The sequence below is a fragment of the Raphanus sativus genome, chromosome 4 (genome assembly GCF_000801105.2).
Source record: "Raphanus sativus cultivar WK10039 chromosome 4, ASM80110v3, whole genome shotgun sequence".
NCBI classification, from domain to species: domain Eukaryota; kingdom Viridiplantae; phylum Streptophyta; class Magnoliopsida; order Brassicales; family Brassicaceae; genus Raphanus; species Raphanus sativus.
The window spans coordinates 40,462,591-40,515,863 of record NC_079514.1 but is presented as its reverse complement, the minus strand read 5'-3'; the positions used below and the strand labels follow the sequence as shown (position 1 = coordinate 40,515,863).

At 33.4% G+C, this 53,273-nt stretch overlaps 7 protein-coding genes across 7 annotated transcripts; 4 read left to right on the top strand and 3 right to left on the bottom strand.

The window, feature by feature from the left end:
• The first annotated feature begins 9,097 nt into the window (after positions 1 to 9,097).
• On the top strand, positions 9,098 to 10,230 carry LOC130511881 (CASP-like protein 4B1). Its single transcript, XM_057009689.1, has 3 exons — positions 9,098 to 9,558; positions 9,624 to 9,747; positions 9,852 to 10,230. Exons 1-3 carry the CDS (start codon positions 9,299 to 9,301, stop codon positions 10,041 to 10,043), a joined length of 576 nt encoding a protein of 191 aa, XP_056865669.1. The 5' UTR covers positions 9,098 to 9,298; the 3' UTR covers positions 10,044 to 10,230.
• On the bottom strand, positions 10,178 to 12,329 carry LOC108855747 (probable WRKY transcription factor 33). Its single transcript, XM_018629638.2, has 4 exons — positions 11,996 to 12,329; positions 11,252 to 11,904; positions 11,014 to 11,175; positions 10,178 to 10,811 (listed from the first exon to the last, which is right to left on the bottom strand). Exons 1-4 carry the CDS (start codon positions 12,218 to 12,220, stop codon positions 10,391 to 10,393), a joined length of 1,461 nt encoding a protein of 486 aa, XP_018485140.1. The 5' UTR covers positions 12,221 to 12,329; the 3' UTR covers positions 10,178 to 10,390.
• A 977-nt stretch (positions 12,330 to 13,306) lies between these two features.
• On the top strand, positions 13,307 to 17,570 carry LOC108850993 (uncharacterized). The gene is made up of 3 exons (XM_057008297.1): positions 13,307 to 13,347; positions 13,453 to 13,678; positions 17,331 to 17,570. The coding sequence occupies exons 1-3, from the start codon at positions 13,307 to 13,309 to the stop codon at positions 17,454 to 17,456; spliced, it is 393 nt and encodes a 130-aa protein (XP_056864277.1). The 3' UTR covers positions 17,457 to 17,570.
• A 1,673-nt stretch (positions 17,571 to 19,243) lies between these two features.
• Positions 19,244 to 21,556, top strand: LOC108854337 (uncharacterized). The gene is made up of 7 exons (XM_018627867.2): positions 19,244 to 19,420; positions 19,592 to 19,901; positions 19,970 to 20,123; positions 20,203 to 20,359; positions 20,590 to 20,778; positions 20,859 to 21,128; positions 21,205 to 21,556. Exons 1-7 carry the CDS (start codon positions 19,289 to 19,291, stop codon positions 21,298 to 21,300), a joined length of 1,308 nt encoding a protein of 435 aa, XP_018483369.1. The 5' UTR covers positions 19,244 to 19,288; the 3' UTR covers positions 21,301 to 21,556.
• Positions 21,557 to 21,962: 406 nt separating this feature from the next.
• Positions 21,963 to 23,781, bottom strand: LOC108854338 (peroxidase C3). Its single transcript, XM_018627868.2, has 4 exons — positions 23,487 to 23,781; positions 23,208 to 23,399; positions 22,949 to 23,117; positions 21,963 to 22,614 (listed from the first exon to the last, which is right to left on the bottom strand). Exons 1-4 carry the CDS (start codon positions 23,712 to 23,714, stop codon positions 22,151 to 22,153), a joined length of 1,053 nt encoding a protein of 350 aa, XP_018483370.1. The 5' UTR covers positions 23,715 to 23,781; the 3' UTR covers positions 21,963 to 22,150.
• Positions 23,782 to 27,759: 3,978 nt separating this feature from the next.
• LOC108855023 (peroxidase E5) lies at positions 27,760 to 30,445 on the bottom strand. The gene is made up of 4 exons (XM_018628707.2): positions 30,153 to 30,445; positions 29,800 to 29,991; positions 29,543 to 29,711; positions 27,760 to 28,343 (listed from the first exon to the last, which is right to left on the bottom strand). The coding sequence occupies exons 1-4, from the start codon at positions 30,378 to 30,380 to the stop codon at positions 27,880 to 27,882; spliced, it is 1,053 nt and encodes a 350-aa protein (XP_018484209.1). The 5' UTR covers positions 30,381 to 30,445; the 3' UTR covers positions 27,760 to 27,879.
• A 1,998-nt stretch (positions 30,446 to 32,443) lies between these two features.
• LOC108855022 (WEB family protein At2g38370) lies at positions 32,444 to 34,698 on the top strand. Its single transcript, XM_018628706.2, has 2 exons — positions 32,444 to 32,968; positions 33,200 to 34,698. The coding sequence occupies exons 1-2, from the start codon at positions 32,786 to 32,788 to the stop codon at positions 34,562 to 34,564; spliced, it is 1,548 nt and encodes a 515-aa protein (XP_018484208.2). The 5' UTR covers positions 32,444 to 32,785; the 3' UTR covers positions 34,565 to 34,698.
• Positions 34,699 to 53,273: the final 18,575 nt, after the last annotated feature.

The window sequence follows — 53,273 nt, the reverse complement described above, 5'->3', positions numbered from 1 at the left end:
AGATCAAGTTCCAAGAATTTCATATTAATTATCACCCCCAACACTGTAAAAGTGACTGAAAATTATATAGTCAATCAAAATATTAATTAACAATATGGCTTGTTAAACATCGAATAAAGTATAAATAAAAACGTAGACAACGTCTACATAAAATGTGAATATGATCTTGAATCACGAAAACTAGTTTCACCAGTGAGAAGTATGTATCAAACAGTACGCATTGTCCCAACTAATCGACAATATTTTGTGGAAAAAAACGTAATAACGAAGGAAATAGAAACATACCTCGTTGAAAGGGATGCGACGGGAGACCAGCGGAGAATTTGGCGTTCCCGCTAGTTTCTTCTTTGACGGACGTTGAAACATCGCATTCTCCGTTTACAATCTCTCCAGACCCACTGCTTTTCATGTTGGATCTGCACATGCTCATTTATATAGATGTTTGTATATTATTATATAGTATCACAATTCACTTAACATAAAAAGATATGTTAGTAACAACGAAAACTGGAACGAGTGTGTGTGTGGGAGTGTGAGAGAGAAGGAGAATGCTTCAGTTCCTTCCACTCCTATTTATGTACGCTTCCATTAGTCCACCACAATTATTATCAATAGTATTTAACAATTTTACTCGCCTTTTCCATTTAATATAGGAAATATATGTATGTGTTGAGTCGGACTATTTTTTTCTTCCCGCAAAGCTGTTCCTTCGTTTATATAGATAGACAGCTGAGTGTTTTATCTTCTTAATATATATACTTCCACATACAGTTTTCGTAGACTGAAGTCACTGAGCCAATTAACTAAAGTCTTTCCTTTATACTTTATTTTCCACTTATAGAAAGAGGCTTGACACTAATAGTAAAAAATCAAAAATAATATGACTTCACATTGTGGTTCTTCTTTGGAGCATAAACTATTTGCCAACTCTTGCCTTTGTTTATATTTGACACTTTTAGCTTAATGTTTGAATATTGCTTCCCAAATAGAATTTTTTTGACAAATGTAATTTACTTCCTTCATTTCATTAAAACTTGTAGTTAATATATTTTGTATATATTAAACTTACTTACAAAATATTTTAATTCGTTTATCAGTTATATACAAACAGCTGCTATTTTAACCAAATTTTTTTTTGTGTTGTCTGTGATAATTTCCCTAAAATTTGAAAATAAAAATAATAAGCATCATTCTATGTAATATATAAATTATTAGTTTAAAACGTTAACTGAGGTAAGAAAACAAACCGAGTATTTATGAAAAAAAACTTGGTATAAAACGTCATTATAAATAAAGAGCCATGTCCCATGATTGGGTCATACTCATGAAACGCATCATTTACTTGCAATTTCTTTCACTAGCTTACCCTTACAATATAACGTAACTGCTTTGCTTTTTTTGTGTAGAAGTTTTTGCAAAACTTATTGTCAAATTACAAGATATCCGGAATTCAATGCTAATGTAATGTGTTTAACTTTAATCTGGACATAACAAGTACCGTAAGGATGGAAATACTGTTGTTGAGTATATGTTTTGTATAATTTGGTGAATTATTTGGGAGACGTATGGTAGATATTTAATTCGGACAATGAAGAGAGACAACAAAGAAACTACCCCCTATATTTCTCAAGAAGATGCAATTATATACTCCCTCTGTTTTTAAATAATACATGTTTTGAGATTTTCACACTTTTTAATAAAACATATTAAAATTTACTTATTAGTGCATAGTTTTTTGTTATTTTATATTTCCTATATTTCTAAACCAATAAAATTTCAAGAAATGCAATTAAAGTTTTTGAGATTCACAATTATTCATAATTAGTTGACAAAAATTACATTGAAAATATGAAAAATACATCTTTTTGAAACAAAAAAAATTCCTAAAACATACATCTTTAAAAAACAGAGGGAGTATATACAAAAAGCCCAAGAGCCTATCAGATGAGAATGCCACCATGATGAAAGTGGATAGGTAAAAGCTTTGGGAACTCGCTATGTATATCATCTTTAGATAAACCTTGCTTGGGGTTTAACTATTATTTTTATCTATTGGTACACATATTTTTTAATTACATATAATAAGGAATGGATAAATTCTCCAGTGAAGAACTAGTTACACGAAAATCTAAGCCTAATAATTGCATATTGATACACATGTTTGAAGTTTTTCTTTTATTTTCTCCCAAAATATAGATGGTGAAGAAGATTTGTCCTGATTCGATGCATATGAGAATGAGAAGATGTGACTGATAAACATGATACTCTGATAATACCCGAGCTTGAGGCTTTGATGCAGCTGATATACTTCTTGACGTTTTGGAGTTCCTCAAGACTAAGAGTTAGATTGATTGCACCATGGATGTTTCTTGGTTTCAAAATTCGAAGATCATTTGATGGGTTTATCTCTTGGTAAAACCGTGAAACTGATTCTCAACAGGGTTTTGAACCCTTTCGCCTAATTTTTTCTTTATCTATCCAACAAGACCAACAAGACTTAGAACAATATGATTAAATGTTAGATAGTTTGGCTAGATCACGAGAGTTGGTTGTTAGAATACTAGATGAATAGATTCTCCACTATCTAAAGACAGTTAGGCACACCATCATCATATCTTACTTATCACTAGATAGCTAGTCTTCCATTTTTCCTTTAGATTCAATTGTAGCTCCAATTGTTGTGGTCAATTTGTTTACTTATTTGCTGTCCATATCTATTTTTATGACTTAGACTAGTTTAGATCGACCTCACATTTTCTTAGTGTCAATGTTTAATCAGCACATCTTACGCATAAACCATATATTCCCGTGTTAGATAGCTATGTTTGTGTGCGAATGATGCCTAATTAATTACTAACACTATATCACATTTTTGATCCATCTAAAATGTGATAAATTGTAAAAGTATATAGGACTTCAGATTCGAACATCTTGCTTCAGAAGATTCAATCCAATACACGTACATCTTTTGATGATGTTGCCTGAAAGTTGATCGACGGTCCATTAGAATGAAAAATATTTATCATTAAACATTTTGGGGAATTTTCAAAAATACTATTTTGAAAATAAGTTTTTGTTTCTTCTTCTTGTACTGAATCTACTGATGCATTTTCGGGTTAAAGCTCTTCTTGTACTGACGTTGATGTAATAAGTTTTTTTAAAACAAAAATGTGTCATATTAGCAAACAAACTGAGATGTCTGAACGCTATAAAAATGAAAATAGCCTAGAATAGAATTAGAATCATGTTCTTTAGTAGAAAATATTTGACCTCACGCTGAACTATTTTTCCATGTTTTTTATAGTTATAGGTTTTCTTTTTCCTTCTTTGAGCTTCATTCTTTACGCATGCTTTTTACTTGAATGGTTTATTTTAATAACTTGCTTTCCGAAGTATTCTATGTGACATTTTATGCTTCCAGGGTTTATATAAAAAAGAAAGACAAGGTTTCGTGTAGGTATATGCTAAATGGATTTACGTATATGCTATATGGATTTTAAACAATTCTTTTTTTTAGCCAAAAAAGAGTATTGTTTAAAGTCCATATATTTGAAAAGAACAATTCTCTTTTACATTGCGTATTCATATACCAACACTTTTTTGGTTTCTTCCACAAAAATATTTTCATTATTTATTGAAAATATTTATATAGTCATCCCTTTTTCGAAAACTCATGCATGAATTAGTGATATGCATTTAGAGAAAATTACCAATTTATTAATACGATAATTCAAAGAAAATTTGATCGTCTTACACATTTTCCCCAAGTTACATAAGGATAAACATCATAATTATCATTACATCGTTGAAAGAGATTAAGGGCGTCTAGTTGCAATTTACATTTTAGAAATATAAATTTCTACGATAATGTAAAAGATACAAAATCAATGATGGTGTCATCTTAAAGGCATTTTAGCTGCCATTCTCTAACATAAAGGTAAATTTCTTCGATAAAGTGAACAATTTTGAGATACAAAATCATTAGCGGCGGTGTGGGATTGTCTACTCAGACCCATACATATGAGTTCTGTAAGCTATTTGATACTTTCATTACATCTTCTTTGATAGCGACAGCTTCGATGTCACCAAACTTCCGAAACTTGTTCCATGTTTCCCTATTGCGACACCTACACATAATGATATCGCTTGTAATAAACAACTGTTTCCAATGTATTAGGTTTAATAAAAAAATTATCCTTCCTAGTTCCTATAGATCTGCTTCCTATTCGTGCTGATAGTTAAGCTTGTCATCTTATACATCGCCCAAAATCTCATGGGACAAATAATAAAATCAAATGGGGACCATTAACGAAGCTTATTAACGTACGGAAGATGCTATGACTAACCAATTAGTGTATTATCACATGCATGCCCTTCAACTTCAATAATGCACACTCACCACACTTGTCAACTTTTTTTTTTTGCAAAGTAAAAAATGTGGAATTTACTCTCATTAACTTAGTTGGTCCACTGATCTTAAACTTTAAAAAACTAAACTTGGTTGGTACAGAGTGTTATATTTTAATCACTCCACGAAAACAAGATGAATAAAAAAGTTTTCTTAAAAAAGAAAAAAAAACTAGATGGAACTCAGAGACAGCCAATAGCTATAATGATATTATTTCATAATGATATACCCTTGTAAATACATATCTGTTAGTTATAACGACTCTTCGATTAGCTTGGGGTTGTTATCAACTAGCTTTATACTGTTTGTGTCTGTTAAGTTTGATCATTCATGTCAACGTCGGGCTACATGTTATATTGTTCTTTCCATTTATATGATTCTTTTTGGTTGAAAAATCGTAGTTTATGGGGCTTAATTATCTTTAATACTACTAAAAGTGAAGATATGAAAGTGAATATTAAAATAGTTGATCCAATCACATGTTTTTACATTTTTAGTATTACTTTTTATTATTTTTTCTTTGTTTTTCCTTACCCATACACTCAACAACCTAAATACATTTTAAGAGTTGACAAAAAAATACATTTTAAGAAAATACATTAATAGGAGGTTTTGTTCTTTGAGAGACTAAATCTTATTCAATATTTGAATTCAGTAATGTGAATGTCAAAGATTTTTTCTTTCAAAAACAAGTAATTAATAAAAATGCTATTTTATTAATTAATACTTTTTAATAAAGTACCATGGTCTATGGCATTATGAGTTTTTTTCTCTCTAGAAAAATTACAGTTCGCTTTTGATGCTTCTTTTTTTTGCTGAATATAGCTATTTAAGTATTTATATGGTTTACGTTTTTTTCCTTTAAATATATTCGAAGGTTCTTACACCAGGTTTCACTAAAGCTATAACCCATTTTGATGTAAAAGCTCAGGTTTGTCTCGTCCTTGAAGATCATTGGGCAACTTCGAAACAGCACAAGTAGACCGGGTCAAAATCAAATGCGGCCCACATGTTAGCCCAAGTCCAAGCTGGCGACATCTTCAAATTCTCAAAGCTTTCACATCTGACATTCAAATCTCCACAACGGAAATAAAGTTAGAGAACCATATGATTATATGATCATCATCATTCAATGGCTATTTTGGCAAAAGAATCATTCAATGGCTATGAATCGAACAAGGAGCCAATTCAACGAATCTTAATAGACTGCAACGCCACCACCTCCTCCGTCTACCATCCCTGAATCTGAAGGTGAACCGTGTGGCTCACGTCATTTAATCCCAATTGATATTGATTTGAGGCTATTGCCATCGAGAAAAGAAGGGTCGGTGGTTCTGTTGGTGCAATCAGCAAGGAAGTTCGGGGCGTTTTGTGTGAGCTACCATGGGATATGAGTGAAGAGCTGAGATAGCTTGTGAGGGAATCTGGTCGGGTATTTGAAGTTTTGGAAGGAAGAGACACTGGGTTTCTTTGGAGTGTTTTCAGAAACAGAGACGAGATCCTTTGGGTTCCATCGTGGAAAGATATTGTTGTTTAGGTAGTGGATCGTTATTGGACCTCATTTAAAATAATACTGGAACCGCTTTTGTTATTAATTTAACACTCTTGTTTGATTGTGTTTTGTTTAAACAAGATAGAATTTGGTTAAAGCTAAGCAAATTCACTTAACAAAAATTTAGAAACCAATTCATGAAAGTGACTGAATGATTCATTTGAGAATTGGAGGACAGGTTTCGAGTCGAATCGATCTCTAAAATGACAAGAAATTCTGATTGACCAAGTGATATTTGAGACAAAATTAATATTACACATTCCTTGGCCCATCAAAATTTGGTTGCATTACTCCTACTATCATTCTTTCAGTCATCTTTTGGATCTATTGATCTTATATGGCTTCTTATAATTTTTATATATTACTTTTTGTTGGTGAGTAAATTTAATCTTGAATGATGAACTTACAAGATGTATTTATTTATTAATTAGGTTTAAGCTTCAGTTGTATATACAACACAAGGTGAAGAAAAAAAATGAAACAAATACTCAGTCACCCAACACAATTTCTTAAATGTGAAACAGCGTAAACATAGTTTAGTGTTATGCTAAGAGAAATATCACATCCTAACAAGTTTCACCGATGACATATCAATGAAATAACAAAATAAGTTAGTTAGCTCAAAACAATAGGAAAATGCTTCATAGTTTACCACACATATGACAATGAAAACAAAAAATAATTCAACTCAAAATATATCATCTAAATTGAATTTTCATTGTAGTAAAATAATTTTTTTTAAATCTTGTAATTATGTAATTCAATATGATATTTGATGATGAACATATTCAATATGGTGGTCAATGCCTATTTTTATATGTTTATAACCATGTTGCATACCAATGTTCTCAAATTCGTTGGCTGTAATATTTTAAAAAAATATACATAAATGAAAACGAAAAAATGTGACAGAAACATATATGTTGCGATGATTTTCATCATTTGACCTTGATTGTGTTATGGATGTGTGGTAGACTTAGTCAAGGTCTTGTGTTCAATACCTTAAATCCCTTAAAAATTAAGACGTTGACCTTATCTAATTAAATTATAAGTTGTTCAACTATTGTACATGATAACTCTAACTAATTGTTGTGAGTTTATAATTAACGTAATTCCTCCATAAAATAATTGTTTTCTATTGTATGTCGAGAAATCCATTGATTATTGACCAAAGAAACATGTATTTGGTTCTAACTAGTAAAATTTAAAATGTATTTTTTTTTTGAAATTTTGTTTTGAGAAATTTTGCCAACACCAAATGGTTCTCGAAAATACAAATTGCTATTTGTTTTGATTTTTTCTAGAAATGAGACATATTGAAGAAGAAAAAAAGTAGATGATATATTCTACATATTGTGAAAATGATTAACATTAACAGAAAATAAAAAGTTTAAAAGATATCGAGCAAGCAAATAGATCATTAATTCAGAGTGTCATAGACACTTAGCCAATAAAAAACTAACACATAATATTTGACATAATTTCAACAAGAATAACATGTTAAATGATGGATTTATAGAAGTCGTTGTTTCGTGCTCATCAAACAAACCTCTTCCTAATTATTTAGTAAATTTTATCATGAATTCTTTCATTTTTGTTTTGCTTGTATAAAATAAGAATTAGATTATGTTTTCTAATTCAGCATGTTTTCAATTCATCTCCTGATTTCCCTAACACGGTAATGATCAATCTTCTTCACACAAAAACACATTCTCCAATATTTCTTGAAATTCTCCAATCAAATTTTAATATAAAAAGTTGGATTGAATTGGTTAGATAATTATATTGTGAGAAAGTAAATAATTCCACAAAACAATGGTTGCTGCAAAAATCATTTTTTTGGGTGCTACTTCTTCGTGTAGTTAATTGAGTGTTTTGTCCCCAAAAATCACTATTATTTATATATTTGTCTTATAAACTTTCTAAACTATATTTTTGAACTTTTGGAGCAAAAACTCCTACATTCTAAACATAAATTTTTTGGAACAGTCTTCTCAAATGATAGCTTAGCAAAAATGTAGTATTACATTACATTAGAAATTAATAACATAAGAGCTAACTCGTTTTGCGTCTTCTCCTCTCGCCCCACAGACGAAACCAATCGCCTCGACGAACCCAATCGAGATAATGGCAATCAAGAAAGTTATCGGTGTCCACGATCTTGAAAATGCGTGGATACCTCATGAGCTTCTCCCTGGTCTTATGCCCAACATGGAGACTGGACTGAAGAAGGCTGATTCAGAATATCAGCTAAGCAAGCTCATTTTGGTTGGATCTTAACGTCTGAAGCCTAAAATTCTTCCTCCAAACATGAGTTACGTCATGAAGTACGTTAGTCTTCCAAAGGATAACCTCGTCTGCGAAGCTGAGATACCAGATAAAGCTTTTCTCAAACATGTTGTAACTGATCCTAACAGCAATTGGGAAAGGGTGATGAGGAACACCGACACCGCAGACGTCATGGTTGTAACTGAATTGTTCAAGGGCATTTTTCAAAAAAATGTTAAACATGCTCTGATTATTGCTGGTGACAGTGACTATGGATACCTTTTGACTAAGTGTGCCTTGGATGTTGGTTTGGATTTGATGTTTGCTTACCCCAAGGAAAGGGTGCATCACTCCATCAAGGAGTTAGCTTGTCATGCCAGGCTCTGGACATCTGAGGACCCTAATGATAATGAATTATTGCTGATCAATGGAGGAGCATAAATCTATTAGTTTTGAGTATTTTCTACTCTTGTGTATGTGCTTGAATCTTTTGATGGTTGTGACGATATTATTTTATCTTATGCTTTAAATCGGTGATATTTTAAGACTAAAAAAAAGAAATTAATAACATTTGACAAAAAGAAAAAGAAATCAAAACATAAAACTTTCAGTACAAAAAAAACATTTAAAAATTACCTTTAGAGTACATGATGGTCAAATAAAAAAAACCTCAAATTTTTTTTTTATTAAAAACAATAAATATATGTTAAAAATCCCAAAATAAATAAATAATTTAAGTCCACCAATGACAGCCCCAGGCTTCGCTGTCTATTCCCATCAACAAAATGCAAGCCACGTATAACTTCTAAGCATCGTATTATCACGCGCCGTGCGCCACACATCGCGCGTCTGGTTTAACTTAAACAACTGTCAACCACATTCATTACCATAATCACTCCCGCCATTACACGACCCCAACAACCTTAACTACATGTCCTAAAACCGAATTTATAGTTTACTTTCCTTCCAAGTTTGTTATTCCTTCCCCCGATTCCCCGCATTTAAACGAGGTGAAAACCATAACCGATTCCGATCGAGAAGTTTTTTTTTTCTCTTGAGATCGAATCGGCATGACGAATCCCGACAAACAGAATCCGGTCGAAGCTCCCGACGTCGAGGCAGCGCCGGCGGCGAAGACGGAGACGACGCAGGGATCCGGAACGTCGTCGTTTTCTGCGATTACTCAGAGATGGAAGAGGGAGGATTTGGTAAAGAAAGCGTCTCCGATCGCGAGAGGGTTGTGTCTTCTGTTCTCTCTCCTCGCTTTCATCATCATGGTCTCTAACAAACATGGATACGGTAGAAACTTCGACGACTACGAAGAGTACAAGTGAGATTCTTATTGATTCTAAAATATATGAAACTCTGTTTTTTGAAGTTTATTGTTTTCTTTAGATATGTTTTAGCTATTGCGATCATCTCGACGGTGTACACTGCGTGGCAAACGTTTGTACATCTCTCGAAGAGAGAGTTCTTTGATCGCCGGACTTCCATGTTGGTCGATTTTTCCGGTGATCAGGTAATGTAAAAATATAATTATGATTTTTAATCAAGAGACTAGAATATTCAAATGCTAATAAAAAAGGTTATGATCTTCTGATGCAAAAAATGTTGTGATTGCAGATTGTGGCTTATCTTCTCATATCAGCTGCATCGTCTGCGATACCATTGACCAACAGATTCAGAGAAGGTCAAGATAACATATTCACTGATTCTGCTGCTTCAGCAATCAGCATGACTGTCTTCGCCTTCGTCTCTCTAGCTCTCTCTGGTCTCTTCTCCGGTTACAAACTCTCCACTCATTCTTTTATCTGAATCTGGTTATAAACCTAATTATGTGCTTTTCAATCGTTTATTTTATACCGTGTTGATGTTTGAGAGATCCGTGTAAAATGTCATTCATTCTTTAACTTCCTGTTATGTTGGATCTGTGACTGTTTGATGATACATTGTACGAAGTGAAAACATTGATTGGCTTAATATCATTTTTCTATTTCTATGGTACAAAAAGAACTAAAGATATTTATTACATTATAGGCGTGTAAAAGCTCTAGCATGAGCAATGAAAAAAAAACAAATGAAATAATTTACTCTATGGACTATAGACTATAGTCTTAGAAGTATCAGCAGGAACCACTAGTAAGTAGTTAAACCCTTTGTCTTCAGGGCAAAAACGAATCGAAAAACGAGGAGGAAGACTCCTCGTTTGGTTCTTCTTTTGCTATAGAGAACCCACCACCACCAAAGTTGTTCTGTTGCGTTTGAATGTTGTTGTTATTGTTGTTCATAGCGTAACCAAAAGGCCCAGGATTAGTGTTGTTGTTGTTGTTGTGCATCATCTGAAGTGTATATGGTGCTTGAGAAGTAGTGTAATTAGAGTGAGCAGCAATAGCATTAGGTCTAATTGGTGCTGAAGAAGGATCATGTGCTAGTCTGTTTGTAGTGTAACCACTACCACGAGCTGCAGGCACGTCGTGGTTGTGTTTCCCTTCGTAAGTTGTGATCACCGCTCTCATATCGTGTGATGCTCTCTCAACATGTTTTCTCACTGGACAACCGGTCGTTGTGCACTTGTAGTAGCTTCTGTTAAGTCAAACGAGACATGAAATGTCAGATTCTTAGAGCCATAAACAAAACAAGTTTTAAAAAATAAAAAAGAAAAAGTTTTAAAAAATGATTTTTTAAATCTGTCTAGGCGGCCTCTAGGTTCCGCCTAGACACTAATATCCTATAAAAGCCTAGCGACTACTTGAACATCAGTACATGTTTATGTCTTATTATTTACCTTGGATTTGGGTTCCCCTTGACGACTTTCTGACCATACTTTCTCCATCTGTAACCATCATCAAGAATGTCTATATCACTTGTTGTCTGCACAACAATCCTCGGCTCTCTCACCGTCTTGCTTCCATTACCATTCCCACCGTTTGTCTCGTTCTCTCCTTTCCTGAAACACACACATAAACAAACATGTTAAGACTTTCTTATTCAAGTATGGTCAAAGAGAGTAATGATGATCTTACCATCTCTTTGCTTCAGGTTCACTCCCACAATCTTCTTCATCTCTGCTGACAACCGATAACTCATCGTCTCCAAGAGAACCAGAAGTAGTATTATCTTCTTGCTGGATTGCAAATGAATCAGAAGAACCATGATGATCAAGTCCGGCATTGAACACAGCCGAGTGAAACGTCGAAGAAGAAGAAGAAGATGATCTTCTAGTGGATTGAGGTTTTGGATGGTTATGGCTTCCTTTATACACAATCTCTGTGATCTGACCTTCCAAAGACATCTCCACTTTCTTCTTCGTTGGACAGCTTGGGAAAGTACACTTATAGTAACTCCGAGGGTTCTCACTCCCTTTAACCTGTTTCTGTCCGTACTTTCTCCAGTTGTAACCGTCTTCTCCTTTCCGCTGCTCCCTTCCATTGTAAGGTACAGATTGATGAGTGTTGTTGCTTGGACGAGTATCTGTTTGGCTCCATTGCAAGACGGAACTGTTTGTTGTTGTTTTTGTTGTTGTCGTCGGAGCAGAAAGTCCTGATGATTGTGTCTGAAATGAGAAATCAAAGAGGCTAAGACTGTTGTTGTTGTTGTTAGTCTTCTCTTCCTCGGCTATACTTTTCTTGTTACTTTCGTTTGTGATGAGAGCTCCTGTGGTTGGAGAAGCAAGAACCTACAAAACAGAGTCAAGAATGATTCGAATAGAATCAATAATTGAAATCAAGAACAGAGTATATCGATAGTTTAAAAACAGAGAGGCTTACGTTAGCAGAGGAGGAGACAAAAGCAGGGGAATCGAGGAAAACAGAGGGGCTGAAACAAGTGGAAGGAGAGGTTGAGATTGAAGAAGGAGCAAAAGACCTGAACTTTGGTGGGATCTCAAGATCTTCCAATGTTCTTGGGGTTTGTTGTGACCAATTAACAGAACCATTCATGTTTTGTCTGGTGGTTCTATTATTGTCCATAGTAAGAAGAGAAGAAGCAGCCATACAGAAAATAATGTATGAAAGACCAGTTTCAGATATTTATAGGAAGTAGTTAGTTAGGAAAGCTTGGGAGAAGGGGAGCGAAGACGAAGAAAAAGAAAAAGAGATGTTATGTAGTATTTGTTTGTTTATGTCTGAATATATAAAACATATTGAACAGTCTGATTGGTGAATTTTTCCTATTTATTTTTTTCTGTTATTAGAACAAAATGAAATAAAGTGTAGTTTCTGAGAAGGTGTAAAAAGTTTGACCGTTGAAAAGAGTAGAAGATGGAGATGGTCAGACCTTGTGGCCTTGACTTTGAACAAGGCGGCTTGCTTTCATCATTCTTTAGGATGCCTTTCTCATTGCCTCGTGTGAATTTTTGTTGTTCAGTTATAACTTGGATGAAAATTCGATTTCAAAACATTTAAGAGAATCTTAGTAATTTTTTTGACTGTTTTAGTAGGTAGTGGACAAGGTCCTCTCTTTCTTTTAAGCACATGAGTGTGGATTGGGAGTGAATGATTAGCAAAACCTACGAATTAAATTCGATATTAAATCCATGTGTGGCCACTTGGTTTATAACTAATCTACTTGCTTGTGTCAACAACTCTCAAACGTTATTTCATTGTATTCATTTTTGTTTTGACAAAGTTTAAAACAGTTTGTTGGTTTATGTGTTTATCAATTACTTAAATGATGATTTAAAAATGATGATTTAAACTCTTAGTGTATCTAGTGTGGGACCGAGTAGGATCTTAGGATTGTGACTAATCACTTACTAATTTCTTTCAATAACACTTATGATTAATGTTTATTCATCATTTCTTTTTGTGTTAGTGTGTGATCTGATAACTTGTACGCAACGCTTATGTGAGAGGCAACACCTTTAGGCACATAGTTTAATTCTGTCGGTGAAGTTTTTGTTTGTTTGATGCTCCTCTTCCGCTCCCTTCACGTAAGCTTCCTCTGATGTTTCATTTGCACATCAAAAAGTTAGATACTTAGATGAGATATTGAATGATATACAAATAAAAAAAAACATTAGTGAACTCTACTGATAATTAGTGCTGAGTGGATGGATCAGGTGATCAGTCTCCTGCGATATGATCCGACTCGACCACAATTTGGGCCCAAAAGCCCAAGAGTAAAATAAAAGGCCTCTTGCTTTTAATACACGTCTATAGTCTCTACAGCCAACACGTGCAAAAGACGTGGCTGTGTTTGCTTCCTGGATCATTTATAGTTAAAGAATCTCTAGCACAAAGAAAGCAAGTGAGATATACATCTCGAATAGCCTAACTTTCAAAATCTCACACTCTATAAACGTCAGTGTTAATAAGGTCCCGGCGCAAGAGGCTAAGCCATCGCGACGGTCGTCGGAGTCTCTGATGGATAAGGTGAAAACGAACTGTTTGTCCATGGCAGTCACGTTTCAAGAAGGTCTTAGCTACGTCAAAGCGTTTTTTGTCGGCCAGGTACGTTTTGTTAATGTAGTGAGGGTAGAGAAATAATAGCAGAAAGTAAAACACACAAGTTTATCTTTTCGAATTCACTAGAACAAGAGAGTCTTACACCAATCTTTTCTATTACAAGAATCCTTTAGGATTAGCCTCAATCCTAAGCTAAAACTCACCTTAGAATCTAGACTTCTGTTTATCAGGATCCTCCAAACCCCGAGCTAAACTCTCCCTGAGTCTAGGCTTCAATCTTCCACTTCACGGAAGTACTTCACCAACTACGTCAGCAACTAACGCACAGCAGTGACACCAAAGGCTTGATCACACAAGCACACACCAAACGATCTCTCAACTCTTCTTTCTTTTTAGCAGAGACACATTTCTCTATGGAGGCACGTCCTCCTTGTATAGATAACCAGAACTTGCTCCACAAGTTCTTCCAAAAGTAATTTAAGTAACTTTCCATTTTCTCTTTAGGAAATAACTCTCTTGTCTTTTCCTCTTCAAGTAATATCATTTACCTTTAATGTAAACTTCCCAATAAATATATTACCTCTTCTCCAAGCTTAACAAGCTAACCGACATCACAAAACACGAACTCCAACTCAGCCCATCTTCATGACTCACACATGTACTACCTCCTGTAGTACTTCACGAACTGATACAGAATATACATCTTCAATCTCCCCCTTTTTGACTATGCATGTGAACTCATCACCACTGGACATAAGACCACGTCTTCAATCTCCCCCTATGAGTCACATCATTGTCAAAAACTAATATGAAGATCTATATCCTCCAAAGTAAGGAGGAAATCCCATTTCACCATATCCATACTGATCATATCTCCTAGACCACGTATTCATGAGCCCAAAACCTCCATGATTAGCTCTTTGAACTGGCTTGAAACACTCACGTCGAATATGCCCTTGAACTCCACAAGAATAACATATAGGACCATGACTCCTCATACCATAAACACCATAAGCTTGCACCATCTGATTCTTCTCCCTCAGCAACTTGAAACACCTTGGCCTAATGTGTCCAACAACACCACAGTGATGACAAACAGGCCGCCACTTTCGTTGAACTGCACTCTTCAATCCAGAAACTCTCTCTGGAGCAGTCGCCGTAGCAGTTGCTGTAGCAGTACGCGTAGCAGTCGCGTTCTTCACATCAGTTGCAGTCTTCACTGCAGTCTTTCCATTAGATGTCTTCTCTGCAGATACCTTAACCTCTGGTCTTGTAGTAGACGTAGCTAAAACCTCAGCTTTTCCTGCTGATACAAAAACACCTTCAGCTGTAGAACATTCTCCTTGATATCCAAGGCCACATCGATCACTCTTTCCAATACTAAGCAGATGATCTAGCTGTTTCGTCCCACTATTCAGCATCTTCAAACCCTTCTGAGTTTCTGCAAGTTGAGCACCAGCCAGTCGTGCTTCTTCTTCTTTCTCTGAGGCATACTTGAGTGCTTCAGCAACTTGAGCTTCTAGCTTGACCTTCTCCTTAGCAAACTCTGAATTCGCCTCAACCTGCTTGAGTCAATTCTCATACAGCATCTCATAATTCCTACCAAGATCAAAGTCTCCATCATCGTCATCACCTACAGCATCATCATCACTTCTACATGAACCTCCTGACACAGACGCTGTTGCAGATCCCGTAGCAGATCCCGTTGCAGATTTTGTCTCAGACCTAGAATCCAAAGTTGTGAACGCCACCATGTTCTTCAACTCCTCACCATCATCTGAATCAGTACCAGATTCATACTTGACGTCATCCTTCTTCTTTAGCTTCAGTAAATTCCCACAATCCTTGCGAACATGGCCAAATCCATTACACTCATAGCATTGTACCTTTGATGATGATCTGCCTGAATCACTTCTCCTTGCATTCTTCATCCTCTCTTCTCTTCGCTTCAGATATCCAGCAAAGTGTTTTGACAGCATCACCATAGGATCTTCAGAAGATGAACTCTTCAAAGCAATTCCATGTGGATCTTCTTTGCTTTTCACCTTTCCACCATGTAATCTACTCAGCTCAAAAGCTTGAAGAATCCCAACAAACTCATCAAAAGGCATCTCATCCAGATTGTGAGCTTCTTCTACAGCAGAGATCTTTGACTCAAACTTGGATGGCAACGATCTCTTCAGCTTCTTCACTAGCTTCTTGTCCTTGTACTGCTTTCCAAGTGCAAAACATTCATTGGAAATATCACACAACTTAGCACTAAACTGAGCCACGGTTTCCTCTTCATCCATCCTCAGATTCTCAAAACTTGATGCTAACATATCCAGCTTGGTACGCTTCACACTTGTAGTACCTTCAAACATATTCTCCAAAGTCTTCCATGCCTTCTGAGCTGAAGCACATTGAGAAATCAACTTGAAGTAGCTTGCATCAATAGCATTGTAAATTGCAGTCTTCGCCTTAGAGTTGCAACTTGAAGCCTTCTTCTCTGCAGCAGTCCACATATCTCTTGGCTTAAGAACTTCAACTTTCTCATCATTAAGCATCACTGGAGGACTCCAACCAGCTTCAATAGAACTCCAACAATCCTCATCAAGCCCACTGATAAAAGCTTGTATACGAACCTTCCAATATCCATAATTGGATGAATCAAGACGTGGGGATTTTGTCATAGACGTTCCCTCTTGATATGCCGCCATCACAAACTCTGTTCTTCTTCCTGACGCAGTCTCTGTCACTCACCTTGATCTACTCGAAACTAAGTCGTTAACTCTATCGAGCCCCGCTCTGATACCACTTGTTAATGTAGTGAGGGCAGAGAAATAATAGCAGAAAATAAAATACACAAGTTTATCTTTTCGAATTCACTAGAACAAGAGAGTCTTACATTAATCTTTTCTATTACAAGAATCCTTTAGGATTAGCCTCAATCCTAAGCTAAAACTCACCCTAGAATCTAGACTTCTGTTTATCAGGATCCTCCAAACCCCGAGCTAAACTCCCCCTGAGTCTAGGCTTCAATCTTCCACTTCACGGAAGTACTTCACCAACTACGTCAGCAACTAACGCACATCAGTGACACCAAAGGCTTGATCACACAAGCACACACCAAACGATCTCTCAACTCTTCTTTCTTTTTAGCAGAGACACATTTCTCTATGGAGGCACGTCCTCCTTGTATAGATAACCAGAACTTGCTCCACAAGTTCTTCCAAAAGTAATTTAAGTAACTTTCCATTTTCTCTTTAGGAAATAACTCTCTTGTCTTTTCTTCTTCAAGTAATATCATTTACCTTTAATGTAAACTTCCCAATAAATATATTATCTCTTCTCCAAGCTTAACAAGCTAACCGACATCACAAAACACGAACTCCAACTCAGCCCATCTTCATGACTCACACATGTACTACCTCCTGTAGTACTTCACGAACTGATACAGAATATACATCTTCACGTTTGGTTCAAGCTAGTGAAGCAAGAGGTTCGGAGATTCATTTGTCTTGATTCTTGAATCATTATCATGTGACGTGTTTGGTGGCTCATGTTAGCTTAAGTACTTGGCATTATTCTATTTTTTTTATTAGTTATCAAAATGTTTATGTGTCATATTCTTGTGTTATGGTCAAAATAGGTAGAACCTTCGTAAACATTTTATCTGAGTAAAATATTTTGATTCATGAAATTTTTGGTTTGGAAGGCAAAGAGGTTGACGGCCAAGAACGAGCAAGAAGCTACGGAAGCTCATTTAACAGAGACAAAAATGCAAGTAGAAGCAACTGATGAAGCAGAGAACGCCAAGAAGAGGCTTCATCAGTCTTCTTAATGTTTTTTACTGATGAATCTGTTTTTTCTAATTATAATGTATTCGTAATATTGATTTTATTTGAATTGTTGTTACTTAATTATTTAGCTATCTCTCATCATTGAGTTTACCTTCTACGATCGTAGTTTCCCTTAGGACGCAATTTCAGTATTTAAAAAAAAAAAACTAAACCTGAATGTAGCAAAGAAACAAGAACACATGCAGTAGATGAACATTGAGCAAGAAAGATATGTTATTACACTCGAATAATGCCTTCTCTATGAAAGGGGACTTCTGAAAGCAGTAACTATGATTTGTTAGTGCTGTTGAATTTTCTCACTTTCCTGGTGCACTAATATTTCAAAGTTTTGTCTGGTTGTAAAGTATTGAAGATGTGCTAATGGGTTTCTCTTTTACTTTCCACTGCTTTTTGTTTTTCCACTGCTTTTCCACTGCTTTTTGTTGGTGTGAAATAATGCTTTTTTTTTAATTATAACTAGATTTTGACCCGCGCTTTCAAAGCGCGGGTTTATTTTCTTTTATTTTTTTTTAAAATTGACAAATATTTAGTAAATGTCATATTTTTATATATTTGTTTTTTATAAAAGACTTAAATTTTTATTTTTCTTTATCGTATTTCATTTTAAAAGAGTATATGCCAGAGCACAATATCCGGACTCGAAGAACCAACCTGAAACCGACCCGAAAATCAGGGTCTCGAACCCGATCAGATCCGGAGTAAATATTCGAATGAGTTCTAAATTGCTATATCCGAAGAACCGGTCTCGAATCCGACCCGAACCGAGAACCAAATGAGTACCCGAAGATATCTGAAATATATCTAAAAATATATGTTATAATTATATTTATAATTATTTTAATTTTAAATTAATATTATAAGTTAACTATAGTAGTTATTTTCGGTACTTTTGAGTATTTTTGGATAAAATATGATAGTTTGGATAAAAGTTTACCAAAAAACTGTATAAAATGTATATTTTGGTTTCTTTTGAATAATTTGGATACAAAAATTTGAACCGAATCAGATACTTTGGTTATTTTGAGTACAAATAACCGAACCCGTTAGATACTTTGGTTATTTGGTTATTTTGCAGGTTCTTATGCATGAGAACCGAACCCACCCGGATCCGGAAATATCCGACTCGAACCCGACCCAAAATTTTATAATATCCGAATGAGGTTTAATTTCAAAACCCGAATGGGGTTTAATTTCAAAATCCGAAAAACTCGATATCCGAAAGAACCGATCCGTACCCGAATGGGTATCCGAACGTCTATGTCTAATGCGTATTTATGTTTAGAAAATTAAACTTTATTTTTAATGAATTAAGTTGGTATAACTGTGATATATTAATTTTATTATGTGGTTAATTTTTTAATAAAAAATTATATACTTTTAATAAAGATTTATACTTTTCAATGAAAAAATTCAAATTTTTATGAATGCTTAAATTATATTAAAAAGAAAAAACATAATAATTAAGTTATTAATTTTTGTTCACTACACAAAATATTAAGAATTGTTGAAAATAAATTATATGAATTTGGAGAAAAAAATAAGAATTAGATCTGATTTCTTAATCGGCCCAAATGGCCCAAGAGATCTGATTTCTGAATTTTCTCACTTTCCTGGTGCACTAATATTTCAAAGTTTTGTCTGGTTGTAAAGTATTGAAGATGTGCTAATGGGTTTCTCTTTTACTTTCCACTGCTTTTTGTTTTTCCACTGCTTTTCCACTGCTTTTTGTTGGTGTGAAATAATGCTTTTTTTTTAATTATAATTCCAAACAAGTCAAACATTAAAAAAAAACTGAAAAGAACGATTGATAGACATGATTGACATGTGCTATGGGCATCGAAACCAAACACAATTTACCGATGTGTCCATTGTTAAGGCTAGGAGTCTGTTGGAGTTAGTTTACTTTCTGAAGAAAACATTGGCAAGACATTGTGGTGGAAGAGAGGTAGGATTCTACTTTTCATAGGATTCTACTTTTCATTCCCTTAAGTTCTTCTAGGCTTGTCGCTTCTTTGGATCTATCTTGTGGTCGTCTCTATAATTTTTCAAGATATGATTTCTACTAATTATTTTCTGGCTTGTTCAAACTTGAAACCATTTTTTTGTTGACTTTCAGATTTCAAGTGCAGATATGTCTTATATTCCTCCACATAAGCGACATTCAAAGGATCCAAACAGACCTTCCCCTGTTCCAGATTCTCTCGTTACAAAATTCAAGAACAACCATGACTACAAGAGTACCAATGATAAAATCAACCGTGTTACTTGTTCAGAAAATTTCATTTCCAAATGGCTTCTTGTTGGTTCTAATGGAATCAAGGATGAGCTTCCTGCATCCGTTGATCTTGTACCCTTTTCCTCGGATTCTGCTGAATGCAGAGATGGAGAACGGCCTTTAGTACTGATGAACAACGACTCCCAAAAAGGTTTGTGTTTTTGTTAGTGCTATTGTCATCTAAATGCTGTAACTTACAACACCGTGTGATAACTGAAGTGAGCGAGCAAGAAGAGAGAACACAGTGGCTGTTAATAGCAGAGAAGGTGGAAGAGGATCTTGTGTTGGCATATGAGCGAGCTAAGACTTCGGTAGAAGAGAATCAACATGTATTGAGATTGGTTGCTAGGTTTGGTAAAATTCTCTTCTACAAGTAAGCGATCCAGGGTCTAATCTACATCTTGTTGTGTACAAAACTTCTCTTTTTCTGACATATTACAACATAAAACCAGGAGGAAACCTGGTCCTCTAGCTGAATTCTCACAGAAAAACTTGAAGAAGATGTTCTCTACAGATGTCCCAACTTCTAACTTGCAACACATAATGTCTAATGTGGTACCAAACCATGGATTCTCTATTGATTTGGAAAAGGAAACATACACTGTGAAGGTACTTGTTTTGTTTTCTTAGATGTATCCTTTGAAAGGCATTTGTTAAATTCATGTTTATCAATGGACCCTTTTTTTTGTAACACTATCAGTGGATTTTCTTAAAACCAATTAGTTATAAGTAGATTGATCTTATCCTTGTATATATTAGTTAATTATTTTTCTAATTTCCGATGTGAGATCATTAGTATATGATATACTAATTTGTTGTATATGGCTTTTTTCTCTCAGGTATCGCATAATACTCGCCCCACTGAAACTATCAACTGTAAGTGTACCTTTAAGGAAAATGGAAGGCTAAGTATGTACAAGGCCGAGCTTGACGTTGTAAGGCATTTGGTTGTTGATATGTCATGCATTGATAAGAGTGTCGACATGAGGCTGATGCTAGCTGCCAAAAGGAAAATGACTGCTCTCACCGTGAGTTGAGTTTGATATATACTTTTTCTGGATAGCCTCTCTTGAACTTATGATGTGTGATCTTTCTATGGTTGGTATAGGAGAAAGAGATAAGTGACATTAAAGAGCTACTGGATTCAGCAACTGTTGATCCAAATGTGAAAGGCGGTTTAAGGTGGCCGTTTGGTAAATCTTCATCTGGAGATGGATACAGAATATTTGAAGTTTGTCACGTTAGAGCTACTATCTACAAGAACCAGACTCTCAGGCTTAGGGTTAGAGAGACTGATAGGTTCAATGAAAGGACTGGAACAGGAGCAGTCAAGAGGGAGGTGACTCTAGTACTTAAAGATGTCAACACTAAGTTACAGGTACATTATCATGCTTTTGTATTGCATCTCTTTTGGAAGTGAGGCTTATAGGGATTAGTACATTTGTTGTCTGCAGGAGCAGAACATTGAGAGGGGTTGTGTTTTGGAAATGCTTCGAGTTACTCTTGGAACCTTATGGGACTTCATGCATTGTGATGCATCTCTTACATAATATTAAAGAACCGTGTGGTGTTGCTAATACTATTGGGTTTCTCTTTTACTTTCTCCTGCTTTTAGTACAATAACAATGTTAAGGGGTATTAAGGGTTGAGCTTGCGTGTGAAAGAAGAGATAAAATAAGTAGAAGTTGTGCGTTTGCTGCACCTAATTTCATGTATGCATGACTCAGTTAATCAGTTTCAAACTACAAACAAAGATTGCATTGTATTTGTATTAGACATGAAATATAAGAAAATAAGGTTGTATAATATGTAAACATATGTGATTGAGAAGCAACGAGATATTGGCTCATCAATCAGTTTGGTTTGTTGCAAGCACAACTTATTATAATTCACTTTTGTCTTTAATAGTGTGTTTTCTTCACATCCTGGACATCGAGTAGTCCATAGCTACCACGAGATAATCTGCATCTTCCTCAGAGGTGGTGTGATTCTATAAACGTTTCCAAAGTAGCCTAGCCTCCTTTACCGACCAACACACCTAGTTATGTAAGAACATTCATGGAAGGGCTATAGACTTTGTTCAATAATATAACACATTGGATCAAACTGCTTATATCAATTTTAAATTGTGCGTTTGTGTAGTTTTCCGTTTGGGCTTTTGTTTTCGTTTTCCGTTCCTTTGTTTTAGTTTAAAGTATTACAAGACGAGTCATTGCACTACGGAAAACAACTTTTTTAGTAATCAGAAAATAGAAATCAAACAAGAATTACAAGTGTCAACTTTTTGCCAACTTTCATTATTTTTAATACAAAACTCGATACGACATTTATTAAGTCTAAATACATATATAGTTCCCCACGCATTGTATACTTTCTTACATATCCATAACCTCGACATAATCAAATCGAGCTCACAACTCCATCATCTTCATTCTCCACACCCCTAGTTCTCGAGTTCACAACCCTACAATTCAGTCTTACCTCGCCTTGAGTTCCAGTCAAAGGTTTAAGTTTTCCCATTCGAACCATTGATTTAGAGAATGCCGTAAAGAACTCGAACGTGTTTTTGCTGTATAGTTCCACCAGTCGAATTGTGTCGGCTCCTGGAGTCGAGAAGAGTTCTTGATCGCTCTGGATTACACCTTTCCCTTGACGAAGATTGGTGTAGTAATGACTATCGAAAGTATTTGGAGTCGCTCGGTCAAAGTTGGCTAGAACTGTCGGGTTCCCGTTTTCAGGGCACAGATTACGGAGTTCGGTGAGGAAAGTTGGGTTTATACTTGGGTCAGGTTTATTGGTACCGTTGAAGTTGTAGAGACGAGGTGTGATTACTATACATTGTGCTCTTCCAAATGTGTGAGCGCCTATACAATTTTGACAAAAATGATTAGATAGATTTTCTCTATGAGTCACGTTTTGTCTGTTACCATATGCTAATGGATATAATATATATACTACTTTGGTTAAGGCATCATGTATTTCAAGCAAATGGATTTTCTTTATAGTATTGTGTGTATTGACCAATTCCTATGACTAAAAACACATTTTAATATATATTGCTAAATATCTTGTCATGATTCAAACTTGAAACCTTGCACAAGAAAGTCATCAGAAGTTCAGAACTCAATATACGAATTGTTATTATTAAATTAAATCGTATAAACCAAAAAACTTTTCATCACAAACGTACAAACTTACCAGAAAGAGCAACTAGATCTGAGGTGCGGTTTAGACCAGCGTCACTAAAAACTGTTTTGAGTTCAGCAAGAGTGGCAAATGGAGAAGGAAGAGCTGTATTAGATAGATCAAAGAAAGCCTCGAACCCGTCTTTCCTCCCCAGTGAAACCGGCCACCATGGACCTCCTGACTATATAACACAAAACACTAACGTCAACGTTCATAACATTTTTTGATTAATTCTTCCATATAAATTATGATCATGTAGATATGTACATACCAAAAGCACTGATATTTGGGCAGCGATGGCGAGAACATCTGCACAAGACACTGTTCTTGGACAAGCTCTCTCAATCTCGGCTTTCATTCTATCTACAACATCAAACCCTCTTGCCGAGTTTAAGTTCGGAAGAGCTTCTTTCTCGGTCCTGAATGACGTGGAATTGTCGAGTAGGACCGATGCATCGCAGCCCTACAATATCATATTACATAATAATTCAAAAACGTCATAGACTTCTATTTATATAAAAAAGGTTAAATATTTAGTAAGTCTTTATACGTTAACAAAACAGTCATGGAAATGAAGGCGGAGGAGGCTAGCAGCAATACGAGGATCACTCCCCAATTCTTCGACGATGACTTTCCCAACGATAAGGAAAACACCCGGGCATGTTCGGAAATAGAAATCAGGCCTTAACTGAGCATTGGAGGTTGATGCTTGAAGGAGAAGGCAACCCAATATTAGGGCTCCCATAGCCCTACAAGAAAATGAACGAGAAACCCCCATTTTTTTGTTCCAGGAAGAAAGCAAAAGATGATTTTAGTTGTGAGCGTTGATGAGGATGAATTATCTAAGGCGTAGAAGGAGAATTATATAGAGAAGCCCGAGTGTTTTCTTCTATTATAGTATTAGACTAGTAGGTATATTTTAAGGACAATTTTTAATATTTTATTAGAGTGAAGGGGAAAGTTATAATTTGTTCTTACTATACTAAGACTCAAAACCTTCGGAAATCCTAGGAAGAACTGTGGCGATGTATATCACATGAATATTTGTTTTTGTAATCTTAGTATTTAGTAATATATTATATTTATATTACCGATTTTTAAATAATCATATACTATATATAGAAAATTATAAGCACAAATTAGCAAAAAAATGCATGAAATATCTATTCTATTAAAATAGGATATGTTCAATTGATAAATGTTTGGTCCAATAATGTATTTCATTTATTTAAGGGACTATTATATCAAAACTAAATTAATATTAAAATAAAATTTGATTATATAAAAATCTAAATATAAAAGTTATTTTTTTCAAAAAAAAATTAAACAAAAAATATACCTTTTGAAAGGATGAATCATAATCTAGTACACAGTTAAAAGACATCAATGCTAAAAAGAAGCAATATACAAAAGCAGTTGTTTCTCAGAAATTATAATGAAAGAACACAACTCATCAAATAATAAAATAAGTTAAAAATATAATTATAAAAGATGATTTATTATGATACAAGTAAAGATAAAATATAAAACGAATATTTATGACCTGCTTTTATAATAAATTATAATAGATCAGTTATAAATTCACCGTTTATTATATATATATATATAATACGTTATAAGTAAATAAAGTAATCAACTCAAAATACAATTATACTCCAAGCACTTGTATTGTAGCTATGGACTTTTTACTCCCTACAAATCCAATTAAATATTTTTAATCGAGAAACTAATTTTATAGGTCATGATTATCTATATTATCAATTTTGATGGCCATATTCGTTTCGTGATCTGGACGCGGCATCCAGACGCAGACGCGGACCGATGTTCGTTTAATGCTAAATAGAGGTTAAGTTGGACGCAACATTCAGATATATTTTCATAACTCATCCAGATATTTCTTGATTTCTGGATGAGATTTTTAAACGTTTCCAGAAACACTAAATTCATCCAAAAGTGTAAAAAGTCGGTAATACCCTTAATTTATCATAAAAATTAAAAAAAAAATTATCTAATTTCTAAAGCTAATTTTTTTGCCGCCAAAGCAAATCTCTCTCTCTCTCTCTCTCTCTCTCTCTCTCTCTCTCTCTCTCTCTCTCTCTCTCTCTCTCTCTCTCTCTCTCTCTCTCTCTCTCTCTCTCTCTCTCTCTCTCTCTCTCTCTCTCTCTCTCTCTCTCTCTCTCTCTCTCTCTCTCTCTCTCTCTCTCTCTCTCTCTCTCTCTCACATTTTAGAGAACATATCAAAATGCTCTACTGTTATATGATTTTCTACATGATAGAGCATTTTGATATGTTCTCTCTAAAACCGGAAAACCGAATTTCTCCTTCTAAAACCGGAAAACCGAGTTTTCCCACCAAAACCGAAAAACTGAATTTTTCGCCAAAATCCAAAAACTGAGTTTTCCGGCCAAAACCGAAAATCAAGTTTTCTCGCCAAAATCGAAAAACCTAATTTTTCGGCCAAAACCAGAAAATTGAATTTCTCGACCAAAACCCGAAAACCGAGTTTTCCCGCCAAAACTAAAAAGTCAAGTTTTTCCGTCAAAACCGGAAAACCGAGCTTTTCGGCCAAAACCAGAAAACCGAGTTTATCTATATTATCAATTTTGAACTCAACTTTTTGTAAAAATATTATTCTAGATATGTGTATCTATATGTTACATGAATATACTAATCGAAAGCTTAAAATTCAATTAAACAAAACTTTAAAAGAAAACCTAAACTCGTAAGCCATGAAACAAAACGTATACTAAAACTCAAACCACCAAGGCATCAAAACTCTAAACTAAGAATCTAAACCACCAACGACTTTTATCATCACCGTTATCGTTGTCTCCACTATCTTTGTCTAATATTTCTTATAGGACCACATCCCTAACTTGACCAGTATTTGCCATAAAACCAAACACTTGCGATTGATCAAGACAAATAATAAAAGTAAGATTTAAAAAAAATTGCAACTACAAATTTAAAATATCAAAAACAAAAGTTAATTACTTAGTTTTGTTTGACCCGTTACTTATTTTCTAAGCAACTAACTAATTAAATTTATTAAAATTTATAATAGTTTAATGTTATCGGACATTGAAAATTACTTATTAGAAAGTATTAATCGACATCACCGTATACCCAGAAGAAATCAAATATCCTAATATCATAGTTTCAATCTAATCCAAATCTTGTTCATCTCTTGAATCAGATTCAGAAGAGTTATCAGTAAATATTATTTTGAAACTTTAAGGTTTCAAATTTCTTCCTCTTTTTTAAGCAAAAAAATAAAGATCTTCTTACGATTTCGGCTATCTTTCTTTTTATATTAACATTTTCTACCACAAATTAGATTTGTAAGACAAATTATAAAAACGCCAACATACCACCATCTCTACGTCATACATCTAAAACATTCACCAAACTTAGCCACCATAAAAAGATGTAAATTACATACAAATATTCGTTTTGTAAATTAACGCAAGCATCTGAATATAAATTATATATAGCTCCGGCGTTATAGAAGTCGCCGAAACAGTTAGCCAAAAATATATTTTTTATCTCTATTCCAATGGCGGCTAGAGCTTCCCAACATGACTAATAGGATTCATGGTGATGATATTAATTTAATATATTCAACACTTTTAATCTATGAGGGGAGTCTAGATTCATGAAAGGTAAAGCTTTTATAAGGGGGATGCGTCATGCCTATCTATCATACACAAGCAATGTGAGATTAAAAAAAAAATCTCTCACTTTTGACCAGCATCAGTCTCAGACTCTCAGGTAGGGCTGGGCGTTCGGGTACCCATTCGGGTTTCGGTTCAGTCCATTCGGGTTTCGGGTTTTCGGGGTCAAAGATTTCAGCCCCATTCGGATATTTCTAAATTTCGGTTCGGGTTCGGTTCGGATCTTTGCGGGTTCGGTTCGGGTTCGGATAACCCATTTAAAATGTTTTTAAATTTTCAAAATTCATTATATACTTTAAATTTTCAAAATCTATAAGAAATATAATATATTACATATAAATTTTCATAACATATATGTCAAAATACCTTAATTTAACATATAAATTAGTTTTCTTTGAATATTTACATAAAAAATCAATAGATATTTAACTATTTTGGGTTTTCAGTATACTTTAGCTATTTTAAACATTTACTTTTGACTATTTGCATATATTTTCCGAGTATTTTGGAAAACTTAAAGGTATCTTATATATTTTTAATATTTTTAATATACATTACATATAAAAATAATGTATATATTTAAGTATATAAATTTATTTCGGATACATTCGGGTACCCAAAATATTTCGGTTCGGATCGGGTTCGGTTTCGGTTCTTTAAATACCAAAATTTTGAACCCGTTCGGATATTTAATCAATTTCGGTTCGGGTTCGGTTCTACTTTTTCGGATCGGCTTCGGTTCGGTTTTTCGGGTTCGGATTTTTTGCCCAGCCCTACTCTCAGGCTTGAAGAGGACTGGATTTTTTTCTTTGTAAATAGGAATGTCATTCACTTACAAGTTGTAAATGAAGGGGTATTAAACATGGTGGACTTAAGTGGGGCAGATTTATCCGTTTTAACATCCCTACTTACAACTATCATCTACATGGACTTTTTTAAAAAAGGTAAAGACTTGAAATTCAAGTTTTATTTGAGCTAAATGAGTAACGAATATAGTGGGTAATCCGCATGTATGTTGAATTTGGGCAGGTATTTAGTTGACCAAGTATATGTTAGACACAAGTGTATATACAAGTAAATTTATTTTGTACCCACTTGCACTTGGGACGGATCAAGTCAAGGGTAAAAAAACGGGTTGCTCAAGGCACATTTTTAAGACCAGATATCATAGTAATCTCATAACTAGTGTGAACATTTATTTAGTCGAAATACATATATTGTTCCCCACTCATTTTTATATTTTCTTACATATTCATATCCCCAGCATGATCAAATCGAACTCACAACACCATCATCCTCATTCTCCACACTCCTGATCCTTGAGTTTACAACCCTACAATTCCGTCTTATCTCGCCTTGAGTTCCAGTCAAAGGTTTGAGATTTCCCATCCGAATCATTGCTTCGGCGAATGCTTGAAAGAACACGAGCCTGTTGTTGCTGTATTGCTCCACTAGTGGAATCGTAAATGCTCGTGGGGTTGAAAACAGTTCTTGATCGCTCTGAATCAGTCCTCTCCCGTTACGAAGATTGGTGTAGTACTGATTATCGAAACCACCTGGAGTCACAGGGTCGAAGTTGACCAAAACAGTGCCGATTCCGTTTTGAGGGCACAATCCACGGAGTTGGGTGAGGTAAGTTGGGTTGAGACTAGGGTCAGGTCTATTGGTACCATTGAAGTTGTAGAGACGAGGTGTCACAAATTGACATTGTGCTTTTCCAAATGTGTGACCACCTATGCAATTTTGACAAAAATGGTTCAGATACATTTTATATGTTCAATCAAAATGATGAGTCAAGTCTTGTCGTTTCATAAACTCATCTTGTTATTCAAAATCACGTGCTAGAAAGAAAATTTATGGAGATATTTATGTTTGTGTCTTTTCTTTTGTCATAATATATTGTTGGTAATGTATTTCAAGCAAATGGCTTCCTTAACTCATATTGACTTATTATTCCTTGCTTATAAAAAATCTTTTAAATACTACATATCTTGTTGATAAAAAACAAAAGAATCTTATGCGAAGATTCGGCTTTGAAACTTTAACCAGTAAAACTATTTCAGTATGCATTATTATTGTTTTATAGAATATACTATATAGTAGAAAAAATGATCTATAGTATTACAACGTTTTAGGAGAGAAGAAAATACGCAATCAAAATTTATCAAATGACTATATATAACATATTGGGTTTTAGTCTTTTATCTGTTTCATAAACAATTTTGTGGTTACTTATTAATAACAGATTCTTTAAAATATCCGCATTTATAATTACTAAACGCCAAAAAGCAAATTATTTCTATTTTATAAATTAAATAATAGATATTCCTTCCATTTTATTTTAATTGTCGTTTTAATTTTATGCATACACAATTAAAAAAATATTATTTTGTATATTTTCAAGATAAAAAAACAATTATCTATACATCTAACCTCATTTCAACCAATAGAAAAAAAAATTGAGAACCGTTCTAGTAAATTTTGCATTGAAATTCTAAAACAACACTTATTTTAAAATATTTTTTTCCCTATAACGACAATTAAATCGAAACGGAAGGAGTATTTCTAATAAATAACTGTAATTTGATATTTAAGTTGTAATTTTCATACTTATAAGAGCTTATAAGTGAATCTAGCTAAGTATCAATATAAAAGATAAAAGTGTAACGAGCAATAAATCCATAAAACATTTTTAATCGGGAGCATAACGCTAAAAACAAAACAAAAACCTTTTTAATTGGGGGCATTTTTCTTATTTGTTCACCAAAATAAAATCAGTTCAATGAAATTGACATAGATTATATAAGAAAAAAAAGCAAAGTAGAGGGCACGTGAATCCATATACGTATAAGTCCGTCCGCCCCTGAGTATATCTAGATACAGAGTTCATTTTCGATGATCGTATATATATGAAACAAAATGAAAACCTTACCAGAAAGAGCGACTAGATCGGAGGGGCGGTTTAGACCAACCGCAGCAAAACTTGCATTAAGTTGAGCAAGTGTGAAAAATGGAGAAGGAAGAGCTGTATTAGCCAGATCGAAGAAAGCTCGTAAGCTGTCTCTCCTTCCCAATGGAACCTGCCACCCTGGACCTCCTGACTATATATGACATAAAACACTTACGTCACCATTTATAATATTTTCGATTAATTCATCCATATAAGTCCTGATGCAAGTATGTACATACCAAAATCACTGATATTTGAGAAGCGATGGTAAGAACATCTGCACAAGAAACTGTTCTTGGGCACGCTATCTCAATCTCGGCTTTCATTCTATCTATGACGTCAAACCCTCTAGCCGAATTAGCGTTTGGAGCAGCATCTTTCTCGGTCCTGAAAGATGTGGAACTGTCCAGCAGGATCGATGCATCACAACCCTATAAAAGCATAGTACATTACATGACCAATGTATAAACTAATTCAAAACATTCTTTTAGTCTTTTTCTATATGTATATGGTTACGTAAAAGTACTTTTGTACATGACACGTCATGGATAATAACATATTAAAAGATATGTTGAGTACGTAAGTCCCTTACATTAACAAAACAGTCATGGAAGTGAAGACGAAGGATGCTAGCGGCAATACGAGGATCGGATCGTAATTCAGCAACGATGGTCCTCCTAATGATATCGAACACACGCGGGCATGTTCTGGAATAGAAATCAGGACTTAGTGGTTGAGCGTTAGAGTTTGATGCTTGAAGGAGAAGGCAACCCAATACTAGGGCTCCCATGATGCAAGAAAACGAAGGAGAAAACCTCATTTTCCTAAGCTGATTTGAGTTGTGTGTGTGGGTGATGGTGAATTAGCCTAGCGTAGAAGGAGAATTATATAGAGAAGCTTGAGTGTTTTCTTCTATCGTTTTATTAAAGGGATTAGGTATTGTTTTAGTGCAATAAACAATCTATTTACCAGAGTGGTTGAAAGAGAAACAAGAATTATTTTAAAAATTAACATTCACCGGTTCTTTTGACAGTGCTCAAATTCTTTGCACATAGTATACTCGACTATTTTTTTATTGCATTTGTCTCTGTGATTAACCAACCTTACAAGTTGCAACTGGTCATATTTCACTTCAATTGTATATTTTAGTAGAACTTTATTTTTAAGCAACTCAATATATTCTTCATTGCGGATATGGTCGTTTTACTAATTAAGAACAAATCGACGTATAGTACTATAAAGAGATATGGTTCTCCATGCCGCTATATTTCAGTTGTATATCTATTTGAAGGCATACATGATTTGCTATAAGAATTGGATTTACATTATTGGTATGAGCCATATATAGTTTATAAACGACAATAAATGTCAACTGTACATAGTATAAAAAATAAAATTGTATGATACTGAAATCAAATGTGAAATTATCAGGAAAAATGATAGTATCAGTATATCATCATGTGATAAACTCTTTTGTTAGTAACATGTTCTTGTTAATCTCTGAATTTTTATGAATATATATATATATATATATTCCAAGAAAACAACTTAAGAATAATGGTTTAAGAACTGGAAAAAATCAGCACCACTGATAAACTTTATGGACTCCTCATATTTTATGTTAAGGTTGATAATCATATACTAATATGATTATTTCCTTATTTAGCAAATACTATTTTCCTCCCAGAACCTTCCTAACTAGGATATTATCCTAATTATCAAATATTTTCGATCAAAAAAATATCTAACTACGGAATACAAATCACTTGTATTTTATCCTTGCGCTCCCGTGAATAACGCGAACAGAATCAGAAGCCACCTTCACAAATCGATAAACTATATCAAATTTTGCCCAAGATAATTAATCTGAGATAACAAAGCTACCTAATTCATATATCACTTCCATACAGTCTATATAATAGTATTATGGTTAACCTAATCTAATACTTTTGCTCCTTGTCTTTTCTTCTTATTTACAAGAGTCCAAAGCGGACAAAGGGTTTCAATTTATCACCCGTAATAGATTGAAAACTATTTATTTCATAAAGTAGTGTAAGGGAAATATAATGTATTTACTCATTCCTGAAAGTAAGATGAAATAGAAGACAACATAGATGAAAACAAAATGGAAATATTAGTTTTATGGCTGGACAAAAGGAGGAAAAATCAAATGAGAAGTTGGACAAATAATTGGCGACACGACATAGATTACTGTATTATCATGAACCGTGACTAAAGATAATCTTTTAGGTGAGAAAATTTAAAAGTAAGCATTGACGCATTAGTTATTGACTTAAAATGTAGTAGAGGTTCTTCCGGAAGGAACGTCTAATATATGAAAGGCCAAAGCGGCCGGATAAACCGGAACCTAACCAAAGATTTTTGGTTAAGAACAAAAAGAACAAATCACTTATGTAAGGTATGAGTCTTTTGTGAATGGTGATTGTGTATGTGTTACATAAGAACATGAAGAGAGAGGGAGAGCATTTGTATTTTCCGGATCCTTTACACTAGATCTATGGAGGATTATGCGTATATTGGAATTATGGGATATTTAAGCTACGTTCGGTAAATATGGGTCTCGAATGTGAAAGTGATATTTGCAAAGAAAATTGGTAAATTTGATAGATCAAGAGATGAGGTGCAAAAGACAAAGGCAAAAGGCATATTTAGCTTTTCACCAAGATCAAAACACAGTTTTTTTTTTTGGTAAGGACTCGTTATATGTTTGGTCGGCTCTAGTGAGAAAGCCTTGGACTAAATACTGAACCGTTTTCGTCATATCAACAATATTAACAGTCGATCATCCACCCAATTTGTACTACTACTACTTGACTTAACTTTTTTCTCCACTTTTCTGATTATTTCACGGATGGTCCGAGTCTAGTAGAGTCGTGATCAAGAGAGAAAACGTCGGAAGATTGTTTGCTCATATCTAATCTAAAGAGCCTGAGAGAAACAAAAAAAAATATATAAACTTTTCTACTCTTGTTTATTTTTCCCCCTCTCTCTGGCTGTACGTTGCAAATACGACGACAGTGGTGTGTCGTTTTGACACGTCTTTAGACACATTCAAAACAGAGTATCAATCTCAAAGCAAGAGCTTCTGTTTCCACTCTCCGTCGGACTAAAACTAAACCCCTTCTCCTTCTCTCTCTCTTTTCCCACTTCACTCTCTGGCCTCATTCCGACGGTCGATCTGTCTTTCTTACGTAACTCTTTACTATGGCCGAATCCTCACCATCGGACTCTGCAGTCGAGCCTGGGAGCTTAAACTTAAACCCTGACTCGGATCCGTCCTTCACTGCAGAAATCGACACTTCCACACCGTTCGTGTCAGTCAGAGAAGCAACCAATCGTTTCGGCGGTTTCGGTTTCTGGAAACCTCACAATACCGAACCCGTTCAGGTTCCTCCCTCACTTTTTTTTTTTAAAGGTTTTGTCTGAAGAAAAAGTTTACGACTTTTAGGGTTTTTCCGTTGTTAAAATTGAGTAGTCGTTGCTTAGCAAAGCGTGTTGTCTGAAACCGACATTGAACACAAATCTTTCCGAAAAAAAAATAACTTTGGAATTGATTTTTTTTTTTTGATCATGTCTGGTTCATGATGATGATGTGAAGGTAATGTTTGTTGGCTGTAGGAAACAACTGTCAGAGAAGGTGAAATGACGGAGCTCAAGACACAAGCTGCTGTGCTACAGAACGATCTAATAGTGAAAGAGCGTGAGAATGATGAGGTGTTGAAGGAGCTCGAGGCGACTAAAGCCACAGTTATAGAACTCTACTCAAAGCTTCAGCAGAATAAGAAGCATGAAGAGGAAGAGTCGTTGAGAGAAGAAGAAGTTCACTGTCGTATCAACCCTGCTTGTGTGGTGGTTCTGAATGATTTAAACAAGGCAAAGATGAATCTTTGCAAGAGAACGGTGGATCTTTCCGGTTTACGCCGGTCTGTTGCGGTCTTGAGCAAGCAGCTGAATGAGGAAAGGGAAGCGCTCGAGAAGACGCGGGAGAGACTTATGCACAAGTCTTTGAAAGTGATTTCTCTAGAGGAAGCCAAGGGTGAAACCAGCGAGAAAGATCTTGAGAGTAACGCATTGAGAATGATTGACGAGGTGCAAAGACTCAGCTGCGAAGCTCGAGAGTTCAAGAGAGCAGGAGAGAAGGCAATGGCTGAGATTGAGGACACGAGAGAGAAGATCAAAACGGTTAAGATAAGGTTGGTTGCTGCTAGGAAGATCAAAGAAGCGGCTAGAGCTGCTGAGGCGCTTGCAATCGCAGAGGTTAAGGCTGTTACCGACGACGAAGAAGCCGTGACTGTGACTATCTCTGCTGAAGAGTACGCTGAGCTCGCTGGTTGCGCTAGAGAGGCAGAGGAAGAGGCGAGGAAGAGAGTGGAAGATGCGATGTCTAGAGTCGAAGAAGCGAATGTTTCGAAGATGGATACTCTGAGGAGAGCAGAAGAAGCGGCGCAAGAAGTTGAGACCAGCAAGAAGGCATTGGAGGAAGCTGTGGAGAGAGCCGACACTGCAAGACTCGAATCAGAAGAGGCGCTACGAAACTGGAAGTCAGAGAATGGACAGAGGAGGAGAAGATCATCAGTGAACAACACTGCCAAGTTCAAGACAACAACAACAACGAGAACAAAGAGTCTGATGGATGTAAACGGTCTGCATCTGACGTATGATTTTGTTCTTGGTCCATCGTCATCTTCAGTTCCTGTCTTGAAGCCAACGATGTCGATAGGGGAAATACTCAGCGAGAAGCTACTTGTTGCGGAGGATTCAGACGTGATGAATGTTGCTAGCCAGAGGAGGAAGATGTCGCTTGGTCAGATGCTGGCAAAGAATAGCAATGGTGATGGAGCTTCGAGCAAGAAGTGTGAAGGGAAGGAGAATGGGAAAAGATCAGCGACGACTCTAAAGAGAAAGAATCTCGGGTTTGCTAAGATCGTTTTGTTGTTAAACAAAGAGAAGAAGAACAAGAAGATTGGTTTGAACTTGAGGTGATAGTGTTTTCTTTTACACTTGGCTTGTGTTCTGTAAATTTACATCTCTTTTGTGCCTGGACCTTAATGGGCTTTTTATTGGGCTTTTATGGACTTTTATGGGCATTTAAATAGCTTTTTTCGTTGCTTGCATTATTTCCTTCTAGTGACTTGCGACCGTTACTCTCTTATATGTGCAACTGTGCAAGTCATGGGGTTGTTTCTTGTATCGCTCACTTTTCCAATTTACACACAACTTAGACGATTCATAGTCGTGACTTCTGTTTAGGCATAGGCTTTATTGGTTGTATCAGCCTATCTCTTACTCGTTCGATCCGATTGTTTTGTTTGAGTTAATTATCACCAGCTAAACTTATGAGCATCCAAAGCTTTGACCGAGTTCATATACTTATGTCCATCCTTGTGAGGTATTATCCTCACAGTTGCTTCAGCTTGAGCTTTGAATGTGAAATACGTTTTTGTAGATTGTAGCCATATTACAAACTTAAATCGTATTAATGCTAGAAATCTTAGCTTTGCTTTCAATTTCTGAGTATATGTATATGCAGTACTTCATGTTGTTTTTAACTTGGATCATTGTGAGATGAAATATATAACTATTGAATAACATTAATGATCCCCTGAAATAGTTGGAAAATATTTTATTTTTATCAAAGTTCTCATTAATGGACCGTTTCAGACTGTACAATATGGTAATATAGATTTAACTGTATGGTAGCAAAAAGTCATTTCAAGACAAACTAAATGATTATATAAGGTTTAAACAAGTGAAATGTGGAATTTATTCATATAGAGCAACTATTTTGTGGTTATAACCATAAGTATATGAATACGAAATATACAAAGGGGATTCCGATACTTGACTAGTTGAGAAACAAACATGGAATTTAAATTAGAAACTAATGTTATTTATTTACCAGCGTTCTCTTTTACTTTGAATATCCCATAATTCTAATGCAAAGATACACATATATTACTATATATGTGTGAATAAGGGAGTGACGACGTGGAAGAAGAACCATCAGGGGCCAAGGAGATAATATAAACTGGAAATATGATGAAAAGATTGAAAATTAAACCTATGAAGAAAATAAATGTAACTGTGTATATGCATGTTCATCCACGTGGTTCATGCAGCAAAGCATATCTGTTCCCCACTTACCCTGGCCCCAACCACAGGCACAAGCACTATAAAGTAAGTAAATCCTAACAAATCAAAAAGGAAAAAAAAATAGAAAAGGAAATATAATACTTATGTATTGTAACTTTTGGTTAACAAATGGAAGAATATTTGTATTTCTATTGATTGGGGTTTCACCAATTCTCCACAATAATTGGTTTAGAAAGTTTGTCCCCACATTAATCAATCAATTTTTACCAAAACGGTTATAATAACACTAATTGTATACAGTAAAACCTACCCGTCGGTGGCTGATGTTGCCGGGGAAAGAGACTAAAAACGAGATCTTTTCTCTTCATGATTTGTTTTAGAGACTAATTTTTTTTGATTAGACCAAAAAAGAAAGAAAATTGGATACCCTTTTTTCTTTATGGTGGCGATATGAAGAGAGCTAACATGAGACTCGAGGAAATTAGTTTCGAAGTTTTTTGGTGTATGTCCATGCCTTTTACATTGTAGTAAGAAGAGCCAATGAAACTCAGGATGGACAGCGCCAAAAATATCGATGTGAGTGATCATGATGGCGCTATCCCTCCTGAGCTTTACAGATTCTTCTCTACTTTATCTGATGTTTATATTAATAAGTGACAAAAGATTTAGAGAGGGAAGTGAAGGTAAGATGAAGGGAGTGAGAAAGAAGGAGAAGAGAAAGTGTTATTTATAGATAGAGAATGCGAGTTTAAGAACTTGGGTTCAATGGAACACACGTCATCGTCTCTTCTACCAAAAAATATTAGTATTATTAAGAACTATTTTCCTGAATTTCTTGGCATTTTTTTGTTGGGAAAGTAGTTATACTTATACTATATAAGTCCAGATGTGATTTATTGGATCCCGTATCGTTTGTTTGACTTTCTTTATCTCAGGTCATTTCATACACAGAACTGAAAACTTAATTCAAATACATTATTAATGCTATTTGACAAATCAATTATGAGTGCACATATTCTAATACTATATGATATTCCGGACTTTAAGCAACGGAATTATACTGAAGGAAATTTTCATAGACCCAAAAAGTTGTGTATAGTATGGAAAAATAACGTGTGTTAAAAAAAAGTATGGGAAAATAATGGTCCAGTAAAACCTATGAAAAGATTAATACTGCTGTTGTCTTTTAGTTTTGAAAAACGTAGTTTATATTATATGAGTTTCTTCAATATAATTTATTTGCCGCATATTATTAATATATCTTTGGTTCGAGATTCAAAATATCAGACCCAATGCACATTTGCAAACTACGATACGTCACAAGTTCACAGTATATTATATATACTGTGGGTTACAATGTATAAAATATGATTATTTTGAAATATGCAGACTAATATTTTTATAATAATAGAAACTGCTGAAAAAAAAGTAACAAAGATGTACACAATATGTTAAAAAAAGATGTAACAAGAGTGATATTAGATGTGTAAATATAAAATACCGGAGGTGCAATTCTTGCCAAAATAGGTAAATTTTTGGCAAATGACGGTGAAGTGCCTTTCCCATATATGTTTACTAATATGATTAGATTAATGAATGTCAAGACTTCTTTTTCTTCTTTCTGCTTGAGAAAAGCGAATGCCAATACTTTTTCTTTCTCTTTTTTCATGCATCCCTGTCGAGTGCCGACTACGGTAGCACATGTCAAATACGTATTTACTTGGTTCCAACTTTCAAAAGATAATTGATGGCAATGCTTGACGGTCAAGAAGACCGTACAAAACTAATTTAGCTTTTCTCATATATCGAGCTTAATAAATAGAATTGGTTCCAATACGAACTGATTATCATATTTGATACAGAACATATAATGTTTTGATTGTTAACGGGTGTATTGGATGTTCAAAACATTTGTATAGTTGCTAGGTTCATATGCTGATGAAGTTTGGTTGTGTGGTTATATCAAAGGTTTGGATGATTTTCTATTTTATGTCTTGAATGGTTATAAATGATCCTGTAAAACAAAGAAAAGAAGTGTTGTATTGGTTACTTTCAAATGATGATTATTATGTTCCCCATTGCGCATCTACGCTTTAAACAATATCACTTTAAAAGATACATTTCTTATAAAAGTGAATCTGGGTGTTATTAGTTACTATGTTTACATCAATCTCACATCATGCGGTGTAGTCAATGCTTACAACAGTCCCCCCCCCCCCCCCCCCCCCCCATATCTCTCATCGCTACATTCTTATAAAAAAAAACAAATTATTTCGGCTTAGTTTTTTCCTTAAAAAGGAGGTTTTGGCCACCAATTCCATTAAGGGGACTCCATGATTAATTCAGAAACGAAATAAAGGATTAATTCACCAAATAGTTTTAAAGTTAACATACCCAGTTGAAAAACTTACCAGAAATATAGAGCCTCAGTAATTCGGCCAATAAACTATCAAAAAAATATCTAGCATGGGCCATGTTCCGTTTTTTTATAACTACAACAAAGCATCCCTTTCATTTGATCAATTTTTTTTGCCATTTCATTCGATCATTTTATTTGATTTATTTTTTAGTCTATACATTAAAGAAGTCCAGAGATGTCAATAGGGCGATCAAACCCGTTAGAATTTTCCTGTTTGCAAACTTTAGTAGACTACTCACGAGACTCTTATGTTACAATTTATGAATCTTAGAATAGTTCGTAGTTTCGTTTATTATTCATAAATGACTATTCTGAACCATCATGTATGAATTAAAATTATTAGCAAGCGGAACAATGCTGGTCCAGAGGACAAGCCATTCAGATGACGGTTTATAGCATATAACTTATATGACATATTTTATACTTTTCATATTAACAACTTTTGTGTGTACATATATAATTTACAAAGAAATTATAATAATAATATTTGTAAGAATTTTTACTCTTGTTTATAGAACTCTTACTAAGTATTATACTGAATAAGTGTATTGTTAAACAATAATCATTTTTAAAATGTAAAATTTTGTATTAAAAGTGAAATGTGCATTATAACATTGACTTATATTGGTGTACAATTAAATTGATAAAATATGTTTATTAATATCTAATGGACTGGATTAGCTTAAGGTTTTTTTTTTTAAGATACTTTTATTTTTTTAATAAATATTAATTAAAAATATTTGAATGAGTTAAAAATTATTGGTTGGTAATTATTAAAAAGTATAAAAATAAATGATAAAATTTAATTGTAAACATTCATTGTATTTTCAATATGCGTTAATAGTCTAGAAAATCTTTTTTTTTGTCAGCATAAGAAAACGTAATCACTACAGAAAAATGAGAAATGGAGCAAGAAACTCATATGAGGTTTCCAAATTTCGTTATAATTAGTCTTCACTATCGAAGGATCAAATGAGGGTCCCTTTTCGGTGCAAGGTGCATGTGTTCTAAGTAGGTGGAGAACTTCCAAATATAAGAAAACAAAAACAAAATAAACACACTCACAAGAATTACCGGTTTGATATATATTTAATTGTTGGCTGAGAATTTACAAACATTCAATCTGACATGAGTCAATTTAATTTTGGTAAGCTTTCGTTAGGTCATTGTCATAGGCAACAACGCTAAATCAATAGCATGATACATTAATGTTTAAAAAGATTTTGAAATCATATAAACAAATGAAGAAGAACGAATAAAAGTTGGAGTTTATATTGCTACTAATATACATGGAATTCTATAGTCTGTATCTTCTACCATCTCTAGAATCATAGTATAATTAACACTCAAACTTGAAATATCAACTTGTATTATCATCAAGTGTTTGTTTCTGTGAAACTATTTAGAATTTATACGAATCAACATTCATAGAATCCGAGTAGTGGGAAGCTTCCATGTAAAAGAAACCAATAAACATTCAAAAGTACCAAATTTTAGCAAAGAAAAAACATTCAAAAGTATAATTGGCTGAAAATTTGCAACGACATTCATTCTGACAAATTCAACTTCATTTGATCAGCTTTTCTTCAAAATGGTCATCATCCACACAGTCCTCAATCAATGGGGGGTCTATCACCACTTTATATATGTCAGAAAAAAAAACAATGAACGAGATAAGAAGAACGAGTTTCTTCGAAAAATCCAAAAAAAGGATGATTTAATTTTAAGTATTTTTGGTTTTTTTTTAAACGTATTTTTAGGTTTCTGAGAAAATAAGAAATAGTGGTGGAAATTCTGGGAAGAAATCAAAACAATTATTGGAGCGTCACTTCAGGGCGGCTTTATGATTCTCTCCTGCCAACTTTGCAGTTACTCCACCTTCAACTTCGTGACACAGAATTTAATGCACACAGCTTTTCATGCGCATTTTTATTTAGGGTATGAAATAAAAAGATTATTTAACATATCGATTGCAGACAAAAGAAAAACAAAAATGGTTAGACTCACTCAATCAATAAGCCGGTAAAATTTAAAGAGGTGGTTGAACTTACACTAATTTTATGTCTTTCAGAGCATTTCCAAAAGAATTTTTATACCCAATACGAATCCGGATTCGAATCTCACTGGCCACTGGAAAATTGACATTTTAGTATCAAGAGGGATAGAGGACCGACACGTAGGCCGAAAACGTAAGCTGCAAACACGTGACTTGTCTGGACCCACTTATGTGGAGGCCACGATACATCTGTATAATCCAAAAAAAAAAACAAAAAAAATTTATAATTTCAAATATTTTTTGCTATACTAAAAAACTTTTAAAATTTTAAATTTAGAATTTTTAGGAGTGAAAGTTTTACTATTCAAAATTTTGTATTTGAAGTTTAATTTTTTATTTGTATTTTGGTTCTCATAACTGATTACATATTACATTTATGATTCTTAAGTTTTTCAATTTATCGTTTCAATCTTTATATCTTACTAGGTAATGAACCCACGCGATATCGCGTGGAACTCATACGTTTTGACATGAAAAATTTATTTGAAAATAAAATTAATTTTTCTATAAAATATAAATTAAATAATGATTATTTAATTTATATTTTATAGAAAAATTAATTTTATTTTCAAATAAATTTTTCATGTCAGAACGTATGAAAATATTTATTTATAGATAATATTAGAAATGTATATTTTATAGTTTGAAATTACAACTAAAATAAAAATACATCAATACCAATAAAAATTATACTCCCTCCGTTCCCGAAAGTAGGATTTTCTAGAGTTTTCACGTTTATTAAGAATTTAATAAGTATTTATATTTTAGTTTACTATTTATTTTTTCTACACACTTTCAATAACTATTCACCAATCAAATTTAATCAATTCAAATATTCACAATTAATGTTTTTCAAAAGTATACAAAAGTACCTTAAAAATATAGAAAATCTATCTTTATGAAACAAAAATAAAATCTAGAAAATCTTACTTTCGGGAACGGAGAGAGTACATTTTTATTAATTTAGGTAAGTTACTCTAAAATTTTAAATTATATCACTTTATAATAAATAAAAGATCTTTTTTAAACATTAAAATAGTTTTAAATAAAAATATATTTTTTACTGGGATATGTGTAAGCTAATTTAATTTAGTTAGTATTACAAAATCATGAGTTATATGTAATCTCCTAGACTATATTTGAGAAGTGATTTGCCACATGTCCTCTTTACAATCATTCTTACAAAAATAATATGACATGTCTACTAAAATTGATGATATGTCTTATAGATTAATATGACATGGACAATTATATTTAATGTTAATTTATATTTTGGTAAAACTTTAAAATATGGTAATAACTCATATATTACATTTATTGTCGATTTTTTTAGAATATGGTAATAACTCATAAATCATCATTAAATTAAATATATTCAACTATGGCATTTCAAATTTCGAAATATCATTTAAATTATAAAAATTTCAAAAAATGCATACATTTTCAGAAAATTATAAAAATTAAATGAGAAGTGATTTTGCCACATATTTCTCTACAATCATTCTTACAAAAATAATATGACATGGCTACTAAAATTGATGACATGTCTTATAGATTAATATGACATGGACAATTATATTTAATGTTAATTTATATTTTTGGTAAAATTTTGAAATATGGTAATAACTCGTATATTACATTTATTGTTGATTTACATTTTTAGATTTTTTTTAGAAATACGGTAATAAATCATAAATCATCATTAAATAAAATATATTCAACTATGGCATTTCAAATTTCGAAATATCATTTAAATTATAAAATTTTCAAAAATGTATACATTTTCATAAAATTATAAAAATTAAATCGTAAAATAAAATTAAATCGTAAAATCATTATTTTCTTATATATATCTACAATTTTTATAAATATTGTTTAATTTTACATTTTGACAATTATGAAAATTTTATTTATTTATTTAATATACTTAATTAAAATAAATAGATAGAAAAATCTACTTAAGATTAGAATTTTAAATATATACATGCACATTCTTAAATATAATTTAAAATAAACAAAATTATTTGTATCTTAATTATAAAGTTTATTTAAATCAAATTTATACTAAAATATTGATAAGTAAAAAAATTTACAATATTAGTTAAAAAAAATAAATATAATTTATATTTATCTATTAAAAATATTTTAAAATTTTTTTAACTACACATGGTGCAGGAAAACACCTAGTATGAAAAAATAAAGAGACATATTTGTATAAAATTTAAATATTAACTTATACACAACTTTTGAAACAAATAATAAAAAGACACATCTTAATATATAATGAAAAATATATTTTTTAACAAGAAATAAAATTCCTAAAAAATACACAATTTTTTCAACACTGTTTGAGATTTTTTCATGTAAAAAATTATGAGATGCAAATTTCATGTATAAAACTTAAGAATTTTAAATTTTCATATCAATACACTGATTTTTATATATAAAACAATTACAAATATTTATGGAATATTAATAATAGAAATTAGCATAATAAAATTAAAATACATAAATATTTGTATAAAAAATTAAGACATGCAACCTTCCATATATATGAATAGTCACACAATTTTTAATTTAAAAGTGGTTATTTTGAAATGATAATTATATGAATATCCACAATTTTTCAAGTCAAATAGTCATATGTTTTCAATTTAAAGGTAGTTATTTTGAAAATATACGAATAGTCACAACTTTTCATTTAAATAAGTACATCTTTTTAATTTAAATATTAACTAATATACAAATCTAAAAATAAATAATAAAAGGACACATCTTAATATATAATGAAAAGACACAATTCTTAACAAAAAATAAAATTGCTATCAAATTCTGAAGATTAGTTGTTAAGTTAATCAAAATCTCTACTGTTTCTGAAAAGATGAGATCACTATCACCATAGTTAATTCTCTATCAATAGATAAAATTCTAAAGATCCTGTGCAATTTTACAATTCAAAAAACTTAAAATCTTCTAAAGTTGCTTAAAACAACCAGTGGGCAGAGTAATGACGATCACATAAAGTTCATAAAATTCTGTGCAGTTATGTATTTTAAAAACTCTAAAATCTCCCAAAATTGCACGAAACAAACTAGTGGATAGGGTAATTGACGTTTAAATACAATTTAGGAACGTCTCAAGACATTCCAAAGAGGTCTGGTGACATTCCACAATCTTACGTGCAATGTCCACATATGTCTTAGGATATTAAGTTTTTCTTCGAGCGTCAAACGACCACTCTTCAGTAAAACTACCATAACTTTTGAATAAGAACTCCAATTGACCTCAAACTGGTGGTATTGGAAAGGTTATCAAAATCTCTACCGTTTCTGAAAAGATGAGCTCAATTTCACCATAGCTAATTCTCTATCAATAGATAAAATTCTGAAAATTATGTGCAATTATACATTTCAAAAAACTAAAAATCTCCTAAAGTTGCTTAAAATGTACCCGTGGGCAGGGGTAATGACGTTCACAGACAGTTCAGAAATGTCACAGGACATTATACAACTGTCTCTGAAATTCCACAAATGTTTTAGAATAGTAATTTACCTCTTCAAGCGTCAAACGACCACGCTTCAAGTAAAACTATCATAACTTTTTACCGAGGACATTCCGAGAGAGTCCTATGACATTCCAAGAAAGTCCTATGACATTCCAAGAAAAGTTTTATGACATTCCAAAGATGTCTGGTGACATTCCACAACCTTATGTGCAATGTCCACAGATGTCTTAGGATATTAAGTTTATTCCTCGTGCGTCAAAGAAACACTCTTCTGTAAAACTACCATAACTTTTAACTAAGAACCCCGATTGACCTCGATGGTGGCATTGGAAAGCTAACCAAAATTTGTAACGTTTCTGAAAAGATGAGCTCAATATCACCATAGCTAGTTCTCTATCAGTAGATAAAATTATGAAGATTATGTGCAATTATACGTTTAAATAAAAAATCGAAATCTCCCAAAATTGTTTAAAACGTACCAGTGGGTAGGATAATGACGATCACAAAAACTTTATAAAGCTCTGAAATTTCTGAAATATCTGAAAATTTTGTGCAGTTAAGTATTTAAATAACTCCAAAATCTCTCAAAATTGTTCGAAACAAACCAGTGGATACAATAATGACGTTCAAATACAATTTAGCAACATCTCAGGACATTTCAAAGGAAGTCTTATGACATTTCAAAGAAGTCTTATGATATTCCAAGGATGTCTCGTGACATTCCAAGGATGTCTCGTGACATTCCAAGGATGTCTCGTGACATTCCAATGATGTCTCGTGACATTCCAAGGATGTCTCGTGACATTCCAAGGATGTCTGGTGACATTCCACAACCTTATGTGCAATGTCCGCATATATCTTAATATATTAAATTTCTTCTTAAACGATCACTCTTCAGTAAAACTATCATAACTTTTGACTAAGGACCCTGATTGACCTCAAATTGGTAGCATTGTAAAGTTCATAAAATTCTGAAACTTCTGAAAATTTTGAAAATTTTGTGCAGTTAAGAATTTAAATAACTCCAAAATCTCCCAAAATTGCCCGAAACAAACCAAAATAGGGTAAAGACGTTTAAATACAATTTATGAACGTCTCAGGACATTCCAAGGAAATCTTATGACATTCCAAGGAAATCTTATGACATTCCAAAGAAGTCTTATTACATTACAAGAATGTCTGCTTACATTCCACAACCTTATGTGGAATGTCCACAGATGGCTTAAGATATTAAGTTTCCTCTTCGTGCGTCAAACTACCATTTTTCAGTAAAATTATCAAAACTTTTGATTAAAAACCCTGATTGACCTCAAACTGGTGGCATTGGAAAACTATTCAAAATCTCTACCGTTTCTGAAAGATGAGCTCAATTCACCATAGCTAGTTCTCTATCAATAGATAAAATTTTGAAGATTATGTGCAATTATACATTACAAAAAATCTCAAAATCTCCCAAAATTGCTTAAAACGTATCAGTGGGCAGGGTAATGACGATAAGATAAAGTTCATGAAACCCTGAAATTTTTGAAAATTCTGAAAATTTTGTGCTGTTATGTATTTAAATAACCCCAAATTCTCCCAAAATTGTTCGAAATAAACCAGTGGATACAGTAATGACCTTCAAATACAGTTTAAGGAAGTCTTATGACATTCCAAGGAAGTCTTATGACATTCCAAGGAAGTCTTATGACATTCCAAGGATGTCTGGTGACATTACACAACATTATGTGCAATGTCCATAGATGTCTTAGGATATTAAATTTCTTCTTTGTGCGTAACGATCACTCTTCAGTAAAACTATCATACTTTTTTTACTAAGGACCCCGATTGACCTCAAACTGGTGGCATTGTTAAGTTCATAAAACTCCGAAAATTTTGTGCAGTTATGTATTTAAATAACTCCAAAATCTCCCAAAATTGCTCAAAACATACCAAAATAGGGTAATGACGTTTAAATACAGTTTAGGAACGTCTCATGACAATCCAAGGAAGTCTTATGACATTCCAAGGAAGCCTTATGACATTCCAAAGAAGCCTTATGACATTCCAAGGATGTCTGCTTACAATCCACAACCTTATGTGCAATGTCCACATATGGCTTAGGATATTAAGTTTTCTCTTCGTGCGTCGAACGACCACTTTTCAGTAAAATTATCACAATTTTTGACTAAGAACCCCGACTAACCTCAAAACTGGTGGCATCGGAATGCTAATGAAAATCTCTACCGTTTCTGAAAATATGAGCTCAATTTCACCATAGCCATTTCTCTATCAATATATAAAATTTTGAAGATTATATGCAATTATACATTACAAAAATACTCAAAATCTCCCAAAATTGCTTAAAACGTACCAGTGGGCATGGTATTGACGATCACATAAAGTTCATAAAACTCTGAAATTTTTGAAATTTCCAAAACTTTTGTGCAGTTATGCATTTAAATAACTCCAAAATTTCCCAAAATTGTTCGAAACAAACCAGTGGATACAATAATTACGTTCATATACTTATGAACGTCTCAGAACATTACAAGGAAGTCTTATGATATTCTAACGAAGTCTTATGACATTCGAAAGATGTCACCAGACATTCCACAACCTTATGTGTAATGTCCACAGATATTTTAGGATATTAAGTTTCTTTTTCGTGCGTCAAACGACCACTCTTCATTAAAACTATCATAACTTTTGACTAAGCACCCCGATTGACCTCAAACTGGTGGCATTGTTAAGTTCATAAAATTCTTAAATTCCTGAAAATTCTAAAATTTTTGTGTAGTTATGTTTTTAAATAACTCCAAAATCTCCAAAAATTGTTCGAAACAAACCAGTGGATACAATAATGACGTTCAAATACAGTTTAGGAACGTCTCAAGACATTTCAAGGAAGTCTTATGACATTCCAAATATATCTGGTGAAATTCCACAAGCTTATGTGCTTTGTCCACATATGTTTTAGGATATTAAGTTTCTTCTTCGTGCGACAAACCACCACTTTTCAGTAAAATTATCATAACTCTTGACTAAAGACCTGATTGACCTCAAACTGGTGGCATTGTTCTATAAGTTAATCAAAATCTCTACCGTTTGTGAGAAGATGAGGTCAAAATCACCCTAGCTAGTTCTCTATCAGTAGATAAAATTCTGAAGATTATATGTAGTTATGCATTTAAATAACTCCAAAATCTCCCAAAATTTCTTGAAACAGACCAGTGGATAGGGTAATGACGTTTAAATAAAGTTTAGGAACGTCTCAGAATATTCCAAAGAACTCATATGACATTCCAAAGAAGTCTTATGACATTGAAAAGAGTGTGGTGACATTCCACAACCTTATGTACAATGTCCACATATGTCTTAAGATATTAAGTTTTTCTTCGAGTGTCAAACGACCACTCTTTAGTAAAACTATCATAACTTTTGACTAAGAACCCCAATTAACCTCAAACTGGTGGCATTGAAAAGCTTATCAAAATCTCTACCGTTACTGAAAAGATGAGCTCAATTTCACCATAGCTAGTTCTTTATCAATAGATAAAATTCTGAAAATTATGTGCAATTATACTTCTAAGAAAACTAAAAATCTCCTAAAGTTGCTTAAAATGTACAAGTGGGCAAGGTAATGACGTTTACAGACAGTTCAAAAATGTCACAGGACATTATACAACTGTCTCTGGAAGTCCACAAATGTTTTAGAATAGTAAGTTACCTCTTCAAGCGTCAAACGACCACACTTCATTAAAATTATCATAACTTTTTATCGAGGACATTACAAGAAAGTCCTATGACATTCCAAAGAAGTCTTATGACAATCCAAAGATGTCTCGTGACATTCTACAACCTTATTTGCAATGTCCACATATGTCTTAGGATATTAAGTTTATTTTTCGTGCGTCAAACAACCACTCTTCTGTAAAACTACCATAACTTTTAACTAAGAACCCCGATTGACCTCAATGGTGGCATTGAAAAGCTAATCAAAATCTGTAATGTTTCTGAAAGATGACCTCAATATCACCATAGCTAGTTCTCTATAAGTAGATAAAATTATGAAGATTTTGTGCAATTATACAATTAAAAAAACTCAAAATCTCCCAAAGTTGTTTAAAACGTACCAGTGGGCAGAATAATGACGATCACAAAAAGTTCATACAGCTCTGAAATTTCTGAAATTTCTGAAAATTCTGAAAATTTTGTGCAGTTATATATTTAAATAACTCCAAAATCTCCCAAAATTGTTCGAAACAAACCAGTGGATACAATAATGACGTTCAAATACAATTTAGTAACGTCTTAGAACATTCCAAGGAAGTCTTATGACATTCCAAAGAAGTATTATGACATTCCAAGGATGTTTGGTGACATTCCAAGGATGTTTGGTGACATTCCACAACCTTATGTGCAATGTCCATATATGTCTTAAGATATTAAATTTCTTCTTCGTGCGTTAAACGACCACCATTCAGTAAAACTATCATAACTTTTGACTAAGGACCCGATTGGTAGCATTGTTAAGTTCATAAAACTCTAAATTTTTTGAAAGTTTTGTAAAGTTATGAATTTAAATAACTCCAAAATCTCCCAAAATTGCTCGAAAAAACCAAAATAGGGTAATGACATTTAAATACAGTTTATGAACGTCTTAGGACATTCTAAGGAAGTCTTATGACACTCCAAAGAAGTCTTATGACATTCCAAAGATGTATGTTGACTTTCCAAAAACTTATGTGCAATGTCCACAGATCGCTTAGGATATTAAGTTTCTTCTTCGTGCGTCAAACTACCACTCTTCAGTAAAATTATCAAAACTTTTGACTAAGAACCTCGATTGACCTCAAACTGGTGGGATTGGAATGCTATTCAAAACCTCTTCCGTTTCTGAAAAGATGAGCTCAATTTCACCATAGCTAGTTACTATCAATAGATAAAATTTTGAAGATTATGTGTAATTATACATTACAAAAAAACTCAAAATCTCTCGAAGTTGCTTAAAATGTACCAGTAGGCAGGGTAATGATGATCACATAAAGTTCATAAAGCTCTGAAATTTCTGAAAATTCTGAAAATTTTGTGCAGTTATGTATTTAAACAACTCCAAAATCTCCCAAAATTTTTCGAAATAAACGAGTGGATACAGTAATGCCGTTCAAATACAATTTAAGAACGTTTTAGGACATTCCATGGAAGTCTTATGACAGTCTAAGGAAGTCTTATGACATTCCAAGGAAATCTTATGATATTCCAAAGAATTCTTATGACATTCCAAGGATGTCTGGTGACATTACACAACCTTATGTGCAATGTCAATAGATGTCTTAGGATATTAAGTTTCTTCTTCGTGCGTAACGATCACTCTTCAGTAAAACTATCATAATTTTTTACCAAGAACCCCAATTGACCTCAAACTGGTGGCATTGTTAAGTTCATAAAACTCTGAAATTTCTGAAAATTTTGTGCAGTTATGTATTTAAATAACTCCAAAATCTCCCAAACTACTCAAAACAAACCAAAATAGGGTACTGGCGTTTAAATACAATTTAGGAAAGTCTCGGGACATTCCAAAGAGTCTTATGACATTCAAAGAAGTCTTATGACATTCCAAGAATGTCTGGTTACATTCCACAACCTTATGTGCAATGTCCACATATGGTTTAGGATATTAAGTTTCCTTTTGACTAAGAACCCTGATTGACCTCAAAACTGGTGGCATTGGAAAGCTAATCAAAATCTCTACCGTTTCTGAAAAGATGAGCTCAATTTCACCATACCTAGTTCTCTATCAATAGATAAAATTTTGATGATTATGTGCAATTATACATTACAAAAAAACACTCAAAATCTCCCAAAGTTGCTTAGAACGTACCAGTGGGCAAGGTATTGACGATCACATAAAGTTCATAAAACTCTGAAATTTCTGAAATTTTTTTTGCAGATATGTATTTAAATAACTCCAAAATCTCCCAAAATTGTTCGAAACAAACAAGTAGATACAATAATGACATTCAAATACAGGTTATGAACGTCTCAGGACATTTCAAAGAAGTCTTATGACATTCTAAGGAAGTTTTATGACATTCCAAAGATATCTGGTGACGTTCCACAACTTTATGTGCAATGTCCACAGATATCTTAGGATATTAAGTTTTTTCTTCGTGCATTAAACAACCACTCTTCATTAAAACTATCATACATTGACTAAAGACCGCGATTGACCTCAAACTGGTGGCATGTTAAGTTCATAAAACTCAAAAATTCCTGAAAATTTTGTGAAGTCATGTTTTTAAATAACTCCAAAATCTCCCAAAATTGTTCGAAACAAACCAGTCGATACAGTAATGACGTTCAAATACAGTTTAGAAACGTCTTAGGACATTTCAAGGAAGTCTTATGACATTCCAAGGAAGTCTTATGACATTCCCAAGATGTATGTTGACATTCCACAACCTTATGTGCATTGTCCATATATGTCTTATGATATTAAGTTTTTTCTTCGTGCGTCAAACGACCACTTTTCAGTAAAATTATTATAACTCTTGACTAAGGACCCGATTGACCTTAAACTGGTGGCATTGTTAAGATAATCAAAATCTCTACCGTTTGTGAAAAGATGAGCGCAAAATCACCATAGCTAGTTCTCTATCAATATATAAAATTCTGAAGATTCTGTATACTTATTCATTTAAATTACTCCAAAATCTCCCAAAATTGCTCGAAACAAACTAGTTGATAGGATAATGACGTTTAAATACAGTTTAGGAACGTCTCAGAACATTCCAAGGAACTCTTATGACATTCCAAAGAAGTCTTACGACATTCCAAAGATGTCTGCTGATATTCCACAACCTTATGTGCAATGTCCACAAATGTTTTACGATATTAAGTTTCTTCTTCGTGCGTCAAACGACCACTCTTCAGTAAAACTATCATAACTTTTGACTAAGAACCCCAATTGACCTCAAACTGGTGGCATTAGAAAGCTAATCAAAATCTCTATCGTTTATGAAAAGATGAGCTCAATTTCACCATAGCTAGTTTTATATCAATAGATAAAATTTTGAATATTATGTGCAATTATACATTACAAAAAAACTCAAAATATCCCTAAGTTCCTTAATACGCATCATTGGACAAGGTAATGACAAACACATAAAGTTCATAAAACCCTGAGTTTTCTTAAAATTCTAAAAAATTTGTGCAGTTATGTATTTAAATAACTCCAAAATCTCTCAAAATTGTTCGAAACAAACCAGTCCATACAGTAATGACGTTCAAATACATTTTAGGAACGTCTCAGAACATTCTAAAGAAGTCTTATGACATTCCAAGGAAGTCTTATGACATTCTAAAGAAGTCTTATGACATTCAAGGAAGTCTTATGACATTCTAAAGAAGTCTTATGACATTCCAAAGAAGTCTTATGACATTCCAAGGATGTTTGGTGACATTCCACAACCTTATGTGCAATGTCCACAGATGTCTTAGGATATTAAATTTCTTCTTAGTGGGTTAAACGATCACTGTTCAGTAAAACTATCATAACTTTTGACTAAGGACCCCGATTAAACCTCAAGCTGGTGGCATTGTTAAGTTCATAAAACTCTGAAATTTCTGAAAATTCTTAAAGTTTTGTGCAGTTATGAAGTTAAATAACTTCAAAATCTCCCAAAGTTGTTCGAAAAAAACCAAAATAGGGTAATGACATTCAAATACAGTTTAGGAACGTTTGAGGACATTCCAAGGAAATCTTATGATTTCCAAAGAAGTTTTATGACATTCCAAAGATGTATGTTGACTTTCCACAACCTTATGTGCAATGTCCACAGATGGCTTAGGATATTAAGTTTCCTCTTCGTGCGACAAACGACCACTCTTCAGTGAAATTATCAAAACTTTTGACTAAAAAACCCGATTGACCTCAAACTGGTGGCATTGGAAAGCTAATCAAAATTTCTACCGTTTCTGAAAAATTGAGCTCAATTTCACCATAGCTAGTTCTTTATCAATAAATAAAATTTTGAAGATTATGTTCAATTATACATTACAAAAAAACTAAAAATCTCTCAAAGTTGCTTAAAATGTACCAGTAGGCAGGGTAATGACGATCACATAAAGTTCATAAAGCTCTGAATTTTTTGAAAATTCTGAAAATTTTGTGCAGTTATGTATTTAAACAACTCCAAAATCTCCTAAAAGTTTTCGAAATAAACGAGTGGATACATTAATGACATTCGAATATAGTTTAAGAACGTCTCAGGACATTCCAAACAAGTCTTATGACATTCCAAAGATGTCTTATAAATTTTTTGAAAGTTTTGTGCAGTTATGAATTTAAATAATTCCAAAATCTCCTAAAATTGCTCGAAACAAACCAAAATATGGTAATGACGTTTAAATAAAGTTTAGGAACGTTTCATGACATTCCAAGGAAGTCTTATGACATTCCAAGGAAGCCTTATGACATTCCAAAGAAGTCTTATGATATTCCAAGGATGTCTGCTTACATTCCACAACCTTATGTGCATTGTCCACATATGTCTTAGGATATTAAGTTTTTTTTTGTGCGTCAAACGACCACTTATCAGTAAAATTATTATAACTCTTGAATAAGGACCCGATTGACCTCAAACTGCTGGCATTGTTAAGATAATCAAAATCTCTATCAATTGTGAAAAGATGAGCTCAAAATCACCATAGCTTGTTCTCTATCAATAGATAAAATTCTAAAGATTCTGTGTAATTATGCATTTAAATAACTCCAAAATCTCCCAAAATTGCTCGAAACAAACGAGTGGATAGGGTAATGACGTTTAAATACAGTTTAGGAACGTCTAAGAATATTCCAAGGAACTCATATGACATTCCAAATAAGTCTTATTGCTTAAAATGTACCAGTAGGCAGGGTAATGACGATCACATAAAGTTCATAAAGCTCTGAAATTTATGAAAATTCTGAAAATTTTATTCAGTTATATATTTAAACAACTCCAAAATCTCCTAAAAATTTTCGAAATAAACGAGTGGATACAATAATGACGTTCGAATATAGTTTAACAACGTCTCAGGACATTCCAAAGAAGTCTTATGACATTCCAAAGAAGTCTTATAAAATTTTTGAAAGTTTTGTGCAGTTATGAATTTAAATAATTCCAAAATCTCTTAAAATTGGTCGAAACAAGCCAAAATAGGGTAATTGCGTTTAAATAAAGTTTAGGAACGTTTCATGACATTTCAAGGAAGTCTTATGACATTCCAAAGAAGTCTTATTACATTCCAAGGATGTCTGCTTACATTCCACAACCTTATGTGCATTGTCCACATATGTCTTAGGATATTAAGTTTTTTCTTTGTGCGTCAAACGACCACTTATCAGTAAATTATTATAACTCTTGACTAAGGCCCGATTGACCTCAAACTGGTGGCATTGTTAAAATAATCAGAATCTCTATCAATGTGAAAAGATGAGCTCAAAATCACTATAGCTTGTTCTCTATCAATAGATAAAATTCTAAAGATTCTGTGTAATTATGCATTTAAATAACTCCAAAATTTCCCAAAATTGCTCGAAACAAACCAATGGATAGGGTAATGACGTTTAAATACAGTTTATGAACGTCACAGA

Bases quoted from the DNA above. Each gene is read 5' to 3' on its own strand.
- LOC130511881 (XM_057009689.1), top strand. From the start codon at position 9,299: ATGACGAATCCCGACAAACAGAATCCGGTCGAAGCTCCCGACGTCGAG. The intron at 9,559-9,623 runs GTGAGATTCTTA...TGTTTTCTTTAG, and splicing joins GACGACTACGAAGAGTACAA to ATATGTTTTAGCTATTGCGA. The intron at 9,748-9,851 runs GTAATGTAAAAA...TTGTGATTGCAG, and splicing joins TCGATTTTTCCGGTGATCAG to ATTGTGGCTTATCTTCTCAT.
- LOC108854337 (XM_018627867.2), top strand. From the start codon at position 19,289: ATGATTGACATGTGCTATGGGCATCGAAACCAAACACAATTTACCGAT. The intron at 19,902-19,969 runs GTTTGTGTTTTT...TGATAACTGAAG, and splicing joins GAACAACGACTCCCAAAAAG to TGAGCGAGCAAGAAGAGAGA. The intron at 20,779-20,858 runs GTGAGTTGAGTT...TGGTTGGTATAG, and splicing joins GGAAAATGACTGCTCTCACC to GAGAAAGAGATAAGTGACAT.
- LOC108855747 (XM_018629638.2), bottom strand. From the start codon at position 12,220: ATGGCTGCTTCTTCTCTTCTTACTATGGACAATAATAGAACCACCAGA. The intron at 11,905-11,995 runs GTAAGCCTCTCT...TCTGTTTTGTAG, and splicing joins TTGTCTCCTCCTCTGCTAAC to GTTCTTGCTTCTCCAACCAC. The intron at 11,176-11,251 runs GTAAGATCATCA...TGTGTGTTTCAG, and splicing joins GAACCTGAAGCAAAGAGATG to GAAAGGAGAGAACGAGACAA.
- LOC108855022 (XM_018628706.2), top strand. From the start codon at position 32,786: ATGGCCGAATCCTCACCATCGGACTCTGCAGTCGAGCCTGGGAGCTTA. The intron at 32,969-33,199 runs GTTCCTCCCTCA...TGTTGGCTGTAG, and splicing joins ACAATACCGAACCCGTTCAG to GAAACAACTGTCAGAGAAGG.
- LOC108854338 (XM_018627868.2), bottom strand. From the start codon at position 23,714: ATGGGGGTTTCTCGTTCATTTTCTTGTAGGGCTATGGGAGCCCTAATA. The intron at 23,400-23,486 runs GTATAAAGACTT...ATGATATTGTAG, and splicing joins TCCATGACTGTTTTGTTAAC to GGCTGCGATGCATCGGTCCT. The intron at 23,118-23,207 runs GTATGTACATAT...TGTGTTATATAG, and splicing joins CCCAAATATCAGTGCTTTTG to TCAGGAGGTCCATGGTGGCC.
- LOC108855023 (XM_018628707.2), bottom strand. From the start codon at position 30,380: ATGAGGTTTTCTCCTTCGTTTTCTTGCATCATGGGAGCCCTAGTATTG. The intron at 29,712-29,799 runs GTATGTACATAC...TGTCATATATAG, and splicing joins CTCAAATATCAGTGATTTTG to TCAGGAGGTCCAGGGTGGCA. The intron at 28,344-29,542 runs GTAAGGTTTTCA...AAAATTGCATAG, and splicing joins CGATCTAGTCGCTCTTTCTG to GTGGTCACACATTTGGAAAA.
- LOC108850993 (XM_057008297.1), top strand. From the start codon at position 13,307: ATGATCCGACTCGACCACAATTTGGGCCCAAAAGCCCAAGA. The intron at 13,348-13,452 runs GTAAAATAAAAG...TTATAGTTAAAG, and splicing joins TTGGGCCCAAAAGCCCAAGA to AATCTCTAGCACAAAGAAAG. The intron at 13,679-17,330 runs GTACGTTTTGTT...TTGGTTTGGAAG, and splicing joins AAGCGTTTTTTGTCGGCCAG to GCAAAGAGGTTGACGGCCAA.